This window comes from Marmota monax, unplaced genomic scaffold (genome assembly GCF_021218885.2).
Source record: "Marmota monax isolate L192 unplaced genomic scaffold, Marmota_monax_Labrador192_F-V1.1 WCK01_AAM20220418_F8-fsc00097, whole genome shotgun sequence".
Lineage (NCBI taxonomy): Eukaryota > Metazoa > Chordata > Mammalia > Rodentia > Sciuridae > Marmota > Marmota monax.
In genome coordinates, this window is record NW_026694162.1 from 1,070,407 (window position 1) to 1,142,495 (window position 72,089).

Sequence of the window (72,089 nt, forward strand, 5' to 3'; positions counted from 1 at the left end):
CAGATTGAGTCAGGAGGATATAGACAACCTAAACAGACCAATATCAATTGAGGAAATAGAAGAAACCATCAAAAGACTACCAACTAAGAAAAGCCCAGGACCAGATGGGTATACAGCAGAGTTTTACAAAACCTTTAAAGAGGAACTAATACCAATACTTTTCAAGGTACTTCGGGAAATAGAAAAAGAGGGAGAACTTCCAAATTCATTCTACGAGGCCAACATCACCCTGATACCTAAACCAGACAAAGACACTTCAAAGAAAGAAAACTACAGACCAATATCTCTAATGAACCTAGATGCAAAAATCCTCAATAAAATTCTGGCCACTCGGATACAAAAACTTATCAAAAAAATTGTGCACCATGATCAAGTAGGATTCATCCCTGGGATGCAAGGCTGGTTCAATATACGGAAATCAATAAATGTTATTCATCACATCAATAGACTTAAAAATAAGAATCATATGATCATCTCGATAGATGCGGAAAAAGCATTTGACAAAGTACAGCATCCCTTTATGTTCAAAACTCTAGAAAAACTAGGGATAACAGGAACATACCTCAATATTGTAAAAGCAATCTATGCTAAGCCTCAGGCTAGCATCATTCTGAATGGAGAAAAATTGAAGGCATTCCCTCTAAAATCTGGAACAAGACAGGGATGCCCTCTCTCTCCACTTCTGTTCAACATAGTTCTCGAAACACTGGCCAGAGCAATTAGACAGACGAAAGAAATTAAAGGCATCAAAATAGGAAAAGAAGAACTTAAATTATCACTATTTGCAGATGACATGATTCTATACCTAGCAGACCCAAAAGGGTCTACAAAGAAACTATTAGAGCTAATAAATGAATTCAGCAAAGTGGCAGGATATAAAATCAACACGCATAAATCAAAGGCATTCCTGTATATCAGCGACAAATCCTCTGAAATGGAAATGAGGACAACCACTCCATTCACAATATCTTCAAAAAAAATAAAATACTTGGGAATCAACCTAACAAAAGAGGTGAAAGACTTATACAATGAAAACTACAGAACCCTAAAGAGAGAAATAGAAGAAGATCTTAGAAGATGGAAAAATATACCCTGTTCATGGATAGGCAGAACTAACATCATCAAAATGGCGATATTACCAAAAGTTCTCTACAGGTTTAATGCAATGCCAATCAAAATCCCAACGGCATTTCTTGTAGAAATAGAAAGAGCAATCATGAAATTCATATGGAAAAACAAAAGACCCAGAATAGCAAAAACAATGCTAAGCAGGAAGGGTGAATCAGGCGGTATAGCGATACCAGACTTCAAACTATACTACAGAGCAATAGTAACAAAAACAGCATGGTACTGGTACCAAAACAGGCGGGTGGACCAATGGTACAGAATAGAGGACACAGAAACCAATCCACAAAACTACAACTACCTTATATTTGATAAAGGGGCTAAAAGCATGCAATGGAGGAAGGATAGCATCTTCAACAAATGGTGCTGGGAAAACTGGAAATCCATATGCAACAAAATGAAACTGAATCCCTTTCTCTCGCCATGCACAAAAGTAAATTCAAAATGGATCAAGGAGCTTGATATCAAATCAGAGACACGCCGTCTGATAGAAGAAAAAGTTGGCTACGATCTACATACTGTGGGGTCGGGCTCCAAATTCCTCAATAGGACACCCATAGCACAAAAGTTAATAACTAGAATCAACAAATGGGACTTACTCAAACTAAAAAGTTTTTTCTCAGCAAAAGAAACAATAAGAGAGGTAAATAGAGAGCCTACATCCTGGGAACAAATCTTTACTCCTCACACTTCAGATAGAGCCCTAATATCCAGAGTATACAAAGAACTCAAAAAATTAGACAATAAGAGAACAAACAACCCAATCAACAAATGGGCCAAGGACCTGAACAGACACTTCTCAGAGGAGGACATACAATCAATCAACAAGTACATGAAAAAATGCTCACCATCTCTAGCTGTCAGAGAAATGCAAATCAAAACCACCCTAAGATACCATCTCACTCCAGTTAGATTGGCAGCCATTATGAAGTCAAACAACAACAAGTGCTGGCGAGGATGTGGGGAAAAGGGTACACTTGTACATTGCTGGTGGGACTGCAAATTGGTGCAGCCAATTTGGAAAGCAGTATGGAGATTTCTTGGAAAGCTGGGAATGGAACCACCTTTTGACCCAGCTATTCCCCTTCTCGGTCTATTCCCTAAAGACCTAAAAAGAGCATGCTACAGGGACACTGCTACATCTATGTTCATAGCAGCACAATTCACAATAGCTAGACTGTGGAACCAACCTAGATGCCCTTCAATGGATGAATGGATAAAAAAAATGTGGCATTTATACACAATGGAGTATTACTCTGCATTAAAAAATGACAAAATCATAGAATTTACAGGGAAATGGATGGCATTAGAGCAGATTATGCTAAGTGAAGCTAGCCAATCCCTAAAAAACAAATGCCAAATGTCTTCTTTGATATAAGGAGAGTAACTAAGAACAGAGTAGGGTCGAAGAGCAGGAGAAGAAGATTAACATTAAACAGGGATGAGAGGTGGGAGGGAAAGGGAGAGAGAAGGGAAAATGCATGGAAATGGAAGGAGACCCTCAGAGTTATACAAAAGTACATACAAGAAGAAGTGAGGGGAAGGGGAAAAATAATATAAGGGGGACAAATGAATGTCAGTAGAGGGAGCAGAGAGAGAAGAGGGGAGGGGAGGGGAGGGGAGGGGAGGGGAGGGGAGGGGAGGGGGGATAGTAGAGGATAGGAAAGGCAGCAGAATACAACAGACACTAGTATGGCAATATGTAAATCAATGGATGTGTAACTGATGTGATTCTGCAATCTGTATATGGGGTAAAAATGGGAGCTCATAACCCACTTGAATCAAATTGTGAAATATGATATATCAAGAACTATGTAATGTTTTGAACAGCCAACAATAAAAAATTAAAAAAAAAAAAAAAAAAAAAAAAAAAAATAAAACTTCGGGGTCATTACTGTTGTTAACTATTTGGTTTAGTCTCAAGAAATATTCACTCATGTACACCATTAAAATTTATCTTACCATTCTCTGAGTTCATTTATATGACAATAAAAATTTCTTTTCATGCTGGGCATGGTGGCACACACTGTAATCTCAGCAGCTTGGAAGGCTGAGGCAGGAGGATGGTGACTTCAAGTTCAGCCTCAGCAAAAGTGAGGCACTAAGCAACTCAATGAGACCCTGTCTGTAAATAAAATACAAAATAGGGCTGGACATGTGGCTCAGTGGTCTAGTGCCCCTGAGTTCAATCCCCAATACCCACCCCACCCCCAAAATAAATCTTCCTCATTAGGAATAAAATAAAACAAATTTTTACATTTCTTTTCTCAAAAAGAACATAAAATGCATTAGGAAGCAACTAGTAGCCCAGAGTACTTTAAAAAACATTATTAATGTATTAGTTGTCCCTTTGAGGCTTAAATTTATAGTGTTTAGTTTACTTTTCAAGGGGAAAGAGTGAAGGATATTCTGAAGTTTTTTGTGGTTGTTGTTTGTTTGTTTGTTTTTCGAGGGTAACTTATTCTATTATTTACATCATTTTTTTAGCACAGAAAATTTTATGGCACTTTTGATATGACAACTACCACTGCTGAGAACATTGTAATAATTAGGTTGGCATCTAACACAATTTACTTTCTTGATGTTGTAAATCCCAAAAGTAACTTCCATGATTTTCTTTAGTCATTCAGAGCATTAGTTAATTTTAAATTTTAAATTTTAGGATTGTCCATAATAAGATATTATAGCAAATGGCATAGATGAATTCTGACTTACTTTAATTAAAATAGTCAATATATTCCGTATTGAAAATTAGTCTATGTGCAATTTGGCTAAAGAAGAGAGAAAAATATGCAAAATATTATATCAAAAATATAAAATCCTATTTTAGATTTTGAAATAGTTTTTGGAAAATCCATAAAACTAATTCTAATAAAATTGTGTTTGCAGTAAGTTATCTGCAACATGTTCAAATTTTGCTTGTTTAAATAATCAATCTGTCACTCTCTTCCTCTCTCTCCATGTGTGCATGCCTGAGTGTGTGTGTGTGTGTGTGTGTGTGTACATAAATCATACATATAAACTACAAGGTTGACATTTGGCTTTATTTCAACTGACATCAGATTATGATTTGAGAGATGACGGAGATTTTATAACATAGTGAATAGTTTTGTCTGTAATGTCATTGGTAATCTTTTTTGTTTGACATGAATCATCTTTTACATGTTAAATTTTGGGTTTTTCTATGATTTTATAAACATTTGCTTTATAATAGAATGTTTACAGAAAATAAAATTTCTGCTGACTTTCCAGCATATTGCAGGCATCTCTTTCACTAATATTCAAGTCAGATTTACACAGCAAATTTCACAAACTCAAAGAAAATTTGTATGTCAATTTTTGACATAACATTGTAGCATCATACTCTATTTAAAAATAAATGACTCCAGTTTACTGACAAAGGAAAAGTGGATTTAATATTTTATAAATGTAATGATTTCTAATAAAGTTTGTTCTTGCTTTTTCTGCACTAAAATTGACTCTCAGACTTCTTTGGACGATTGAAAGTATTAAGTACACCATCAGAGAACAAAAAGCTGAAATTATTAAAGATATTCAAAATCATATGCCAAGACAACAAGGGCAATTCAATGCAAATTTAGAAACCTTATATAATGTCACAGTTTTGACTCTGCTGGAAGCAGCAACACTCTCTCAGAGGTGCACATATGCATGTATTTTTTAAATGAATCAATTTCTGGTGCAGAGTTTGTATGTAAGTTAGGGAATGAAAATCAATCAATGTGAAATAGGAAGTAAACTAAGACTGGAACAATTGATACTTGGTCTATGACAGTCTGTATTTCTGATGTCAAGCCAGTCATGTACTATGGTTCTTTAAAAAGTAAATGGTTCTTTCACTTGTCAAAAATAACAGTAACTAATGGAGGCTTAGGAAGTGATTGCAAAGTTATTTTTGTTACTTCTTTTTCTTTTCCAAGACGAGGAAGAAGTGCTGGGAAGAAAACTTTTTGAGTTTGTGAGTGTTTGATAATTATGGCTTTATAGAGTACAGTATGTGAAAATGGGAAGATACGTGCTATAGCCACCTTACCATTGACCAGTGTTGTCTCTACTACTCCAAAGAATTGACATAAAACTTAACATCATCAAAAAGTTGAGTCAAACATATCCAAAGATTATTATAATATCTCATTAATTTATTGCTGCCGTATATGCTTCAGTAATTTTCTTTGCTCTGGGGTTTTATCACTAGTAAGAGTTTGAAATGAACTTCAAAGTGCAATTTTATAATCTATTAACTTAAAGTTTGGGGGGAAATGCCATCAGATGAAGTAAACCAATATAAAAAGGAATTGCACCATAGCAAAAATTTTAAAAAGGCTTCGGTTCTCTTCACTTCCAGGGTTGTGCTTATGAGAATTTATTAGCAAATGTTATATGCCATATGGTGACTTTGATTTATAAACTGCAGGTGTTTCATTCCATTTTTTTCCAATTATTTAATAAAAATATTTTTATGGCAATGATTTTTTCGTTGTTCTCTCAGAACCTTTTTACCAAACTGACCATTACCTCATCTACCCACATTCGTTCAAAGGAGTCTCAAAATGCCCTCTGTGGAGATTCTCGAAACTGCTTAGCATCAAGGAGAGAGACCTGAAATGAAGGGTTCTCTTCAATCTGTGACCCTATAAACTTAACCATTTGTGTGGATCTACATAAATACTTTTGAACAATATAATCAACTCTGTTAGTACCTTTCTTGAACCACTACAAGAAGAACTGGTTCCCAAAGCTTCCCTCTATCCCTCCCAACACCATCCTTCCTTTGGCTCTGTAAAAGCTGCTTTGTTTTATAGGGAGGGTATTGTCTCTTTTTTTCTGATAAAAGACTAAAGTGGTACATACTCTGATTTGCTCAATGAAAAAGCCTATAGAATTTTTTCCCCAGCTGTCCCACACAAAAAACCATAAATTTTTTCTTAAAATAACTATCACTTCAAGGGGGTGATTGGTCAGGAGCCAACTAGGGACAATGTATGGAGGGGATTTTCAAATTGTAAACTAGAAACTAGGTATGGAAGTTGCCCCAAGCTGGAAACAGCCCAAACCAGAGGAACACCAGTCAGTGTATAGCCTCCTTGAGCCATGGGAAGTGGGAGAAAATTCCTCCATGTCTTTTAAGTAGGTGAGAACCTTTTGGCTGTATCATAACATGGAGGAAGGCATCACAAAGGTGAGAGAGAGAGAGTGGGAGGAGGCTGAACTGATTCCTTATAAGGAAACAGGACCTATGGTAATTATACTAATGGATTCAAGGGGATAGAGTCCTCATAATCTAAGCACTTCTTAAAACTGTTAAATTGGTGATTTAATTTCCAACACATGAATTTTAGGGAGCACATTCAAACTATAGCAAGAATAAAGCTGAAATTCAAATATGGGAAATATATTTTAAAGTGAATATATAATAATTCACAAAATTCAAGTGACTTTTCCAGCATCACACAGTTAGAAAGGTGCAGAACTGGGGTTCAACCAGAAATTTCTGATTTTAAAGATTACATTTTATGAACTGTGCTATCTTATGGTTGAGAACTGACAATTAGAATTAGACGATATTTGGAAAGCATGGGGCAGTAGTAGGGATGAAGAGTTTGGGTTCCACTTTATGACAGAAGCTAATGTTTATTGAATTCTCACTACGTGGTAGACACTAGAATAGCAATTGATATAGTTTATGCATTTCCATCTTCCTAAATTAAACTATTATCCCTATCAGAGAAGTTAGGTAACTTGTCCAGATTGATAAAGCAGGTGTTTGAGCCCAAGTAAATATCACTGTAGTTTTGTGACTCAGGGAAAAGAGCAGGCACTTGGACAACTATTATAATACTGAATTTGAAAGAGGGTTGATGGGGCATGCTCTGAGCTGCAGAGCAGCTGAGAACACCTTCAGGACACTGCATGTGCATGAGAAGCTAGACACCCTGGTATCTTTCAAGCTGGACCAAGGATTGATCCAAAACTTACTCATTATGCCAAGCTGTGCAAGGTTCAAAGCTACAATCTTCATAAAACTTCCAGTGCCTTCTGTTCTGCAGGAAGCTTTCCCCTGCTGTGCCTAGATCAAAACATGGTCTCCACGGGGCTTTTTACACAGATTGTTGCTAAAAAAGTAAACAATTTAAAATCACAAACAGTGCTCCAGAGGAAGGAGGAAAGATAAGAGACTTGACTGCCCTTGCTTATTTCCAGCAAGGCATGTTGGGCTGCAGCTGGTGCATGGGAAACTCATTATGGACATTTGAAGTCTTGACAAATACATTTGGTAACCTGAGAGCACAGCAAGCAGCTTCCTGGCCGAGTAGTCAATCAATCAGTTGTCAGGTTGAAGCAGGCAGCACAGACCAAAGCAAGGCAGCAGATTAGGGGTGAGTGGTGCACTTGGTCAGCTAAGTGAGAAAACAGGACTGGATCATGGTCATCAGTGATGGTAGAAGCACCTCAGAAGAGAATGATCTTCAGTTTTCCCTGAAGTAGAAAGAGGTTTTAACAAAGGGCTCCCTAGAGAGGGGGTAGCACTATTATTAATAACTCCCCACAAGTGAATTATTACATTATTCAGGACCCTGGCAATAAACAGAATCCCAATCAGATGGGTCAACTTAAAAGAGTTAATGAATACACAACATACAGTCCTGGAGTGCAGATTTAAGAAAAGCCATAAAGTAATACTGAGCTACCCTGAGGCTAGTAACAGGCTAATGAGGCAAGGGGAGAAAATTATGCTTCTAGAGACGAGTGTCACCCCAGGAGAGCTATGATTAACAGGGTGCAGCCACTCTTAGAATGTTACGCTGAAACTGGACAGGGGTGGTGCAAGTATTCCACAACTTTTTTTTTCCTGGTACCCTCTTGTCTCTTGCCAGTGTCTCCTCTTGTATAAACCAAATTGAGGAAAGGGAACCACAGGAATGTGATCTGTGTACATTGGCTGTCCAGGGAATATAGTAAAATAGAAATGGACATACGGTGGTTCCAAGTGGGTAATCACATTAGCCACCCACCTTGGTGAGGGGTTCTAGTCTTTTGAACTGTGGTCTCTCATGCAACTTTTCACAAAGAATAACAGGTATGCAAATAGGAAGAAAAAGCAATGCAACTTGATAATGGAGTATGGTAACTTGCTTACAGCCTTGAGGTAATATGGATTCAGCTAGACATCCATTTATGGAAGTGAAGCAAAAGTCCAAATTATTATGTGAAATGAACTTGATTTTATGCACTTGGGAGTTAATTGACAAAATTTAGTTTTCATCATGGTCAAACAAATCTATGAAATTAATCTAATTATTATAAATGAAGCAGAATATCCAGATTATTAGACAAATTCAGCTGATTTTTAAAAATTGCAAGTTAGAGAATCCCAGCTTCTAAGACAGGAGTCCCCAGTGTTTTTCCTTTTCAACAAAGCAATAAAACTTATTTTTTACTTTTCTCAAAACCATGTCATTATTGGATTGGTATCAATGACAAGGACTGAGATTTTCATAAAAAATTTGATACCCCAAATGGGATCTGAAAGAAGCCCCCACTTCAGCTTCCTTGGGTAGAACTGGCTCTTCAAGGAACCCCACTTCCATGTTGAAGACGCAAGGTAGCTGGTAAACTTGTTGAGAGACAATTGCAGGAGAGTTAGGAGCTGGGTGAGTTTGCCCAGTTCAAATCAGACGGATTCGTGAGTAAAAGGAGGGACTGGGAGACCATACCAGCAGCTGTGGAAGCTCCTTTTGTTTCAGGAACTCCTTCCTTCTTTCCATAAAAAGTACAGTTTGCTCCAACTTGATCCACTTTGAGAAAAAACTTTGGTCAGCTGGTAAGTCCTCTGGTGTACAGCTGAGATCCTTGATTCTACAAATGTTATTCCTCTTCATGGGGAACATCTAGCCCTCTTTTTAGGGACATCTGTGGCACCACTGGTGTAGAAGTCATGGTGAAGCAGGACTCAAGAACCTAGGGATATTTACTCTCTTCTGATCAGTTCTAAGTTCTTATCTGTTTGTTAGCCTTGGCGTTGGAAATTTCCTCTGTTTTTGTTTGGTTTGTATCTGTTAATGCCCCTTTTAAGACATGGCAAATACTTCATTGATCCTATAGATAGTCTTTTGTGAAATATCTTGGCTGATAAATTTAAAGGGTCTCATCTGTCAGCCATGATTTGGGGGCTCCTCTCTGGTTGTCTGTCTCTGTTTCTTTTTTGTACAATCTTGCAGTTGGAGTTGGTCTGCCAGAGGCAAAATGAGTTGAAGAAAGGGACACCTGTAGTTATAACCCTGTCTAAGATAACATTTTACTCCAATGATCTGGCTTTTGAATATCTTTCTGTATTATTATACAATCTTGCATTTGGAATCAGTCTGTCATTGGGAAAATAATTGGAAGACATTTATATGTACAGCTTTGTCTGTTTTAAAAGTTTCTGTCTGTCTGTTTGGTTTTGGTGAGCCTGTCTAGTCTGCTCCCACCCCCCCCAGTCTGTTACTGACCCTTTAAGACATGGGCCATGCTGAGTTAGTGCTCTCTTGAAAGAGAAATCTTGACTGAATGGTATAAGCCTATAGGTATAAACCTGTCTAAAAGAAAGATGGTTTTCTTTAACACACTCTGGACTTTGAATGTTTTTTTTTCTGGATTATTACACAATCTTAAAGTTTGAGTTGCTCTTTCAGGGGTCAAGTATATGGGAGAGTTTGTGTATGTACAGGCATTCATTCAGTTGCATGATAAGGGGTCTGAACAGTCAGGCACTAAGTTGAAGGTGCCAAAAGGCTCAGCCTCTGCTGTGCAAGGATAGCAGGACAACCAGAAGAAAGGTTTAAACTTTAAAAAGATTTAAATCTATTAAACCTAGTGCTGGCACTCCTAGCAGTGTTTCTCAGCCTGGCCCCAGGCAGCTGCCAATCGATCATCTCACTGTGGGTCAAGGACACGAGCCCTAGGCTGGAAAAAAAAAAAAAAAAGTAAAAAGAAAATACCAGAAAAACTGGCTGAACTCTAGAAAAATGGTCATAGAGAACCTGGCCTCTACCCTGCCTTTCATCCCCTTTGCCCTGGTGGGAGTGGAAGCTGTGGTCCACAAAGATTGAGGTAGGTTCCAGCACTGTCAGTGTATGACCTGTGGACAGGGCTATTCTATCCTTTAAGATCTGACAGGATCCCCATGTGGCCAGGATATAGCTATCATTGGGGCAAAGCAATTCTTGCTATAACAGTATCCCATCAAAGTAGATGCCTGATAGGGTAAACAACGGTACCCAGAAAAGAAAAAAAAAAGACAGAAACTAAGGCCAACCAGGTTTTGTAGGCAGATTTCACAAAGGGATCTTCAAGGAAGCCTAAAGAAAAGGATGGAAAGGGCCTTCTCCACTGCATATCAATGGGCCTAGTAGAAGCAAAAGGCCAAAAGGAGACTCTGGGTAAAATTGAGAGTGGGGAACTCACTTAATATTGATGGCATTGTGATAATGAAAAGGCGAGACAGGTCAAGCTCAAAAATATCCTGTGCTCCAACTCCTTAAAGCAACCTGGGAGAAAAAATATGAAGGCACACTTTTTGTAAATGGCAGATTGTCCAACACTCTTCTGGGATAAAACTTGTTATATATGTTAAATTCACAGATACCATTCATAAGGATTAAGTCAGTTTATGAATTAAGAAAGTGTCCAAAACTAAAGATAAAAGAAAGTTATAGGTATGGATATATATTTTAGTACAGAAAATTACAAGGTTTAAAAAAATATATTTTTGGATGAGAAAGTATTTTTCCTGGCAAAGTAATCTTTTTGTGCTAAAGTCGAAGGTGAAAGAGGACAAAACTAAGGATGTAAACAAATTGTGAATATTTAAAAAACTTTCACAGAAAGTTTGTGAAACGTAAATCTCAAAAAGATTTTGTTTGTGATTAAATTCGTTATGATTAGCAAAGTCAAAATGACTTGAAATTTGATGTACTGATAGAAGCAGGACCTGAAACACTGATCTTCTCTAATCTATTGAGATAATTTTTAAATTTTTTTTTTTTAGGTTTTATTACTTGGGAAACTGAGTCTTAAAGGAATTAGGGTTTATTCCTGTTTTAAAGTCTTATATTATTACTCTGTAACTGATTAAACAAATGACTCTTATTTAGTTTATAACAATACACACCCAAAATATATGTGTCTAGGTTTATGTATGCATCTAAAAACTATATCTGTCTTAGCCTTGTCTAAGTTATGTAAAAGTTTATAAAAATAAAAGTTTACTGGCAAGATGACCAATGAGCGCTCTCTTTTATACATTACATCTGATATAGAAGGGCTACACTATCATTTGAAGAACTGTCATAACTATTTGCTTTGACTAAGTCAATTTCTGATTATTAACTCTGTTTCTTTAATGTATAAGAGATTTAAGGTTATCTGAGTTTTGCTAACACATGCAGACCTGAAATTATTTTTACCATACACTATGGATTCTAAATTGTACTTTCAAATTTAAACTTAGTTAAATATAGAGATTAGGAGAGCACTTTGTCAAATTGTTGTTCTTCAAACTAAAATTATCTGTAGCAATAGTCTCTGAACTGTATTTAAATAACAAATTTGATTGGCATTTATTCATGTCATTTGATGATGTTTATAGCTGGATAGAGTAAGCTGTTGTGAATAAATTATATATAATATTTTGTGTTACTCTTCACACTGGAATTGGAATTTAAATGCATTTCTGTAAGGTAACAAGGAGAACCTGAGTTGCTTAGAGGTGACATTATAAAACATGGAAGCATTTTGCCACTTTTTCCACAAAAAGAAAGTTAAAATCTTTCTTAATCTTTGTTTGATTCATGTTTCAGATGTAATGTTGTATTGTGTTGTTTGTCAAGAGCCCCACCTTACCTGAGATAAGGCTCTGCCTCCCACCTTAATCCATATTAGAATGGCTTCAAAATAGGCTAGATTTCATCTCATTTCAACTTGTGTTCAGAAGATTGATTTTTTTTGTAAAGATTACTGTAATCAAAAACAAACAAGGGTATAATATATAACTAAGTAAAGATTTAAGAGTATAAAAATCATTTTTCTTACTTCACCACCTATTACACAAATTGAATTTTTTTTTTGTTGTGTTAACTTCATTTTTTATTTCACTTGTAAACTTTATAAATGTTGCCTGTTTGTATTTTGCAGAGGTATTGCTCCCATTAACAACGTGAGTTAATTTGAGATAAGCCATATAGGACAGAGAGGATATAATGCTGGCTTCCATTACTAATATTACCCCAATTAAATGAAAGAGGTAACTGAAGTTATTATAGATATTGACGTTATAACCTGTTACTCCCACTTTAAGACTGGTGAAACTGGCCTTCTGAGTTTTTAAAACCCAAAACTTGGAGACTAAATTCAAGGAAATTAAAGGGCCAAGGGAAACGCAGCCAATATTTTGGCCCTTGCTCTCTATGGTCAGCCAGTATGAAGAGAATGATGAGACCACTCTTTGGGCCCTGAAACTCTGGTGAGTCATCCAATCTGCTGATCAGAGAGATCAAGAGGACCCTAGAGAACAGGAAGCCAACCAGTGTACATTCTGCAAAGAAGAAGGTCATTGGAGAAGGAAATGTCCCTGATGCTTCTAAGAGAAGCCATATAATGGTAGCAAGACCCTGACCCATCCTGGTAGATATCACCACTGGTAGAGGACAGCTAAAGGAGCAAGAGCATCCCCCAAAGGTATCTCTGAGAAATATCAGCTGATTCTTAAGAGGAAATAAGAACAAGAGTCAGTTTTGACTCACTAGGTCTTAAATACCTGGCAGGAGAGTATAGCCTATAGTTCCACATGGACATTTAAAAGGAAAACCATTTTTTTAGATTATGATTTTATCATGCTTTGTATGTTTTCTTTTTCTTTTATTTATTCTAATGTGTTATATATGACAGCAAAATGCAATTCAACTTATATTACACATATAGAGCACTTTTTTATGTCTCTGATTGTACACAAAGTAGAATCACACCATTCATGTCTTCATAGATGTACTTAGGGCAATGGTGTCCATGTCATTCCACTGTCTTTTCTACCCTCATGTTCCCTTTCTTCCTCTCCCTCCCCTTTGCCCTATCTAGAGTTCATCTATTCCTCCCATGTTCCCCCTATTCCCATTATAAATCAGCATCTTATATCAGAGGAAGCATTTGACATTTGGTTTTTTGGGATTGGCTTAATTCGCTTAGCATTATATTCACCAACTCCATCCATTTATCTGAAAATGCCATGATTTTATTCTCTTTTAATGCTGAGTAATACTCCATTGTGTGTATATATCACATTTTCTTTATTTAATCATATATTTAAGGGCATCTAGGTTGGTTCCACAATTTAGGTATTGTGAATTGTTCTGCTATAAATATTGGTGTGGCTATGTCCCCGTAGTATGCTGTTTTAAAATCCTTTATGTGTAAATCAAGGAGCGGGATAGATGGGTTATATGGTGGTTCCATTCTCAGTTTTTTAAAAAACTCCATACTACTTTCCATATTGGTTGCATCAATTTGCAGTTCCACCAGCAATATATTAGTGTGCCTTTTCACCCACATCCTCGCCAACACTTATTTTAATGTAACTTAAGATGTACACTTGTGTCAGTCCTACCAAAATTAAGTAAAGCCAGAGGCTATAAAGGAAGGGTTCTTGTGTGGAAATGCCTAATAATAATGAGTTGCAAGTTTGTCCTGAATGAATTTGAGCCTAATGTTATACACCTACAAAACATCCTAACCTCCTACATTGATAAACTTGACCTTCTTTTCACTGATATGATTATGATTTACTGTCTTCATGATTTTCAGAAACTGAAATATTAATTGCTTTTGTGATAGTTGTTTACAAAAAAGTAATGCTTTGTTGTCTTGTTTATTGTTGCCTTAGCATGATCTCTGCCCTATGCGTGCCTTGTCCACTCACCTGCCATCTACCACTATGAACCTCTGAACTGCTCTGATGCTGAATACCCCTAACTCTCCATGCCCCACCTGATAAAGAACAAGGACTTTGAGTTACTTCCCCCAACTTTGCCCTGTTTTCAACAGGAAGCAGCTTGGAGATGTTGTTGTTCATTTTTCCATAGAAATGGAATGTAAAAATTGACAGTGGAGAATTATAACATTGGTCCATTCTATGCTTTTAATATAACCCTATCTACTCTGCCACTACAACTATTTTTTTTAATGGACATTTTTTTTCACTTTCTCTCTCCCTGAACCACCCTAATCTCTTCCTGCATCTCAGGGGAAACAAAATTACCTTTCTTTCCCATCTTAGGTAAATTGATCTGTTCTTGCATGAGTACCCACCAATAGGAACAAAGTAATATAGATTTTAGGGATGATACCAGAAGATCTCAGAAATGACTCTCTTCCAAATTAACAAGCGATTGTCAACTCAACAGAGAACATGTGGAATGTAGTTAGCCCTTGAGAAACTTCTTTAAAAGCCTCTGTTCCTGCTGATGTATAGAATCACAGCCTCTGGGACAGGAGTCCTCTGTGTTTCTCCTTTGTTAGCAAAGCAATAAAATTCATTTTTTTCTTTTCCTCAAAGAAAAGCATAGAAGGTTAATAGGGGGAAAAAAAGCACGTTTGTGACAAATATTCACACCTGTCTCTTTCAAGCCAACCATACTGGAGAAGTTTCGACCCCAACTCACATCTTTTAGGCTTATTTTTGTTCTAGACATCTCTGAAGCAACCAGCTCCTCTGGGAGCTGATGCACCTGATGTACTTTTCATCAGCAGTACTGAGTAGATTTTGCTTTTCTGCATCAGGCCTCTTATGTGTGTGTGTGTGTGTGTGTGTGTGTACGTTCGCATGCTTTCGGGAACTACCTAGCACCAGAGTTTGAGAACCCTGTAGGGCAAACATTGACCAATGTGGAATCCAGTTTTTAACAGTCACTTCCCTTTCCATGCCTTTGGCTGGACAATCCCAAGGTTCATGTACATGGTTCATTTATCATCAACCACAGAGATGAATAACGAACAAGAACACATCCTAGTCTTCGTTTTCTATTTTTTTCTAATTTAAATTTCCCAAGTCCTGCACTGCTATGTAGAATACAAGACAGCTACCAATAAATAACCCCTTATGATGATTTTCCTGGAGACTGCTGTGAGATTCTATCATTTTGCAAATTCTGCTTCAGAGAAAAATTAAAATACCTTCTGACTTTATCTGAAAGACATTTTATATTCACAGAATATTTACTGAATATTTATGGAGAGAATTCCACCCAACCTGATTTTAAAATGTTTGAATAGATACCACTTACATTGAGAGAAAGGATAGAACAACTCTTTTTGTATTTTTGCCAAGCATTGACCTAAGTTAAAAAAATAATTTCTGTGAATAAGCATGCATTTTTTTGTTACATTTTAACTGATGACCTTCTAGAAAAATCAATAGAAAAGTTATCTTTAAACACTTGCTTTTTTGTGCCTGTAAGTTTTGAATCCTAAAATAGTTTGGAATTCTTTTAGAGAAGAGAGCATATGTAGATATGCTAATATCTTTCATAACAATACAATTAGTGTATAGAGACTAGTGGATATGCATATGCATAAAAAATAAGATACTATGTGAGTGATTTATATTTATAACTGAAATATGAATTGATCAAATTAATTTCCCTGTTCAACTGTTTACTCTCACAGTTTTCAGACTAGTTGTTAGGAAAATAAACTGAATATGTAGAATCAGAAGATTAATAAATAAGTTTGTCAGACGAGGGTTGCGGTTCAGTGATAGAGTGCTTGCCTAGCATCTGGGAAACACTGGGTTCAATCCTCAGCACCACATAAAAAAATAAATAAAGTTATTAAAAACAAACAAACAAAAAACAAGTCATCAAGAAGTTGTCCTTAAAATCAGATATATAGATAGATAGATACATAGATACATAGATAGATACATAGATAGGAAGATAGATAAATATGTCAGGGAAGTAGAAGCAGTTTAGGATTATGACAGAAGTATTTCTAATCCCAAATTTTGAGGTTGGAAGGTTTCCGAAGGAAAGTTAATTTTTAGGTGTGACTTTGCAGATGAGTCCCTGTGATCCTATTGAGGTGTAGGAGTAGGAAGCATTGTTTCCACCAGAAGAAATAAAGGGGCCTGATGATCATACTGGAATGATTAGACTGCAGAGAGGGTGAAGAATGTCTTCCCATAAGACAAAGGCAAGTCAGCCATGAGAACTGTGGAAAGCATGTCAAGAAGTGAAATCTTCCCCCCATCTGCTTGCAAAGAGCAAGGAGGCAGGGACTCCTGGATTCTCTACACTTTCTATGTGGAAGAATATAGCAAAACCAGCATCCAAGTTCAGCTATTTGCAGAGAGAGGCATATACTAGCTGTGGGAAACAAAAGTAAAGAGGAAGGGTGGTAAAGCTGGTAAATGGGATGACAGCATGGGGGATGGTTACAGCATAAGAATAAACTGGCTTCCGAGGGTATTTGGGCAAAATGTGGACATTATTCACTGCACTGTGAATAATGTGATTTACTATTAGTCATTTCAGCTCTACTCATCAATTATTTTTTCAATGTATAAATAGTGTTATCTAATAATTTATAATGATTTTAAATATTTTAAAACAGTGAAAGTTCTTCTATAGAACATACTTAAAACACTCTTAAAAGGGAGGCTCTATCACGTGACAGCAGAGCAGTCAGTAGTTACACAAACTTAAAAGTTTGTACTACAATCAATTTTTTTCTTCAGATTTCAGACTTCTTTAAAAGACAGCATTAATTTAGTTCCCTCCAGGTTTATTGTTCTCTTGCACCTCATCTTCCTGAAAAGTAAAGTTCTTCCTGGACTATAACTATAGTACTACCTGACACACTTGTTGACTTTTTGAGAAGCAAGTGCACAGAAGTGGCTTTTACAATAATTAAAGGATGTCTTTTTCCTTTCAAATGCACTTTACATTTCCATTTGCAATGTGTTGTAAACTGCTTCTTGTTAGTCCCAATTTTGCCTTTGTTTTATTTTTATCATTGAGGCATAATAACCACCTCTATGATACATTATAGCAATTTCAAATATATATATATATATATATATATATATATGAATAAATATATATATATATATGTTATGAAAGATATTAGCATATCTACATATGCTCTATATGCTATCATAGAGGTGGATATATATATATGTGTATATATATATATATATATATATATATATATATATATATATTATAATAAACCAGTACCATAAGCACTTCCATCTCTTAAATTTAATCCATTTAATCCATTTTATATGCTGTGAATCTTGTACTCTGCCAGTCATTTTAAAATATACCATACTTTGTTTAAACGTATAGTTACACTACTGTGCTAAAGAAGAACAAGTAATTTATCCACTCTGTGATATGGTGCCCTTTAGACAAATACATTCTCTTCCCACTTCCCTCTATTCTTCTATTCTTCCAATCTCTAGACCAGTATTCCATTGTCTTCTACAAAGTTGACTGAATAGTTTTCACAAACGAGCGATAACATGTGGTATTTGTCTTTCTGTGGCTGACTTGTTGTTGCTGTGAATCATGATATTCAATCACTTTTATGGCTGAAAAATATTCTATTGTGCACACAAACAAAATTTTCTTTATTGTTTATCCACTGAAGGGAATCTCGATTTAATACACATTTTAGCTATTGTAATTGGGTAATTCCATACAAATAAGAGTGCTATAAAACTGGGTGTTACTAGATGGCCAGCTAGTACAAATATCTTCATGTATAATGATTTAAACTCTTTTGCATATTTTCCCAGTAGTAGAATTGCTGGATAATATGGTAAGTTTAGATTTAGTTTTTTTAAGTATCTCAATACTGTACTCCATAACAGCTGTACCAATTTATATTGCCATTAACTGTACATGAGTTCCATTACCCACATTTCACCAACCTTTTTTTGTCTCTTTGATAATAACCATTCTAACACAGTGAGGTGATCTATCAATGTGGTTTTGACTTGCATTTCCCTGATGATTAATGAACTTGAACATTTTTTCAAGTACTAGCTGGCCATCTTCATGTCTTCTTTTGGAGAAGTTTCTGTTTAATTATTTAGTCCATTTTAATTATATATATATATATATATATATATATATATATATATATATATATATATATATATATTCTTTATCAGTGTTCAGCTTTTTAAGTAACTTGCATGTTCTATGTGTCAATTGCTTGCCAGACAACTAGTTTTCTGTAGGTTGTGTCTTAATTCTATTGATTATTTCCTTTGGTGTGAGATGTTTCTTAGTTATTTATGTAATCCCTCCTAATTTTACTTTTGTTGCCTGTGACTTTGTGATTCTAACTAAATCATCATTGCCTATACCAGTCTCTTCTGTTTTCCCCTCTGTTTTCCCGTAGCAATTCCATTATTTCAGATTTAACATTTAGTTTTAATCCACTTAGAGTGAATTTTTGTGTATGGTAGAGGAAAGGATCTAGTTTCATTTTTCTCCATATGCATACCCAATGAGGCAGCACAACTACTGAAGACTTTCTTTTCTCCACTCTATATTCTTGGTGGCTTTGTTAGAAATCAGTTGCTCTGTTAATTCTGAAAGCTTCAGACTTCTGTATTCTGTTCTGTGGGTTTATGTGTCTGTTTTTAGGCAAGTACTGATACCAATCTTGGAAATCAGGATCAGGTCCCTATTCTCCGTGTTGAAGACTAACTTTAGCCCGAGACCCACAGCGGCTTCATGAATGAAGGTTTGAGACATGAGAAACCGCTAGGGAGTTTTAAATTAAAGAGACAAGACTCTAATTATCTTTAAACCAGCTCCAGGATGGCTCCTCCTAGCTCCAGCCTCCAGCCACCTATTGTGGTAATAAGGTTTACTGAAGAGGCTAGAGAGAGAGAGAACATGCCAGAGAGTGGACTTTTATTGGGGAACAAAAAATTCTGGGGGAAAATCCCATCCAATGAAGATTAAGGGAGACAGCATCCCAAGGTCAGGGGCGACGATTGGGTCTTGGGATAGGGGCCAGACACGCCTCTGCATGGACAAGCCCTCAGACCTGGAGAAGGGTGGGGAAAGCTCTGACACAGCTGTGCCTAAGTGCCTCTCACCCAGCCAGGGAGGTAACTCAAATCAAGTGTGAGGATGGCCTCCCACAACTAACTGAAGGTAAGAATAGCTTTATTTAAGGAACAGAACAGGGACGTTAGACTTCTCTGGAAAGAAGAGGACTCAGAGCTGGTATCTGTGGGAGGGGTGAGTGTCTTGCTCCTTTATAGACCTCAGGTTCACCCCACCTCCTATCCTTCCTATGTGCCCAAAAGGCAGGAAAAGAGCTGCTGGAGGTGGGTGGAGGGATACTTCTCTCTATCCTCCATACCTGCCCAAAAGGCAGAAAAAGAAGTGCCCAGAGCAGACTCATTAGCAACTCCTTGTGTTGGAGCAGCAGTTTCCTAGAGGTGTTGGTAACTTGTTGAGAGGGGGGAAGTGCTCTGGAACTATTAGCATTCCATTTCCTTTTCTTTGATAATTAGCCCCCATCTTTCTTTTTCTCATATATTTATTTTAGTAGATATACACAATAGTTTTGTTTTATTTATTTATTTTTATGTGGTGTTGAGGATCAAACCCAGTGCCTCACATATGCTAGGCAAGTGCTCTATCACTGAGCTGCAACCCCAGTGTTAGCCTCCCTCTTTCTGGCACAATTATTTTTTATCTATGCTGACTACCTGTCTGTTGCCCCTGTCTCAGTACCATGCTATTTTGATTAATATACCTTTGTAATATGTTTTGAAGTCAGTCATGGTGCTTCCAGCTTTTGCGAGGGAAGGGGCTCAAGATCTCTTTAGCTATTCTGGTTCCTTTATAGTTCAGTATGAATTTTAGAGTTCTTTTAAACTATTTTTGTGAAGAAAGCCATTAGAATTTTAATAAGATTTCCATTGAGTCTATAGATAACTTTGGATAATCATGTTAACAATGTTGATTCTTCTGATCAATGAGCATATGGTATCTTTCCATATTTTTATATCCTCTATAATTCCTTTATTCAGAAGATTATTAATGACATTGTAGAGATAATTTGCTTCCTTGAATAAATAAATTACTAAAAAAATTTGTAGGTATTTTAAATGGAATTTCCTCTTTAATTTCTTGTTCAGCAAATATATTTTTGGTATACAAACATGTTACTAATTTTGTAGGTTGATTTTGTACCACACAACATTATTGAATTGTTATAAGTTCAAAGAGCATTTTGATGAAATATTATAATTTTTCTATTTATAGGATTATAACATTTGCCAACATAGGTAATTTAAACTATTCTATTCTTTCCAATTTTGACTACAAAATTTATTTCTGTATCTCACCTGAATGTTTGTACTAAGACTTCCATTTTTATATTAAATGAGAGTAATGAATGTGGACTTTCTTCCTTTGTTGCTTAATCTTAGTGGAAATGCTTTTATCTTTTCCTTAATAGTGTTATAAAATGGTATGATTTGTTCATGTATTATTTTTGATATTTTGAGGTATGTTCTCTCTATACCTACTTTTTTAGTGTATTTATAATGAAGAGATTTTGAATCTTAGCTAATGCTTTTTCACCATCTATTGAAATAATCATGTGTTTTTTGATGGGTTGATGAGTTGTATAATATTTATTGATTTAAGAATGTTAAACCAATCTTGCATTCCTGGGATAGATCACACCTGATCATGGTATAAGATAATTTTTATATACTTCTAAACTCAGTTTGTTCATACTTTATTGAGAACATTTACATCAGTGTTCGTAAGTCAATATTTTGTTGTTTTTGTCACATTTTTCTCTGGTCCTGGTAACAATATAATGCTGGCCTTATGAAAAAAAATGTTTGGAACAGTGATGTCATTTCAAATTTTTGAAAAAGTTTAACAGTAAAAATACAATTAATTTGTTAAATATTTTGTCTAAGTCAGCTGCAAATCCATTCGGTTCTGGACATTTTTCTATGGGAGATTTTTAATCGAATTACTCACTATTGGTCTGGTTAGATTTTCTATTTCCTCTTTATTTAATTTTTGTAGGTTTTATGTGTTCAGAAAGTTCTAAATTCCTCCCAGCTTTCCATTTCTTAGTATACAACTATTCAGATTAATTTCTTTTGATTTTCTTTATTTCTGTGATATTGGTTGTATTGTCTCCTTTTTCATACCTGATTTTGTTTATTTGTGTTTCTGCCTTTCTTGAATAGTTGACCTTAAGTTTAGTCAATTTTGTTTATACTTTACAAACCTCTTTGTTTCACTGATCTTTCATGTTGTTAGTGTTGAATTTATTTAAGATATTTTATTTTTATTTTTTTCCTTCTAATTTTGGTTTGTTCTTGCAGTTCTATGCCATTGAACTGCATTGCTAGTTTGTTTATGTGAGATTGTTCTTTCTCCAATAATTTTTATTACTATAAACTTCCATCTCAGTTCTGCTTTTTTTGCTCTTTCCCACACTTTGGGAAATTTTCATTAGTTTCTAGACTTTTTGGATTTCCCCTTTAGGGTAGGCTACTATTATTGTATTATAATTTATTTCACCTTTAGATCTAGAAATATTGGTTTTGTATATTTGTATAGTTCTGTTGGGTATATATATTTGCAATTGTTATCTCTCCTTTTAACTGGATTCTTTTATCAATATCTAATGACCTTCTTTGTTTCTGTAGTGTTTTTTTTTAATTTAATGTCTGTTATATTTGATATGAGTATAGCTAACCCTACTAACTTTTAGTTCCATTTACATGGTATATTTTTTTCTGAGACTTCCCTTTTACTCTATTTTTATCTCTACTAATGAAATTAGTTCCTCATACACAGCACATAGTTTGGCTTTTTTCTTTTATCCACTCAGCTAGTATGTGTCTTTTGATTGGTGAATTTAATCTCTTTAAAGACTATTATTAAAATGTATGAACTCCCTTTGTTATTTTGTTAATTGTATTCTGTTTGATTTGTATATTTTCGGCTCTTTTATGCCTCTTTTATTATTCATTTGTGTGATTTTTTAATTTCCTGTCTTACTAAGTTTTACTTCTTTTCTCTTTTTCTTTCATAGAATTTTGTTTATTCATGTATTTTTGAGAAGGTAGTTATCATCCTTTACTTTCAAGTGCAGGACTCCTTTAAGTATTTCTTATGGGCACAGTCTGATAGTTTTGAATTGTCTTAGTTTCTGCTTATCTGAAAAAACTTTATTTCATTTTAATTTCAAAGGATAATTTCACTGGGTATAGTATTTTTGATTAGCACCTTTCTTCTTTCACTATTTTGAAATCACCATCCCATTTTCTTTTGGCCTATATGATTTCTTCTTTGAAACCTTCTGTAGATCTTATGATCCTTCTGTTATGTGCTTTATTCTTGCTGTTTTGGATTCTCTATATTTCATGTACTTTTGAAATTTTGACTATGTTATACTTTGGTGAAGATCTATTTTGGTTGTATCTGCTTGGGATCCTTTCAGCTGCTTGAATCTGAATGTTCACATTTCTTTGAATATGTGGCAAATTTACTGCTACGTTTTATGAAATGGATTATCAATATTGTCTCCATTTTCATCATTGATAACATCTTCTCCAATGTCCCAGGGGAAAGCATACAAGTGGTACTGGAGCATTTGCAACCAGATGTAGTGGTCAGAAATACATGATTATGGGGAACATATTTCCTTGGTATTCTGGGGCATGTGAAAATAATGTTTAGGCTTGTGGTCCTGGAATCCATGCTCTTTGATATGGGATATGGGAGACAAGCTTCCCTAGGTCTGAGAGGTTGAGCACAAAAAGAGTGCTAGTATTTGTGGCTTTGGTATATGTAGCTAGAGCTACAGGGCAGGGGCAGGAATGTTCCAAGATAGTGTATATCACACTCTAATATGGAAAGACTTTTGGAATAAGCAGTTAAAATCTTGGACCTGAAGAATACTAATGAGCCCCACTTCTCATCCCCAAGGAGAAACTTGAGTGATGGTCAAGCTTTTTGCACCAGCAATTGTGATCCTAAGGTCAAGGGCTGGAAAAGGGAATTTCCCAATTCCCACTGAAGTAGCAAGTATCACCTTGGTTATGGCAAGTGGTAACCATATTCTTGAAACTACAGGACATAACTCAGAGATTCCCCAGCTTTCAGTGGACATATATAGATGAAATCAGTGCTCTGAAACTGTGTCTAGAATCAAGCTAGGCCATGTGTAGGCAGGGTTTGGAACTACTGGTAAATGCTTTCTTGGAGTTGTGGGACTTAGCTGGGGGCTTTGTTAGATTCCAATGGACAGATCCTTTGCAACAGCGGTTTGCAATCCCAAATTTGTGGACTGGGAAATACACCTTCCCTAGGTTTGCATGGTAAGCACAAGTGTGATTCTGGCTGGTGCCTAAGGCAATCACTTGTCTGAAGCTGCATGATGTTGAAGGAGATGTTCACCAACCCAATGTCCTGGCTTGGTCAAGGATTTGGTTACAGGTCCCATAGCCAGGTCCCACAATCCCATGGCATCTAGAAGTTGTTCTTATAGTTTGAATGATAGGGACTAGGGAGGTTGTCAACTGTCTTTATAGCACAGAAGTCACTTTTAGACCAGAGAGCTCCCCAAATTGGATTTAAAGACAACTATGTCTTTATAACATAGAAGTTAAAGACAACTATGTCTTATATTAAAGACAACTATGTCTTTATAGCATAGAAGTCACTTTTAGACCAGAGAGCTCCCCAAATTGGATTTAAAGTCTTTAAGGACCACGGGATTCTGTAGTTAGGTCTGAAAATCTCCTGCTATGATATGGTTTCTGGCACTGTCTCACTTACCTTTTGCTGACAGTATCAGATTCTCTGGATCTGTATTGGTAGCTAGCATTAAAGTTGTGAATTGCTTTGTTCTTTTAACTCAGTTGCCCTTCTGATGCTCCTCGGGGTTCCTGCCATTTCTTTGCTAATTTTCAGAGTTCTTCCTCTCTCATTTTCCTTGAAAAACAGTTTCTCCTTGGCTGCCTTGATGCTGAGATTCATGCCCATGGACTGTCTATTCAATCATCTTGTCTCCAGTGCTGCCATTTTTATACTTTATGCTCAGGGCAAGAGAGGCATCTGTGGTGCAAATGTCAGGAAACCCTACCTTCAGGTTTATTTCAGTGCCAGCCCTGTCTTTGCACAGACCTGACAGCAAATGCCTCTTTGAATTCTGCTCCCTGCGTGCTTCACCTTCTCAGCTTCAATAGAGTTCTAACTCTGCTTAGATGTGTTCAATAAATATTGAGAACATAGAAATCACTTCCTCCACGCTGGCCAGAAATGATTTATTCTCCTCATTCTTCTTCATGTCTAGTGTTGTATTTTGGATTATCAAATCATTCAAATTTAAATATATGAAATATAAAGTGGGAACAACATTAAGTAGACTCGTGGTGTTTGGGGACTTCTGGAAATGTAGTAAAACTCACACCCCAGTACAGCACAGGCACATAAGGTGCACAACTCAGTTTGCTGTTTTCCTATGATGTTCCATAGTGAATTAGTACACGTTAGGGAGTTTTTGGAAAATTACTTAGTAGTATGTGTGCCATTCCATTATTCATTCATATAACAAAAGTGTTCTGAGCACTTAACATGCCAAGCACGGTGCCCTGTGCTGAGGACACAGACATGACTGACAGAGAATGGGTCTTATTCCTTCCAGCAATTGTGTGTGTGTGTGTGTGTGTGTGTGTGCACATTTGTGTGTGGTACTATAGATTGAACTGTGGGGCAATCTACCACAATGCTGCATCCTATTGTTTTTTGTTTTATTTTGAAACAGAGTCTTGCTTAGTTGCCCAGGCTGCCTTTGAACTTGTTATAATCATGCCTCAGGCTCCTGAGCCACTGGGATTATTATAGGCATGCATCACTATGCCTGGCTCCAACAGCAGTATTACCTACCCTTCTGTCACTGTGGAGATGACTGACCACTGTGACAGTCAGTACATAAAGGAGAGGAAAGCCTCTGTCAGTAACATATTCTATGTTCTAATGGTCTTTTCAGCATCATCGCTCTTTAGAGTTAAGCTGACTATATAGCAATTTTCAAGTGGCAGATTGAAAATGAGACATGACATGTAGAGTTTGAATGCAAGTCTACCGATAACAACTCACCACATATTAATAAAAACTAGTAGTAGGAACAATTAAATCAGTCCCAGGGAGAATTGGTAGACAGCATAATAAACTTGTCTTGAAATGAAAGAATTGAAAAGAATTTAAATCACTTGTGAACGGGCATTTCCTTGCCTGGGTCTGACCAGTTACACTTTACTTTTTGATGAGAAAATTAAGTACAAAATGTCAAAACGGCCCAGACTGGTGGTAAGGAGGATATCTGGAACCAGGCTTCTGGAAATTGTTGTTCGGCTTAATCCTTTATTATCTACTGTACCTTGAATACATTGCCTAACCCCCTGTCCCTTAGTTTCCTCAACTGTTAAGTGATTAAACCAATAATTATTACTACTTCACACAGGGTACTGGTGAGTAAGGAATTATTTATAATGATAGAATTCTTAAAATAGTATCTGTAAAAATTGTAGTACTAAATAAAGTTTTTGTCATTATTCACATTTTTTCAGACAGTAATGATTATATTATTTGATTTTCTGGCATAGTTATGCTTATACAAGTAGATACAGTAAATTAAAATGCACTAAACATAATAAGATGTTTTAATGTTTTTATTGAAGTAAAATATATGTAAAATTGACAATTTTAACAATTTTTAAGTGTACAATTCATTGACATTAATTGCACTCACAATATTTTTTTAAATATCACTACTGTCACTTCTAGAATGTTTTCATTACCTAAGAGGAACTCTGTAACCAATAAGCAATCACTTCCCAGTCCCCTATTTCCCCATTGAAGACTCTCAAGTTCTGATAACCTCTTTCTTTATATAGATTTACCTTTTCTACATATTTCATGTAAGTAGACATGAATATAATAAGATATAATAAGACACATTCTTTGTATTTTTGTACCTGGCATATATCACTTACCATAATGTTTCCAAATCATGGGTCCTTATTTTTCAATTCTAATGGGAATATACTTAGAAATGGATGTCCTGGGTAAATGATAATTCAGGATGATATAACAAAATACCACTAACTAGATGGTTTATAAACAAAAGAAATTTGATTTTTATGATTTGAGAGTATGAGAAGTCCAAGATCAAGGGGACATTAGATTTGGTGTTAATTCAAGGATTTATACATGGTCACTTTTCTCTCTGTCCCCACATGGTACAAGGAGGAAAGCAGAAGTCTGAGAGCTCTTTATAAGGACATTAAGCTGATCACTGGCCAAAGGTCCCGACTCCTAATGTCATTACATAAGGGATTAATATTTCAATATATGAATATTGGAGGAAACACAATAACTTTATCCATAACAGGCTGTTAGAGGATGAACTGTCATACCACTTTCCCCCAGAGACTAAACTATCTTATATACCCAAAATCAATATATAAGGTTTCTAGTTCCCCAAGAACTTCTCTAAGGTTCATTATCTTATGATGATTATGATGATTCCTGTCCAGATAAGTTTGAAGTAGTTTCTCATCATAGCTTTGACTTCTATTTATCTCATGATTAATGAGGTTGAGTATATTTTAATGTGCTTATTGGCTATTTGTGCTATCTTTTGGGAAAATGTGTATTTAAATACTGGGTCCATTTCTTAAATGGATTATTCATTTTTTGTTGAGTTAGAAGAGCTCTTTTTATATTCTGCATATTGAACCTCTATCAGAAATATAACTTGAAAATAATTTCTCCAATTCTGCAAGCTATTCTTTCACTTTCTCAATAATGGACTTTGAAAACATTTACGTTTTCGGGGTTTTTTTAATTTGTTGTCAAGGAAATTATGTAATCTTATCAGTAAGTTTTCATGCAAAACTATCCATATGATGTCAACACTCTCAACTTGTAGGAGTTGCAGAAGGGTTTTTGTGAACATGTTTTGAGATTCTTGCTGACATTTGTGTAACTGTAGATTCCATCTTCAGCTTGATTCCCCTCTATGAACCTGGGAGACTCACAGAGATGCAGTTGTCCAGCTGTTGATGACATAAGCCTATAACAAAAGGTTAGTATTCCTGACCTCAAGTGCTAATAATAATTTTGAATTTGAAAATTGAGGACTATCCATCTAAAATTGATTGATTCAAATAAGAAAAACAGGACTATAAAACCATGGTATTTTAAAATAGATATACACTTAACACATAAAAGTTAAAAGTTATTTAAACCCACAAAACTTAGTATTTCTTACTGCTGCATAAGCCTTCATTAGTAAGGAATTCATCATTGAATTTTCTTCTTGATACATGATATTTGCACATTTTGATTGGGTACTTCAATAGGTGTATACAATGTCTAATAATCACATCAGAACAGTAAGTATTTCCATCTTTTAAAACATTTATCACTTTATGTATCGGGAATTTTATACTCTTCTAGTTATTTTGAAATATGTCATATTGTTTTAACTGATACCTATGTGAGAATAGAGCCTTAATGAATTCCTCTACTCTGTGTTTTGGTGCCCCTTTTCAACTTCATTCTGTCCCAACGTCCCCTGCCTTCCCCAATCTCTAGTGGCCATAATTCCATATGATTCTTCTATAAGAATTATTTCTTGGTTTCCATAAATGAATGAGAATTTGTGCTATTTGTCCTTCTACATTTACTTATTTCACTTAACATAACAACTTCCATTTCCTTCCATGTTGCTGTAATGGCAGGATTTCATTCTTTTTAATGGATGAATAGTATTCTACTTTACATATATACCACATTTTCTTTACTCATTCAGGCACTGAAGGTAATGGGGGGGATTGCATATTTTAGCTATGATAAATAGTGATGCAATAAACATTGGAGTGCAAAAATCTTTTTAGTATAATGATTTCATCTCCTTTAGGTATATACCCATTAGTGGAATCACTGGATCACATAATAATTCTAGTGTTAGATTTTCTAGGAAATCTCCATTCTGTTTTCCATTGTGGCTGTACTAATTTACATTGCCACCAATGGTGTAAGATATTTTTTTTTCTTGACAACCACCTGAGCATTTGCCATATTTTGCCTTTTTGATGAGAGTCATGGTAGCCAGGGTAAGGTAATATCTCATTTTTTAAATTTATATGTCCATGATGAATACTGAGAATAAACATTCTCTCATGTACTCCTTGGCCATTTATATATCTTCTTTTGAGAAGTGTATTTTAATTCTTTAACTCTGTTTTAATTGTATTGGTTTTTGATGATATTCAGCTTTTTGAGATCATTTATATATTCTGGAGATCAATCTCTTATCAGATGATTAGTTTTAAATATTTTCTCCTACTCCTTGTTCTTTTTTTCCCCCCCACAGATTGAACCCAGGGGAACTCAACCTGTCTCAACTCAACTTTGAGACAGGTCCTTTCTAAGTTGCTGAGGTTGGCTTTGAACAGTCCTCCTGCTTTAGCCCCTGGAGACGATGGGATTAAAGGCAGACACCATGCCTTAGTTCTGTTGATTATTTCTTTTTCTGTGCAGAAGCTTCTTAATGTAATGTAATCCTACTTGTTTATTTTTGTTTTTGTTACCTGAGCTTTTGTGGTACTACCTAAAAAATCATTGCCCGCACCAAGGTCTTTAAGTATTTCACTTTTGATTTTTTTTGTAGTATTCATACTGTTGAGCTTTAACATTGAGATCTTTGATCCATTTTGAATGTAGAGAGAGAAAAGAATCTAGTTCCATTCTTTTGCATGTGCATACCCAATGGTGCCAGCATATTTATTGAAATTTGCCATTTTTCCACTACATATTCTTGATGCCTTCGTTAAAAAAAAAAAAAAATTGGTTGGCTCTATAATTTTGGCTAAATTTCTGTTTTCTGTTTTCTGTATTCTGTTTCATTGGACTATGTGTCTAATTTTATACCAGTACCATGTTGTTTTAGTTAATATAACTTAGTAGTGTTTTGAAATTAAACATTTTGATGGCTCTATCATTAAGGGGTTTTGGTTTTGTTTGGCTCTTATTTTCCTTTCTGGAGAATCTTGTTGGCTCCTTTGGGTCTTTGAATTTTAAAATAGTTTTCTATTTCTGTGATGGAAGTATTGCATATCAATTACATTTCATGTATAGATTGCTTGGGTAGTATGCTTATGTGAAAATATTGATTCTTTTTTTTATCAATGAACACAGTATGTTTTTGTATTTTTGGGGGTGTACTGGGGATTGAACTCAGGGACACTCGACCACTGAGCCATATCCTCAGCCCCATTTTGTATTTTATTAGAAACAGGGTCTCACTGAGTTGCTTAGTGCCTCATTTTGCTGAGGCTTTGAACTCAAGATTCTCCTGCCTCAGCCTCCTGAGCTGCTGGGATTATAGGCATGCCATATCTTGTCCAGCTATGTTTCCATTTTTTTGTGTCCTCTATTATTTATTTCATCAGTGTTTTATAATTTTCATGGTAGAGATCATTCATTTTCTTAAGTATATCCCTCAAGATTTCATTGTTATTATTTTGAATAGAACTGATTCCTTAATTGTCAGCAAATTTGTTATACTTGTACAAATATGCTACAGTTTTTGCATGTTGATTTTGCATCCAGGAACATTACCAAATTTATTCATAAATTGTAACAGTTTTTTGATAGAGTATGTGAGTCCTTCTATGTATGGAATCATGTCATCAGAAAAGACTGGTAATTTAAATTCTTCCTTTCCAATTTGGATGCCTTTGATTTCTGTCTCTTTCCAGATTGTATCTATTGAAACTTTCATTACTATATTAAATAACAGGAATGAAAGTGGACATCTTATTGTGTTTTTTATTTTAGAGGAAATATTTTCACCTTTTTTTTTACTAGTATGATGTTGGCTATGTATTATTCATGTATAGTCACTAACATTCTGAACTATGTTCATTTTTAATTTGTGAGATTTTTATCATAAAGGAATGTTCAATCATATTTAGAGCTCCTATATTAAATTTATCATGTGTGTTTTGATGTGTCATATTGTTTTTTATTGATTTGAGTTTTTTGAGCCCTCCTTGAATCCCTGGGATGCATCCCATCCAATCATGGTATGTGTTGATTTGAATGTGGGGCTGAATTCAGTTTACTAGTATTTTTGAGGACTTTTATACCTGTGTAAATAAGGGATATGTGTCTGTTATGGATTGGATATGAAGTTTCTCCCCAAATTTCCTGTGTTAATGCAGTAATATTCAGAGGTAAAATGAGATTGTGAGAGCTATAACCCAATCAGTCCATTCTAAGTTGAATGTTCTGAGTGGGTGATTACCTTAGGCTGGAGGGGGTAGCTGGAGGAGGTGGGTTACTGGCAGTGTGCCTTAGAATGGCTCAACTTCCCTGCATCCCCTACCCCATTAATCTGTCATGTATCAGCTTTCCTCTGCCATGCCATAGACCATGTTGTTCTGCTTTACTGTAGGCCCAGAGCCATGGCATCAGCTGTCTATGGACAAAGAAAGACCTCTAAAATTGTGAGCCAAAATAAACCTTCCCTCTTCTAAATTATCCTTCACAGATATTTTGGTCATAGCAATGCAAAAAGATTAAAACAGAGTCTATATTTTTGTTGTTTTATCTTCCTTTTGTTTGGGTATCAATGTTCTGCTGGCTTTATGAAAATAGTTTAATCATGTGTTTTCATTTCAAATTTTTGAAATAGTTTAAGTAGAATTGGAATTAATTCTTTAAGTGTTTTGTACAATTCAGTTGTAAAGCCATTAGGTCTAGATGATGTTTTTTTTTTTTTTTTTAAGATGGGAGACTTAATTATGGCCTTATATACTCATTATTGATCTTATTAGATTTTCACTAGATTTTCTACTTATCTGGAGGAGTCTCAGTGTCTTTCTGTCTGTCTCTCACTCTCTCACTCTTAAGTGAAATTTACTTTTTGCTCTTGCCTTAGTGTTTCTTGGGTTTCAGCACCCTGTTCTGATTTAAAGATGGTATCACAACCAGACATTTAACTATTCATCCTTCCTTCCTCTATCCATCCAAGCCTCCAACTACTCATTTATCTGTCAATCTATGTATTTGTCCATCCATCCACCCACCCAGTCAGCCAAAAATCATTGACATTAAGTGAAAAACTCCTAGGTGTTATGTTCTCTACTAGGCACAGGGAATACAAAATTAAATAAGATCCAGTCCCTTTTCTCACTTAAGATAGTTCATAGGCTAGGAGAAGTGCTTATAGCACTTCTATAACTTCTGTAGAAGTTTTGACATGAGCAGGACTTTGAATTTTATCATGGCCCTTGTTTCAGTGTAGTTTGAGTCCTTATAAGTAGATCAGGGCAAGGCCCTTGGTTCAGTGTGCTTTGTGTCCTTATAGGGAGATCAGGGTGGGGCCTTTGGATCATGATGGCGTGTGTCCTTATAAGGACAACTGGGTGGGCCCTAGTCCAGTGTGCATTGCATCCTTATAAGGAGATCAGCACAATCTTTGATTCAATGTAACCTGCTTTGTTATATGATTATCTTCCCTCCTATTGATGATTGTAGTGAAATATTTCAATTCCCTTACTTCTCATTTTGGGTATGCTCTCCGATATGCTTTGAGGTTTCCATGGGGGTTGCACTGAAAATGAGAAAGAGATGCCACTCTGGTGTGAATCTGTAGCAACAGGACTTCAGCAGGATACAGATGCAGCTGCTGTAAGTCTCTCCCAACCTCTCCCCAACCCCTCCCCCTCAGTTATTAATGTTACAGTGATATATATATAGTATTTATTCAAAACCATAGAATAAAACTGAGGTGTTTTTATACCTTATTCTCTTACATCTTATAGAAAACATAAGCTGTACTAGCTTTAATGATTGTCATGAATTCGCTTTACCAGGGATCTTTTTTTCTTCATCAAGATCTGAGTTCCCTATATAATGTTCTTCAGTGCAACCTGAAGGACTCTCCTTTCACAGAGCACATCTAGTGGGGACCAACTTCCAGGCTCTTGTTTATTGCATGCTCTGGTTTAAGAGAGCTTCTTCAACATGTGCAAGGACTTGGTTTATTTCCCAGAACTGCACACACACACACACACACACACATTTGTCAAGCTGAGTGTATGGTGTGTGGCTGTGTTTTAGGTAGTTTTTTGTCTCTGTGACCAAAGCACCCAATAAGAACAACTTGGAGGAGGAAAAGCTTCTCTGGGGCTAACAGTTCAGAGGTCTCAGTTCCTAGACAGCTGACTCCATTGCTCTGCCCAAGGTGATGCAGTCCATCATGAGGCAAGGGCCCAGTGGTGAAAAGCTCCTTGGTTCAGGGCAGCAATGAAACAGAAAACTTGAGCGTAGATACGATGAGGTATTTCAAAGCCAGATTTTTACAGGTTTTCAGACTTGAAAAGATCTCTGAAGTAGCCTACGAATTTTAATTTCTAAGCAAGAAAATATCGATTTCTATGACCCACTAAAGCACAAGACCTTCCAGTGCCCTTTCTTATTCTTACTATGATAGTAGAAAAGGTCCTGGAGGCCCAAAAGTGAGATGACCACTGGGGGTTATGCCCAGGTGTAACTGGGTCATTTCTTGTTCTGACCTTCAAGAAGCCATTGTGAGGGAATTTCAAATGGCAGGCATATAAGTGAGTGGCTGCAGCTGGGTTTTTGTCCATAAGAACAGGAAACTCTTGGTGGTCACCAGTTGGATGCACAGATAGTTAGTATGTTTGGTGGTGGTTGGTGGCTAGTGGCTGGTAGTTGTGGTCTTTGAATAGTGTTTTTTTTTTTTTTTTTTAATTTGGATTATTTTTTATTTTTTGCTTTTTTTCTGTTTTGGTGTATTATTATATATTTTAAGCTATCATCCTTGTTCCAGTTTAGGATGAGCAGTAAGAGTATTCAGAGTAGTGTAGCACTGCAGGGGCAGAGCTCCTGCTATAAACCTGCCATCACGAACCATTATAGGGTCCTGCAGGACACTGCGGAAGGGGGCTTCATCCAGGTGAAACTTGCCAGCCATCTGTTCACTGGGACAGAGGCTGTGGTGAAGGTTTTGTCAAAAGTAGCTTCCAACTTCCCCTTGTTCTCTGAACTGGATATGATGAAGGCCTTGGACCACCAAAATACGATCCAGCTCTTCCAGGTCATTGAGACCATTGACTGTATCTACATTGTCGTAGAGCATGAAGATGGAGGACGGCTATGGACTTCATCCTGGAACTTGATGGCATGCAGGAGGAGGAAGCCCACAGATAGCTCAGGCAGATCTTGCAAGCTGTGCAGTACTGTCACCAGCAGGGTATTGTGCACCTTGACTTCAAGGCAGAGAATGTGATGGTGGATGCCAGCAGCAGTGTCAAACTAATCAACTTAGGCTTGAGCACCAGATTCACAGCTAGAGAGGTGCTGAAGAGGGTCTGGGGCACTCTCTTATACCTTGTCCCTAAAGTTGCCCAGGGGAAGGAATATGAGGGCCTCCTGGCAGATGTCTGGACTCTGGGTGTCATTCTCTATTTTATGCTCACAGGGAGATGCCCATTTATGGCAGCAAGCAGAAAGCAGCTGAAGAAGCTGATCATGAAGGGTAAATATGACATTCACCCTCATGTGTCAAGGGAATACAGAGCCTCATCAATGAAATCCTGACAGTGGATCCCATGCAGAGGCCCACCATACAGCAGGTAATGAGGGCACCCAGGGCTGAGCCAGGGTGAGGAAAATGGTTTGCCCAGTCCTTCTAGTGAGGCACACCCCAAGTTTCTGCATCTCACAATTATAAAAATCATGATTGAGATGAATTACTACCCCTATAAAGATACCTGGGTGTCCACGGCCAGTGGGAAATTTGACCATGCTATCATGAATGGTCATCCTCAAGCACCAGAGAACCCAGCGGGAGGCATGTGTACACCAGGTGAAGTCCCTGCATGGCCCAGGCCCTATGGATTCTCCCAGGGTCTGCCCCAAGAAGTGTTCTAGTGAACCTGCCCTTCCTTTGCCCTATAAGCAAAAGCAGCCTGAGGAAGCCCGGCAGCCCAGCAGAAGGCTGCTGGAAGTGCCAGCATGCTTGACATTCCTCTCAGCTTCCTCCATGAGGACATGCCCCACAGCCTAGCTTCCAGCCTCACCCTGTGCCCAGCAGCTCATCCTCCTAAGGGACCTCCACAGGGCAACCCCATCACAGCAGCAGGGGTTTAAAGATGCTGAGGAGGAGAATCATCAAATGCACCAAGCAACTCTGCTGCATATTCTGCTTCTGTTGGCTAGTGTCCAGAAACAGGGTGGTTCCAGTGGAAATGCCCAGCCCAGACAGAACCAACAGACAGGCAGAAGACCCTGAGCTCTGTGGATGCTGATATCATGGTGTGGGCGTGAGGTGTGCCAACTGGCTCAGGCCTCTCTGCATGGATTCCAGGCAGCAGCTCATCTGCATTCACCAGGAGTCTCCTGGGCAACCATCTGTGATACACATCATAGAGAATTTTCCTTGGGACAGTTCCCTCTGCCCTCCGCTTTGTTCTCTCTCCAATGCTTTGGAAGAAATTTATTCTTAATTTTTCTTCACAAATTTTATAATAAAATTGATGTTGCAAATGTTTCAAAAAGGCAGACTTTTTTTTTTTTTTTTTTGAAAGGCCTCAAGGCAAGGGTCAGAGCCCAGCAGCCAACCTCTCCAAGGCCTGGACCACAGTGCCTCCCTTTCCTGCTCACTATATATATTTGCTCACTTTGAGCCATTATAGATGCAGACTTATTTACCTTAAGCCAATGAACATGGGGCCTTATTCCCCTTGACATAGTATAGTGGAGATTGTCCTCATGAGCCAGTGCAGACTTGATTCACTTTGAGCTGATTGCTTTGGCTAGAAGGAATCCTTTTCCTGGTCTTCAGGCCCCACCCTGAAGTGTGTGGGGAGGGAAGGTTGCAGCTGTTGGAGAAGATAGCATCTCTTGCAAGGCATTGGAGTGTTCTATGGCTTTATCTCAATAACCCCACACACAGGGAAGTGAGATCTGGGCCAGTGCCCACCCAACAGCTTCTCCTGGTCACAGCTAAAGGTTGTAGAGAGTGAACACCTGGGATTTGGGGAGGAAAGATGTGAAATCTCAGAGATACTACTTACATAAATCCTAGTATACCCATGTGGAATTGCTCTTATCTTTAGGTTCTGTTGACACTGAATTTTGTAAAGTGAAATGCATACAAAAAGTAAGAATCTCAGGTTAGGACAGGAGGCTTTGTATACCCACCAGTCCTTGAATATCTGCAGATCTGGCACTCCCAGAGCTGCCCTGGGCAGCTTCTTTCTGCCCTTCCCTTTAGTGGTCAGAAATTGCTACGTTTAAAAAAAAAAAAAAAAAGATTTCTCATGTGTCATTTTAATAACTTGCTCTTTTTCACCTTGAGCCAAGAAAAAAAGTTTTAAAGTAAAAATACTTTATTATGATGTTTTAACCAGATGTATTATTTGTAAGTTTCAGCAATGAAGGAATACGTATTATCCTATTCACATAACAGATTTTCCCCAATTAATATATCCAGAAAAACACTCTCAATATGTAAAATATAGCTACGAGAATTTTAGTTTTGTAGCATTTTAATAATGATATGGGATGGAAGAATTTTAAATAACTCTAAGTTGTATAGTTCAATATTTTAAAACTTTAGTCTTAAAATAACATGTCCATAACAAAATGTTTCCAAGAATCTCTTAAAGAGTTGGTAAGAAGGCAGCCCTGCGCTTTCTTGTGCCATTTTAGTTGAAAATGCTGTGTGCTTATCAAGCCCATAGTCATAGAAGTGGCAATTAAAATATAAAAATAATAAAAGGGTTTGTTTGTTGAGAATTAATTGTTAAAGCTGAGCACTCTGGAAACTAGGCTGTTAGAGCTACAATTCCTGCCTTAACCTCCTTGTGCCTCATTTTCACAAATGTGAAATGTGGACAGTAATAGATCACTCTGAGAAGACTAAAGGTTCAACCTAAGTTATAATTTGGATATTGTTCAGACCCACACTTGCCACCATACTGACAAATGTTCATGCATATATAATTTAATGAATAAATGATTCATGATACCATGATTACACATTTTCAAAGTAAGGTCTGGTTTAAAGCCTAACTTTATGTTAAGTGATATGAAAAAAAATTCCTACCTGACCTGTCCCAAGTCCTAAACTTATGGTCAATATTAATCTGATCAGAATCACTAGAGTTAAAAAGATGTGAAATATTTTAATCACAAAAGGGAGTTTGCTGAGAGCCATAGCCAAGTAGGAATGACACATGGCATTTTTGGTTGAAAGGTGATGCCAGCAAGCCATTGAGATGATAATGATTATGTTAAGATGTGCATTCAATGGAGATTAGACCCCTGCCAACTGCCTCTGCCTGCTACTTTGGAGCTCTCTGCTACTTTGGAGCTCCTCCTGGACTCCCGGAGAGTTCCGATTGGTTGGGGAAGTGTGGTAGGAGGGAATTCCAGAGGAGGGATTTCCTGTTGGTGTAGGGTGTCCCGGGAGAAGGCCGCGTGCATGGCATTCGCGGGAGTTTTGGAAATAAAGTTTGTTCCTGCTTGAGTGACTCATGATTTTGTGCCCAGCCACACTGCGGCATTTGGCAGCCCATATGGGGAATTCCTGAAGCTCAGAGGTAAGTGAAATTGCTCACCCTGAGGGAGGGCGAGAGAATGGGTGGCCATTTCAAAAAACAATGTGTTCTTGTTTTGATTTGTTTTGTTTTTGTTTCAAGCTGCCTATCCCTAGAAATTTCTCAGGCAAACTGGGAAAAATGGTTGGCTCAAGGTTTGAAGTTGTTCGGCCCTGAGGAAGAGATAGAGATAGACCATGAAAATACATTTCAAGAAAATAGGAAAATTGATGCAATGATTTTTTGTTCCGTTTTTGTTTCATTCTGTTTCGGTTTTGTTTTATGTTATCTTGTTGGGTTCCGTTGTCTTTATAGTAGATTAGAAATTAGTAACAAACAAACCGAAAGAGTGTTAAGTAAATTGTTAGAGGTTCAGACCATGGAGAAAGACATTCTAGATCAAGCAAAAGAGAAGGTCTCTCGAGCTAGTCAGACAGAGGAAGAAAATTTAAAGGAAAAGGTGCTATTAGGGAAAAAGCTACAACAGGAGGCTGCTACTAACACCGTTCTATCACCAAAGGGCGTAATTCAACCAACAGCTCCACCTATAGAGACAGCTGAGTGGCCCTCAACCCCCATAGTTGATAGATGGGATCCTGAGACAGGACCTCAAAGATTAGCATGCCCTGTACTTAAGCAGGCAGGAGGGCAGTGAATTCACCATGCTCTAGATTTCAAAACAGTGAAGCAGTTAAAGGAGGCTGTAACAACCTATGGTCCCCAAGCACCCTTCACTATAAGCATGGTCGAGTCCATTACTAACTTGGACATGATGCCAGCAGATTGGGATAGCATGGGTAAACCTGTGCTAAATGGAGGACAATATTTGTTATGGAAGGTTACCAATGAGGAATTTTGCACGGAGACAGCTAGGCGAAATGCAGCAGCCGGTTACCCTCAAAGAAATCTAGATATGTTGTTAGGAAAAGGACCTTATGAGGGTCAATGGCAACAAATTGAGTATGATCCTGCTATATATGCACAAATTGCTGCAGATGCAGTTAGGGCATGGAAGACTTTACAAGGACATGGAGATTTACAAAGTCAATTATCTAAGGTAATACAGAGAGCTAATGAACCTTATGCTGAATTTGTAGATAGGCTTATTCAAACAGCTGCCAGAGTTTTTGAGGATACAGAACAAGCAATGCCATTAATAAAACAACTGGCTTATGACCAAGCAAATCGTTGCTGCAGAGAGGTCATTAGACCATGGAAACATGAGGATTTAAACACATATATTAAATTATGTAGAGACATTAATGAAAAAGGGCAAGTCTTGGCAGCTGCAGTACAACAGGCTTTAGATGCCAGGCCAAAAACATGCTACAATTGTGAACAAATAGGACATTTTAAAAGGAATTGCCCCATAGATAGAGGGTTTAACAAAACTAGGTATCAAAGGAATAGAATACCGGGTATTTGCCCACAATGCCATAAAGGGAGACATTGGGCTAATGAATGCCATTCTCAAACCACCATAGAGGGTACTCCCTTATCAAAAAATGGACAAGGACCAGGTGTTTACTCACGATATCGTGGAGAAAAGCATCGGGCTCATTGCCAAAAAACGGACTGGGGGGCCCAATGCTCCGGGGCCCACAACCACAAATATACGGGATACTGGAGGAACCCAGCAACACCATCAGGGTAGTGCCCAGGACACATTATCCATTAAATCCCTCATCAGATAAACCAGAGGGAGTGCAGGGTTGGACATCTGTGCTTACGCCAGAGCAGTACTAACTTCAGAGATGGGAGTTCAAATCATTCCCACAGGAGTGAAAGGACCTCTTCCCAAAGGAACAGAAGGCTTATTATTGGGACGCAGTTCTTCTACACTAAAAGGACTTATGATAAGTCCTGGGGTAATTGATCCCGATTATGAAGGTGAAATAAAAATTATAGCTAGTTCTCCAAAGGGTATATCAGTAATTTCACCAGGAGATAGAATAGCACAGTTAATAATAATACTGAGCCCACATGATAAATTTTCCAGTAATAGTATAGAAAGAGGTTCCAGGGGATTAGGCTCCACAGGTGTAGATTGGGCTATGCTGTCTTTAAATTTAGATTCTCTCCCAATGCTAAAACTAAATATTCAAGGACATGAATTTAATAGGCTACTGGACACAGGTGCTGACCTTAGCATCATATCTCGTCAAGAATGGCGAAAACATTGGTCATTACAACAAACCACTCCAATGCTTCCAGGCCTAGGAGTGGCGACTAATCCCCATAGAAGTGCAATGGTATTAGATTGGAAGGATCCTGAAGTATGTGAAGGAACTATACAACCATATGTATTGGATCATCTTCCTATAAATTTATGGAGACGAGATGTCCTAGATCAATTAGGTTTGACATTAAGAAATAACATCAATCCAAATGTGCCCATTATTAGGGCTAGACAAGGTTTCAGGAAAGAAAAAAAGATTAGGAGAACAAGAACAACGTATAGCAGCACCAATTCAAATACATCAAGGAATAAATAGACATGGATTGAGTTTTCAGAAGGGGTCACTTAGGCAATAAAAATTACTTGGAAATCAGAAAGACCAGTATGGGTTCCTCAGTGGCCCCTGACTAAAGAAAACACACAAGTAGCCCAAGACCTGGTCAAACAACAATTAGTGGAGGGACATATACAACCTTCTGTATCTCCCAATAATACTCCCATTTTTGTCATCAAAAAGAAATCTGGTAAATGGAGATTATTGCAAGATTTATGAGCCATTAATAATGAGATGGTTATTATGGGACCTGCTCAATCAGGGATTCCTCGATTGTCTGCTTTGCCAAAATCCTGGTATGTTTTAGCTATAGATATTAAAGATTGTTTTTTTTTTTTTTTTTCATTTCCAATTCATTCAGAGGATAGTCCATGTTTTGCATTTACTATCCCTGCACTGAATCATGAAGGTCCTGATCAGAGATATGAATGGAAAGTACTCCCTCAATGGATGGCTAATAGCCCAACTATGTGTCAAATTTATGTTAACAAAGCAATCCAGCCACTTAGAAATCAAAATCCTGAATTACAAATATTTCACTATATGGATGATGTATTATTAGCACATAAAGATAAAAACACATTTCTAGAATGTTATGACACACTTACAAATTTATTAAAAAATTATAATCTAGAGATAGCCATAGATATAGTACAATTAAATTTTCCAATTAATTATTTAGGAGTTCTATTATCCTCAACCATGGTCTGTCCACCAAAAATTCAAATACGAGTAGATCAACTCAAATCACTTAACAACTTTCAAAAGTTATTGGGAGACATAAATTGGATAAGGCCTTATCTAGGCATATTAACAGGAGTGTTGGGACTTTTATTTGATATCCTAAAAGGTCCATCAGATCCAAATTCACCCCACATGTTAACACCTGAGGCAAGAAAGGCATTAAAAATCATTGAAACATATATGGAAAATATGCATTTGGATAGAATTGATATAAGTTTGCCTTTATTATTTATTGTACTACCAACAAAAAATATTCCTACAGGAGTATTTATTATTGTGCATATATTTATCTTATTCTCCTAACACTATTCTTACTAGGTATCCTGAGGCTGTAGGACAATTAATACTCAAAGGAATAAAAGCATCAAAGGGAGTGTTTGGAATTTCTCCCAATAAAATTATTACTCCATATACTATGGATCAAATTGATGAGTTAGCTAATGAGTTAAATACTTGGGCAATAATCATGTGTAAATCTAATGTTTCATTTGATAATCACTTACCATCAAATCCTTTGTTGTCTTTTTGGTCCTCGCATCCTGTAGTTTTTCCAAAAATGACAAGAAAAACACCTATTATGAATGCTCCAAATATATCCACTGATGGGTCTAATAATGGTACAGCAGCAGTAGTTACCCCTGATCAAACTTTTACATTTTTAGTACCCAAACAATCAGCTCAAAAGGTAGAGCTTAATGCAGTTTTACAAGCTTTTGTGATGTTTAAAGATTCTGTATTTAATTTATTTTCTGATAGTCAGTATATAGTTAATGCTATAGTATCCCTTGAAGATGCTGGTAGGATTTCTCCTTCCTCTACTGTTTTCTCTTTTTTATTCCTCTATACAAAGTCTAATCTGGGACAGAAAAGATCCATTCTTTATAGGACATATCAGGGCACATACAGGATTGCCTGGAGCCCTTAGTTTGGGCAATGATTTAGCAGATAAAACTACACATGACATACATATTTTCTCTACACTAGAAGAAGCTACAAATTTTCATAAAAGGTTCCATGTCAATGCTAATACTTTACAAAAGCTTTTTAAAATAACTAAGGAACAAGCCAGACATATAATAAAACAATGTCAAAATTGTGTGACCTTTTTACCACAAGTTAATCTTGGAGTCAATCCTAGAGGACTGATACCTAACCATATTTGGCAGATGGACGTCACACACTTGCCAGAATTTGGAAAATTAAAATATTTGCATGTTACAGTTGATACTTCTTCCAGATTTTTGATGGGTTCCCTTCATGCCGGAGCTAAAAAATAAAGATATTATAGCTCATTGCTTGCAAAATTTTGTCACTGTGGGTGTTCCAAAAGAGTTAAAAACAGATAATGGTCCTGGTTATACTTCTACCTCTTTTAAACAATTTTGCTCATCATTTGGCATTACTCATGTAACAGGAATCCCATACAATCCACAGGGACAAGGCATAGTTGAAAGAGCTCATCAAACTATTAAAATGTACTTACTAAAGCAAAAAGAGGGAATTGGAAAGGGGTGTATATCCCCCAAAGATAAACTTAAAATAACCCTTTTTACTCTAAACATTTTAAACTTGGATTCATCAGGGCTTAGTGCTGCGGAAAGGCATATGTGTCCAAAAAATGTACATAAGCCTAAGGTACTTTGGAAGGATATTCTAACAGGACAATGGAAAGGTCCTGACCCAGTGATTTTCTGGAGTCGGAGTTCAGTTTGTGTGTTTCCACAGGGAGAACAACAGCTGATTTGGATTCCAGAGAGACTAACCAACTCGATTTCTATAGACCAAAAAGAAGATGATTTGACTCAAATCCATAACAGCTGATATCCAGAGCTCCAACTTGGCTATTCTTGATCTGCAACAGTGGTTCTCCCACACCTGGAGTCTAATGAATAATGAACGCCATTAAAGCCTATTTCAAATGTAAAAAACCTTGGGGCTTGCTTGTGGGAATACCTTCAGACCCATTATGCAAGTTACAGGAAAAAGGATGGGATATCCAAATAAGAGTCAAACCCAGGTGGTAACCAGGATGCTTTTTTCAATATCTATTTTATTGTTGCCCTTTCCCACATCATAAAGTTCTATTTTATTTTTTGAGCTCCTACAGACCTAGGTTAATGTTTCTCTGATCAGTTCTTATTTTTTGACTGTGGACATTTTAAACATTGCAATGGAGATTTCACCTGTGTAAAGCTACAAGGCCTTTACTATTGTCTTATGTGTTGTATGTTATGTGTGCACACTTGTGTTTTGTGTTGTATGTCTGTATGTGCATATGTCCATAGATCATATATGAGGAGTGCTCATGAAAAAATGGATCCAAATATTACTTTTATTCACGTGATTAAATGGTTTAATTTAAATTGGGTAAACGGCTGTTGAGGATTTTTTAAATATGTGTACAAATAAGGAGGTACAGATCTGTTTGTTTACTTTCACCTTTCCTTTTCATTATATTTAATAATTCTGTTCAGGATAATGTAAATTGTTCAGAAAATTGTTTTCTTAGTACCTGTTGGAATGCTACATAATTTTTTTAGCCATCATTGCCAGAATTCCTATCTTCATCCCAGTGCTGGTGAAGACAAAGATAAAACCAAACTACAGCTTCTTCAATAGATATCAAAGTAAACTGTATAAACCGATGCATCAATGAATAATAGCTAAACAAGTAATGCTCAATCAAGGAGTCGATTTACTTTGGGAAGAAATGGACATATTGATAGATTCCTCCACTTTGAACTGCTTGCAGAACTTGCCTGGACTATGTATCACTTGTATACATTGTGAACTATCTGTTGGTGCAGCGAATTGTGGTAGTGCTGGGGTATCTTTGCTGATGGTGTCACTAGTGATATAATTTTTCCAAAGGAGCTGTCAATTGGCTTGTTGTCATGGCATTTCTGTATCCTCCTCCCTTCTACTAGTGATGGTCTAAAATTTGGGGACCAACAGAGGTGAGGCAAAGAACCTCACCCCCCCACTGGCACCAAGGCCAAATTTGGGGGCCAACAGAGATGAGGCAAAGAACCTCACCCCCCCACACACTGGTGCAAAGGCCTATCCACAAGTATGGCTGTATGCTGGACCAGTAGTCAGTGATGGGTATGATCCAATTGCAGTGGTACCAACCTAAGACAGGAGGCTGATGCCTAGAGGTCAGCTCATCTGATGATGGGTAAGGACCATATGTTGTATTGGACAACCTAACAGGCAGGGTCCCTAAGCCACATTGCTTGTTGTTTAATTAAACAGAAGGGGGGAGATGCTGAGAGCCCTAGCCAAGTAGGAATGACACATGGCATTTTTGTTGAAAGGTAATGCCAGCAAGCCATTGAGATGATAATGATTATGTTAAGATGTGCATTCAATTGGAGATTAGACCCCTGCCATCTGCCTCAGCCTGCTACTTTGGAGCTCTCTGCTACTTTGGAGCTCTCGCGGGACTCCCAGAGAGTTCCCATTGATTGGGGAAGTGCGGTAGGAGGGAATTCCGGAGGAGGGATTTCCTGTTGGTGTAGGGTGTCCCGGGAGAAGGCCGTGTGTGTGGCATTCTTGGGAGTTTTGGAAATAAAGTTTGTTCCTGCTTGAGTGACTTGTGATTGTGTGCCCAGCCAGACTGCGGCAGTAGTTCTTCAAAGGCACTTGATGGAATGAATATGAATTTGTATAAAGGATGTATAAATGCTACAAAAACAGAATAAAATTATTATTTCTGATGATATTAGAAAGAGAAAAAGGAAAAAAAAAAGTGGGTTTAGATGCAAATTTAGAAAAACAAACAGAACTAGGACTAGATTGAAGCTTTTATGGGTCCTGGGGTGTTAATATACATAGTGGCTTTAGTCCTGGTCTCTTTGTAATATTGCACTCAGGAAAGAACCTTCCACATTCTTGGAGAAGATGAACACAGCGGAGGGGCAGGCTAGGATTATCTCAGTGACTCAGCATCTTTTTACCATGCAAATGTGACTGGGAGTGAGAAGCAGATGAAGTTCCTTGCTCCTGTGATATCATCTTAATCTTCTCTGGGAAGTTTTAAAGTAGATGCTATTTTTCTAAGAATAAACCACAGCTACCTTCATGAGTTACTGGCCATTCCATGTATATCATGAGTGTCAATTTTCTAAGATAGTGGCATGAGTTCCACCATGATGACTTAAACTCTACCTATTTTCAAATACTTCTTAGACCACTCCTCATAGGATACCATGTTTTATGCTGATTTACTTCTATATCATCTGTTCAAATTTGTGTTCCTTAAAATACCTATTTACTCTAAGTTGCTCTATGACTGAATAAGGCTGATAAATTCTATGTAGACACATTTCTTGGAGAATTACTATTTATACCACTGTTTAGACACTCAGCAATTTCCAAACTCATCTATCACTATGTAAAATCAATGAATATTTAGCAGTTCTAATGTTTGGGATACTTGATACTTAAATTCAGGATTGTTATGTTGATTAAAACAGAGAATGCACATTATTCTAATGCATAAAACATAATAAAGACTCAATAAAGGTAGAGTGATTATTATCAAGCTTAGCTAAAGGTCCTGCTGTACCTGAGCAAAACAAACAAAAAAAGACTACAACTGGATCTACCAGCTGCTGCTGGGTGACACTATGGGAGTAGAAATTATTGTTACATCCTTTTTCTCTTACATGGTAAGACATTTGGGGCCAGTGGATGAGGTGATGTGAATCCAGGTAAGCACAGTGTTACTTGCCACAGCTGACTGCCTACAGGACACTTAGGCACATCAGTTTCTGGAAAGGGGAGCAGAATACACAACCTCTCTGTCCCTTAGTCCCAGGTGTATATGTCAGCCGAACCAGGACACACCTCTGATAGGTTGTATGTGCTCAGGAATTATTCCATTTCTTCCAGCATATAATGGTTCATGATAATTTCTTTTAATTCTATTTCTGTGGTATGAATTCTAATGTCTCCTTTTTAATATTTATTTTTTAGTTGTAGGGGACACAATACCTTTGTTTTATTTTTATGTGGTGATGAGGATTAAACCCATTGCTTCACATATGTTAGGGGAGCGCTCTACCACTGAGCCACAACCTCAGCCCCTAATGTCTCATTTTAATCTCTGAATTTCTTTGGGTCTTCTCAGTGTTTTTCTTGGGTAGTCAATTTTCTTTATACTTTCAAAAAAATAAGTACTTGTTTCATTGATATTTTGTATTGCTTTTTAGTGCTGATTTTATTTAATCTCTGGTCTGCTCTTTATTTTTTCTTATCTTTTATTAATTTTGTATTTGATTTTTGTGGCCTTTAAGTTAACTTTAGGCCCTTAAGTTTTCTTCCAAGAAATCTAAAAGTTTAATAATTTCCCTTTCCTTATATGTCACTTTATTTTTCTCTTGAGATTTTTAGAATTGATTGTACTGTACTTTTAACAATTTGTCTATAATAAGCCTTGCTGAAGGTTTATTTTGCTGAAATCTTGTTAGGTCTTTTGAACTTACTGACTTTGAATATCCTTATATTTGTTTGAAGAGTTTAGAACATTTCTGCTATGATTCTTGAATAGATTTTCAATGCTTTTCCCTTTTCTTCATCTTCTGGAATTTCCATAATGTGAATAGTTATTCATTAAATGTTGTTCCCTAAGTTTTGTAGTCTTTCTTTATTTTGTATAATGATTTAATTTTTGTTTAATTTAATTATTTTAAAATGTCTTCTTACTCAGAAATTTTTCTTCTGCTTATTCTAGTCTGTTGTGAAAGTTTTCAATTGTATTTTCTATTTCATTAATTGAAGATTTTATTTTCTAGGTTTCTGATTGATTCTTTTAATGATTTCTATCTCTGGTAAATTTTCTATCTAAAACTTGATTTTTTTTCTCATTTATTTTTATTATTTATCAATATTCTATTGCATCTAAGTTTCCTATGGTCATTATTTTAAATTCTGTTTTAAGGCATTTCATATATTTCCAACAAATTGAGTTCTATTTCTGGACTTTGGAGAAATAGAACTTACTTTCTCTTATGGAGGTATCATATTTTCTTTCACGTGTCTTTTGTCCTTATTTTGTTGTCTGTGCATCAGATGTTATGTTCATTATTTTTCTGTTTTATGAAGTAGTTTTTGTAGAAAAAAAATTTTTCCATTTAGATGGAATATGGACTGTCATTTGATAGATATGCTCCACATACAGGGAGCTCAAAAGCATAGTCATTGTGTGATGATCTTTTTCTTAGGCTGATATCAGCATTGTGTATGAGTACCTCAGTTGTCTATGCTGCACCATTTCATTATAATTAGTGTGTAACTTTATAATGGGCATAGGCTTCAAAAGATGTATGTTTCCAGGCTTCATGGAGCCCTAGTGCCACTGGTGCTTGTAGTAGCAAATGCCTCAATCTTGGTACTATAAAACATGGAGAGCACTGTCCCTAACACACTCAGAGCTAGCACAGGTCATGCTAAGTGGCAACAGTAGCCACATTTCTGGAGTCACACGATGGTATGGGGCCTTTCCCAGATTTTACTAGATGAGCAGATTGTGCTAGTATGGTGGCATTAGTAACTGTGGAAAGGAGAACATCTCAAGATCTTGCAGGCTAGTGAAGATATTAACATGGGTTGGGCCCACTGACATATGAATTCCTGGAGTTGTGGGGCTAGGGTGAAATTTTTCCAACTCTAGATGTACCAGTATGGGTAAAGCAAAGACTGTGAACCACAGGCTACAATTTCAAGGTTGTGGGCAAGGAAGGAGACCTTCCCTAATTCCCACCAGAAAAAGTGTTTCTGAGCCTCTGGCTTGTGGCTATGGCTATCGCTGATCCTGAAGCTATAGGCTGCTGATGGGGCTTTTTCCCTGTGAATTTCATACCATTCTGAGGCTTTTGGCAGGGTCAAGGTTTCAGCTGCTGGTCCCCAAGCCAAGATGGCATCTAGGAGTTGCTATTGTGATCATTTAGTTCTGGGAGGCCTGGGACTGTAACTTAGTGGCAGAGCATTTGCCTTGCCTGTGTGAGGCACTGGGTTCAATCCTTAGCATCACATAAAAATAAACAAATAAGATAATTTTGTTCTGGGGATTGATGGAGGGTCATAATGAGTACTTTTTTTTTTTTGTAGCAGAGGAGTCATTTCTACACCAGCCAGGTTTCTGAACTTGAAGCTTATTACTTCTATGGAATACCCCTCCAGTTAGGACTTTTGGTCTGCTGCTGGGATCTGAGTTGCTGGCACTTTCCCACTTACCTTTTGCTGAAAGGTTCAATTTCCTTGTCTTCAGCTGAGGGGGCTTGGGCTGAAGTTACCAATTGCTGTGTTCTCTTCTCTGGATTGCTTTCCTGACTTTCCATGCCATTTAGGGTTCTTTGCTCGTATTTGTTAATTTCCACATTTCTATCTCTCTCACATTCCTTAAGCAATTTCTTTTTTGCTGCCATGACTCTCCTCTCAGGAGGAGTGGTGCACAGGATGCCACTATTCAGCCACCTTGATTCCTTTCTTTTTAAGACTCTGGTTACAATTAAAAGTTTCTTTCATGTTTTTTTTTTAAACATCTTGATGTTAAAAATATTTTTTTTTAACCAATGTTATTAGCTATTAAAACATTTCTTATGACCAGGTATAAAAATACTTTGCTTATTTAATTTAAAGCATAGTATGATATATTTTAAATGTTATCAATCGAATTACCAAAATAAATAATGTAATTGCAGTTAGCTATTGGCATTTCTCTGGTAATGTTTCTTTAGATTAATAGACTTAAAATAACACTATTGCTTTTTATTTCAAACAGAATTCTGCTTGCTAGTTAACATTTTATGAACTTTAGGAGGATAATATCATCAAGAACATGCATTTTTATTCCCAAATTCCACATTAGAATTTCTTCCATTTAATGAGCATTCAATATATATTTGTTGAACAAATAAATATTCATAGCCATCCTTGGTAATTAATGTTTGATGATTGAATTAAAAAAGCATACTAAAACAAAGGATACACTATAGTAAAAAGAATTAACAACCAATTGAATAGCTTTGTGAAAGGGGAAAAAATGAAACTAATTTTATGTAAAAATTTAATGTATGTTAAACTTCTGTGAATGAATGTAAAGATACTTCATATACTTTATCTCCAAAAATAAAGGCAAATTTCCAGAAAAATAATAAGGTAACCATGGAAAAACTAATGCCAGTTAGGTGAAAACACATCTGAAATTTGTATTGACTTTATTGTACAGTATGTTGCATTAATTGTATAGTTTGTTTGAATTTTTCAGGAGAAGCCATAATCATTTCTGCCTCAGAGAATGAGCTTCAGAACCAGTGTCATTTCCATGAAGTAGAACAAGTGACATTCAAAGACTGATACTGGTGGTGAGACTCAAAAGACACTGTTTCTTTACAGGATTAATTTTTAAAGTACATTTTAGAGTACTTTGAAGATTTATACTTGTTTTATCTCCCAACTACATAACAGCTTTACCTTTTATCAGATAAGCTAAAGCAAATCTATGATTGGAATTGGAAAAAGAAGAAACTATTGACAGATTATTTTACATTAATCAGTTATTTCAACAATACTTCAAAGAATATATTAGAGGTAAAAAGTGGTTTCACTAATTCTAAAATTTATTTTTAATAAAATATTGGTTGTTTCTTTAATTTGATAGATATGGCCTATGTATATTCATGACCTTATATGGAAGCCTCTGGGGCAAGAGAATGGTTCATTCATTTGACATTTGAAGTATAGAAAAATAAATCTCTTTGGGTTGATTTTATATTTTCATGAGACAGAATATCTTGGCTTTTATCTTGAGTCTGTAAGCCTTGTCTCTTCTTTAAGAAAGAAATGTCTTCTAAAAATAACTAAACACTGCCTTTAGCACCTTTAATGGACTTAGTTGTGTTTCAAGCAGAGTCTTAAGGAACTGCTATGAATATGTGGGAGAAGTTACAGATTATGATATTAAATTAGATCTTTCCTGAACTGGTAAAAATATGTTTAAAAATGAAAATAGGAATAATAGTGCCAGTCATTCATCACTTTAGAGACATTTAAAAAATATCTTTTAAAGTGTATATGGCTCAGAAGCCATTCTCACTTGAACAATATTATGCCTATGTAGACCTCATAATGGAAATAAACATTTGTAATGAAAGCTCTCCTTTTATAATATGGAACAATTAGGTTTTTAAATATTCAGCCTTAATGTCACTTTTGCCTTGCCCCAGTGAGTGACTAGGATTTCTTTGTATATATAGTGCATACTTGAATAATGAAATTTCCCATCAGTTTTCTTTAAAATATTGGCATGAACTGCAACTACAAAATAATTGTGTGCATGGTAAGTGATTGTTAAAATCATTTTCCAAGACAGCTCTGCTTTCAGCAAAACCTTTTTACTTTTAATGAATACTCTTTCCTGTTTTTCTGGCTAAAAACTTCCTGCAACTGAAAATTCAGTTTATGGAGTGCTTTTGACTTGAACTTCACTGGATTAAAAAAAAAAAGTGCTAATCCAATAAAATATAGTGGTCTGGATTTTTAGTATCTTCAAGTTATCATGGACAATGCAGGAACATTGTAAAGCAAAGTATTTTTTGTGTGTTTATGCACAAAGTACCAAAAATAAGAGTTAAAATAATAATTTATAAATCTTGTGTTTTCTCTAATCTAGTCCATCATATGTTTTTTGGACGAAGTACATGTAATGACAAAGCTCAAGAGTTCAATGCAAGTTCTTCACAAAACAAAACAAAAGTCAAATTCATTCTAAAAGCCTGCAGATTTATGTTCATTTATGTAACCCTTTATGGTTATTACTTAGATTTCAGCAACATCAAAAAGCACTATTAGCCTTCTCTCTTTCACTTTCTTCTTTAATTTCTCTTTGTCATATTCTGTGCTAGTGTTAAAAAAATAGAGTCCAAAAGTTCCAGTCTATTAGAGAGAGTCATCATAATTGAGAAACACGTTGCATCAAGATGACAGAACATCCATGACAAAAATTGGGAAGTTTGAAAGAAAAAGGGACCTAGGCTTTTTATTTCTTCAAAGGCACTACTTGTATTAATTTCCCACTTCTTCATACACGTCACCACTCCCTGCCCTTTGCAGGCTGCATCCAATTCTTAAGAAAAGCAGTTAGAAAGATGGTGGATGAGCTGTGGGAAATACTGCTGGACAATTTTCAAAGGGTAATATGCATGGTATTAATTTAAATTGTTTAGAAATACAAGATAATGTGAATTTTCCCCTATTGCTGATAGGTTTTAAGTATGACCTTTTCACTATCCTGAAGAATATAAACAGCACTATGAGAAGTGGAAAGGCTACAGAAAAATTATGATGACAGTAGAACATATTGATTAACATGAACTTTGGTTCTAGGTTCTTATGTTGGCTATTTATGCTACTATGTCCTTGAACAGGTCTCTTAAAAAATCCTTTAAGTTATGATTACCCTCCTTGCCACAAACATGCAAAAACTGAAGCTTAGAAAGTATAAGCCCAGACTAGCATGAGAAAGAAACAAAATTTCAACTTGGGTATATATGAAAACATATTGCATGCTCTTTCTCATTATTATACCATGATCATGTCTCCATGATTATAAAGAATATTTTTCCTGCATGTAAAGCCATTGGTTTAGAATATCATGCATGTCAGAAGGCACAGAAAATGTTGTCCATTAAGGCTATGTTCAATTTGGCTGGGGAAGGCAGTTTGGTTTGAGAGGAGGCAACATAGAGGAGAAAAAAATGTTGGCACTATTTAATGTGGACAGATCTCCTTGTGCAAATTTGAAAGATTAATTAGCCTGATGTAATGATTTTTGAAAACTCTCAGCCAAGCAGCCATAAACATGTCCAACTGTGTGGCTTCTCTATATGCTTATGTAATTTTACCGGAAAGATGAACAATTATTTTTCATGTACATAGACTGTATTTAGGTGCAAATGAGATTTCCATGATTTAGCAAGTGTCCAAGGTAATCATTGTTTTGGTGAACGCAGGCCTGGGAGGCAAAGCTGGCAGCTGCAGCTGAAGTGAAGGAGAGAATTTCAATCTCCCACAGCAGACTTGTCCCAGCAGGGGCTGGGCCCTGGACAAAAACCCCCAGAGATACACAAAGCCCTCAATGGATGAGGATTCCAATCGCATTATGCTAAATTAGAGCCTTCATGTAAAAAAAAAGCTTTCTCTGGAGGAGGAGGAGGATAAAAACTTTATATGAGGCTAAAATTTATTTATCACTCATACTTGTTACAAAGCCTTTTGTCCATAACATTCCTAAATTCATCTGGAATATACCTGCTATGACTTTGTGATGACTTTAAATTTTCTCGTTTTATTATTTTGTGGCTTTTTAGAATGCATAATTATAATACTATTTCTAGAAGGATAACACACTATGGTGAGTATATCACAATAATTTTAAAATGACAGTTTATAAAATTTAAATATTTGAATGATTAAATTTGTAAAATGATTATGTGGAAGACTGCTTAGTTAAATGGAAAAGAAATAGAGTCATTTGAAGGACCACTTACTAATTGTATATGAATCACTTAAATATTATTTATATTGTCTTGGTTTCTTCCTGCTAGAAAAAAAATGACTCATTTTTCATGCCTATTACCTTCACTATTAAAATCATAGAATTCTTGTGCAATTATCATAGAGAATGACAAACATGATACTCATCCCTTTGTTTTAACCAAATTGTCAATGAATACTTGTTGATTGACTTTAAAGGCTTCTTATAAACTGGGACACAGTATAAAATTTGCTCAGAATATAAAGCCTTCACCATCCTCATACCAACAGTACAAATAAAGTCATGAGCTTTATGTAATTATAGATTAAAATAATTAATTTTCAATATATGAGTTTAAAGTTGTGCATGATTTCAGGTAATTGAGTGAATCAACTAGAGCAGGATAAAATAATACAGTAGACTGTACCACTATTATACTTGAGAGCTATGTGATGATATTCTCCTTTTCTAGAAATTAAAAATTTAGACAAATGCTAACATTGGGAATATGCTTGTGTTTTATTTTGACAGCAATTTGTCATCGCTCATTTAATAAGTGTTGGAAATCTACTGAGACTTACTGATTCTGAATGCAGTCATAGCAAAAAATTCCTTTGTAAGTGAAATAGTTGACATAGTCAATAAGGTAGCATTTATACAGAATTTTAAAAAATTCAACTGTGTCTACTGTAGCCTTTTATAAGTATTTATGATACTAATTACAAAATTTTGTCCTACTTTGGTAGGGAATGGGCTAACTAAAGCTCATTAGAAAAATAGAAAACTCAGTAGACAGAATTTTATTATATCTATAAAATTGTATTGGTAATTATATTGGTATAATTTTCAAATTCTTATCTGAATCATCCTTGTATACATTATCTGAGTATTAACTGAGAGCATAAAATAACTTTAATGCATAATGCATAAAAGAAGATATAAATACACATTCTAAATATTTTAGAGTACTAAGCCAGACATTTCAACGATAGGTGACCAAGTTACCATAGAACACCATGCTTTACAACTTGTAATAAATAATCCTAGGATTATTTTTCTTCCTCCAGCAAATAATTTTTTCTTAAATCATACCAAATATTTAAAAAAATTGCTGATGTTTAAAATCTGAAATCCACACAAAAAAAGAATTGAACAGACTATATCCACACAATGGGAGAAAACATTTGCAAATAATACATCCCATAATAAATTTGAGGTATAGAATAAAGAATTCTTACAACTCAGTAACAAAAAAGGCAAATCATGCGATTTAAAAATGGTAAAGGATTTGAATAGTTTTTTTTTCAGAGAAACATTTTCACAGTTTCTCAAAATGTTGAATATAGAATTAACATGACTGAAAATTATACTTTTAAATATAGAAACACAGTAAATGAAAAGATTTATCAAAAAACATATGCATGAATGTTCACAGCAAAATCACTCATAATAACACAAAGTAGAAACATACCAAATTCCCATCAACTGATTGATTGATAAATGTGACATAGCTACACAATAGAATGTTAATCAATAGTAAAAAGGAATAAAGTATTGAAATATGCTAGAATATGGATATATTTTTAAGAACATTATACTAAATGAAGTAAGCCTATTACAAAAGGTTGTATATTATAAGGGTTCACTAATATAAAATGTCCACAACAGGTAAATTTATAGAGGCATAGAGTAGAATAGATTAGTGGTTGCTTAGGGCTAGGCAGAGATGTGAATGGGGAATTACTGACAGTAGGTACAGGGTTTATTTCTGAAGTTATTAAAACTTTCTTTTTTGGGAGGGAGGATACCAAGGACTGAACTAAGAGGCACACCTCTACTAAGCCACATCCCCAACCCTATATTTTGTATATTATTTAGAGACAGGGTCTAAATGAGTTTCTTTTTGCCTTGCTATTGCTGAGGCTGGCTTTGAACTCACTATTCTCCTTCCTCACCCTTCTAAATCACTGGGATTACAGGCATACACAACCACACCACCACCACACCCCTGGAGTTATTAAAAATTTCTACAGTTGAATTATAATAATGGTTACATGACTATAAATATATGGAAAACAAATAAACTGTATACTTTTAACAGGTCAATTTTATATTAAGCAAATTATATCTCAATAAGGCTACTAAAATTCACTTCTTTTATTTTTTGTACAATCCTTACCCTAGATTCTTTATTATTTACTTTTGTTTAATGCTTTTACTTTTTGAATGTAGTTTTATTTTTCAAATGAAAATAAGCCATTCAGTCCTGGTGTTTGAATGAAAATTATTTACAGTCAGTAAAACCTAATGGAATCAAATCTACGGGAGAAACTATGCAGAATGTTAATTTTTTGACTTCACATTTACCTAGGAAATAACAATTTTTTTCAGATTCACATTAAGCTGTGATCAGTCCTTTGTATGTGCCATGTCTAAAAGTGTTTTAATGTGTATGGCTTAGAAAAAAAAATATTAAACTAAGGTTCTAAGCTTCAGATATGTAGAAAGAATGGTTATTATAAGTTTGAATGTCCACCAAGTTTTATAGTTAATAAAACTAATGAATGCAAGAAGAGGACCCAGGGGTACCTGAAAAAACCTCACTTATAAAATCCATCTGTTGGAGAGAGGAGAAATATAAAGTAATAAATGCACCCAAGTCAAGACACAGGTATTATACATTTCAGGTATTTTTCCTGGTAGAGAAAGAAGGAATTAACAAAGGGAAGAGATTGAAATAAAGAAACAAAGCATTAGATGATAAATTTTTCCAACTGCCATATGGTCAATATAATTTGAGTTCATTTTTCCATGGTAAAAGACTATTGGAAAAAAAAAATCATTACAGAGGTTTAGAACAGTCCCTAAGGGGCTGGAGGTGTTGCTCAGTTTAGAGAGTGTGCCTAGCCTATGTCAGGCCCTGGTTCAGTCCCCAGCACCCCACAACAAAACAGAATCTGAAAGTGGGCCACCTGGGGCTGGGGCTGGGGCTCAGTGATAGAGCACTTGCCTAGCATGTCTGAGGCAGTGGGTTTGATCCTCAACACCTACATACAAATACACAAATAAAATAAAGATATTCTGTCCATCTACAACTACAAAGAAAGAAAGAAAGAAAGAAAGAGGGCCACCTGTGTTTATTCCTACCTCATTTACTAACAGCAACTAGCGGAAATTATTTAACCTTTTTTCCCTTGATTTCCAAATGTAAATGTCATAGTGTCTTTAAATCTCAGTTATTTTATGATATGATTAATCTGTTAGCAATGACTCTATAAACTAATTAGCCCTCCAACAATCACAAAAGCACTCAACCTCAAAAGTAAGCACACTGATGTCTGAGACTTTGCCGTCTCTCCAATTTTATTCCACTATAAGGTTTTTGTTTTTGTGGTTTGGTTTTAGACTTTTAATGTGGTTATAATTGTCTGATATACAGTCTTGCCTGTAAGAGGCAGAATCAAACTTCTGAATTTTGTTTTGTAGTGATCAGAGCAACCCCTTATAGACTTAGTAAAGGAAAAAAATGCACAAAAATTGAGATTAAAAATAAAAACACAATTTTTCAATATTTTGAATTTTTAATTCTTTCTTTTAAACTGTGCCAGATTGAATACACAAAATTCAAGAATAGAAAGGAGCATAGGAGCTACTTTGTAGTGTATATACATTTTTTCCAGGCTTTCAATCAAATACTAACTAGCATGCTGCTATGAAGGTATTTTCTGATGTAACTGGTCTTTTAATCATCTGGACTTAAGTGCAGAAGACCATCCTGATGAATCTGACTTAATCAGTAGAAGCCCTGTTATAAAAATGGGAGGGTGGCGAGATGGCTAACTCGTGGCACCTAGAACTCACTTGCTCCTCCACAAAGAATGACCAGACCAACAGATGCAGAGATGCATTTTAAAATGAGTGAACATGAAAGAACACTGGAAATCAACAGGAGAAAGATAGAAACCTTGCAAAATCCAGAGAAACAAAATATCCTGTTACTTGCCACTGTGGCTCCACAGCTACCAGGAAGGGAGATCTCCCCTCTGCAGGGACAAAGGTGAAAAAAATCCCAGAAAAATCTATCATTTTAGATACCAGCAATCTTAGCAACTGGAAAGTTTCATAACCCTTATAGGTTTGCAGCCAAAATAAGCAAGAAATCTAAAATCAGCAGAGCACCTGGCTTTGACTAAGAAATTCATATCAACTCCCAGTGAACCTTTAGGGTGTTATAGCCAGAAGCCATCTCAACTAAGGACCTATTATCTGAATTTGGACTGCTCCAAATGTTTATGCAGAAACCATTTAATATGTCAATCTCTGGGAACACATAGACATTCACTGCACTGACTTGTGAATCAAACTTGATTCATTCAAACCCAGTCAGAATGCTCGACTGTACAGAACAGGTAATTGCTATATGGAAGAAAATGGTTTAAGAACTTGAAGATCGGGAAGCCAATTCCCTATGAAAGGGGGCATGGTCAGTCACAAGTGGTTTCATGTGGTACCAGGATTGAATGCAGCTACACTCGTTTCTTACCACTCTTTTTGTCTGTGTTACACACAGATGCCTATTACTAACAAAGCAGGGAAATAATTCTGTAGTCCACTGTTCCCTAGCAAATAGAGGTAAGCCAGGTTAGTCTTAAGCAACACTGAAGCTCTGGCTGTCACCTGCCCCCTGAAATACACAGCCTACAAAAGTCTGAAGAGAAAATTTGCCAGGCAGTGGACACATTCTGTTCTTTTTCACTCCTACAAAAACCTTGGTTGAGAGAAATTTTGTCTGACACCAGCCACAACCCATTCATACTTGATCCCTGGCAAGTACTATAGCTGAAAGAATTAGGCCAGGAAGAAAAGACCCCACTAATGCTCCATGCCAGGCATGCAGGGGCTGAGAGGGTCTGAGGTCCTGCTCCCAGGCAGGCATGCCCACTGAAGCAACACAGAAAAACTCTACAATTCCTGTTGTCACTGTGTCTACAGGAGACTTTTCCATCAGTTGCCTTCATTTCTTATTTGCTCATGTACTGCTGACAAGAATGAGTGTGAGTGCCATAAAGTGGGGCTGCTATGATTCCTGCCCCACCTCTCCCCATGAAGCACCAGAGCCTGCATCAGTGTCTCATCAAAGGATAAGTAATTCAGGTGTCTCATCACTACCAGAGACCCTTACAAGGAATAGCCAACATCAGCAGTGCTTGATGAAAACCTATCACTTGATAGGGGCCACTATTCTCAATGTAGGAGTAACCACAGAGTGTACCACACAGCTGTTTACACCACGTGGGTCTGAAATGAGTGTCTCCTCTCTTTTGTGATCCATAGAGAAAATCTCCAACTTTGATATAGTATGTTCTCTGCTCAAACTCACTATAGGCTAGAGAGAAATCACACTATTGTGATATGCAAGAAATAAACCCAACAAAAAGCATAACAAACCAATACCCCAAGACACATTTCAAGGAAAAAGACACATACAAAGGCCATCCCATAAAAGTGATTGAGATGTCCATTCTGCCAGGTGCACGAATCCCAACATAGCAATACAAGAAATATGAAAAAAACAAGGTACTATGACACCTCCTAAAGATCAGAATTCCAGTAACAGATTCCAAAAATATTCAAGTGGATGGAGTGTCTCATTAAAAATTTAAAAGAATGTTTTTTTTTTTTTTCAATTCAGTGAAATCCAGTACATACAGAAAAAGACATTTAAATTAGGAAAACAATGAAGAATATTGATGAGCAACGAGCATATTTGAAAAAAAAAATAGATATGTTGAAAATGAAGAGCTAAATATATTGTAGAAAACTTTCAGTTTAAAGCCTAAAGAAGACTAGATCATATAGAAGAAAGAAAATTCATACCTTGAAGAGAAGTCTTTCAAAATATCACAGACAGAAAAAAATTAAATAAGAATGAAGTGAGCATTCAAGATCGTCAGAGCACAATTAATTGATCAATACAATGCCTTTATTTTTTTTTAAAGAGAGAGAGAGAGAGAGAGAGAATTTTTTAATATTTATTTTTTAGCTTTCGGCGGACACAACATCTTTGTTTGAACCTGGGTCATACGCATGCCAGGCAAGCACGCTACCACTTAAGCCACATCCCCCACCCAACAATGCCTTTATTTTTATGTGGTGCTGAGGATCCAACCCGGGTCCCGCCCGTGCTAGGCAAGCACTCTACCACTGAGCCACAATCCCAGCCCAATTAATTGATCAAATATCAAACTCACTGGCATTTCTTCAGGAGAAGAAATAAAGATGAAGTAGTACAGAAAACCTATTGAATGAAATATCAACAGAAGATTCTGGAATCTTGAGAAAGACATAGACAGCCATATATAACGGACTTACAGGTAGACATGATCAAATTCTCACAACAGCCTATTTTAGTCAAATTGTCAAAAGTACAAAGCAAAGACAGAGTTTTAAAATGTGTAAGAGAAAAAACATGAACTCATATTTAAAAGCAAACTCATTAGATTAATGGAATATTTCTCAGCATAAATACTATAGGCCAGGAGGGCATGGAATGATGTATTTCAAGTCCTAAAGAAAAAATCAAAACAAACTGCCAACCAAGATTAATACACTCAGTGAGGGCATCCTTCACAAACAAAGCAGGAATAAGAACCTTCCAAAATAAGTAAAAACAGGGAATTATTGACCACCAGTTCAGCCTTACAAAACATGACTAAGGAAAAATAATACATCCAATAGAAGAAATAACAACATCATAGTATGTGAAAATATAAATTACATGAGAAGACTAGATACACAAAAGATAAATAGGAAAAACTAAAAAAAATCAATAAAATAAATCATCAAACCACAAAGATTATTAGAAAGGAAAAACTGAACAAAGGAGAGTCATACAACTAAAATTTATCAAGTGATAGGCACAAGTCCAAAACTTTCCTTTATGACTGGTGTCTTCAAGTCTCCAATTAAAATATACAGTCTGGCTAAATAGATTAAGAAACAAGACCTGATGATATGCTGTCTGCAAGAAATTCACCTCAGTACTAAAGAACATGCATGGAATAGAAAATGATATCCCAAGAAAATGGAATATGAAACCAAGCAACAGTAGTGAAAATTATATATGACAAAATTCAAGATAAAAACTTCAAGAATAAGGTCACTATGTAATGACCAAGGGATCAAATTGTTGAAACGATGTAGTTTATAAACCTATATGTACATAACATCACAGTATCTAATTTTATAAAGTATTATTAGACTTATAGGAAGAGATAGGTTCCCTTAAAACAATAGTGAGTTAGTAGCCCACTCTCACCAATGGATAAATTATCTAGATGATAAATCAATAAAGAAACATCAGAGTTAAGCTATACTACAAATCAAATAAACTTAACAGCCATTTATATAATGTTCCATCCAACAGCTGCATTCATTTCAGCATCAGTGCATAGGAACTTTCTCTAGAATACACAATATCTTAGGCACAAAACAGTCTTAACAAATTCAAAAGCAAAGTCATGCCCTGTAACTTTTCTGATTGCAGGGGAATGAAACTAGATGTCAACAGGAAGAGAAACTTTAGAAATTGTACAAATATATGGAGACTGAACAATGTGTTTTGATTAAACTAAGTTGTTGAGGAAGTTAGAAGGGAAATATAAAAATCCCTTGAAACAAATGAAAATGGGGATACCAAAACCTGTGGGTATAGCAAAAGCAACACTAAGAGGGAGATTTATAGAGATGAGTGTCTACATCAAAAAATAGAAACCTTTCAGGGCAGTGTGAAGAAGAAGAGGCTGAGAATGACACCTGGACTGGCCCAAGTGTTTTGCTGCATCCCCGTGTCCAGTGCTTCCCGCCCACCACGGTCGCCACCATGCCCAAGAGAAAGGCTGATGGCGATGCTGAAGGAGATGAAGCCAAGGTGAAGGATGAACCACAGAGAAGATCCGACAGGCTGTCTACTAAACCTGCTCCTCCAAAGCGAGAGCCCAAGCCTAAAAAGGCTCCTGCAGAGAAGGGAGAGTAGGTACCCAAAAGGAAAATAAGGGAAAAGCTGAGGTTGTCAAGGATGGGAATAACCCTGCAGAAAATGTAGATGCCAAACAGACCAGGCACAGAAAGCTGAGGATACTGGAGATGTCAAGTGCGAGGATTTTTAATAACTGTACTTCTGATGACTGTACGTTTGAAATGCTATATTTTATCAAGTTTTATTTTTAAATGCAGAATTTACTACTTTTTTCTTTAAAGGTATTTTGTTGGCACACAGAACACTTCATTGTTGTTTTCTGGGGGAGGAGCATCAATAACTAGTAGAATTTCTCCAAAGCTGGATTGCTGTGGGGGAAAACACTATTTATTGCTATTTTTGAGAGACTTCCCCTTGGTTCTCAAGAGGAGGGATTCCCTGATGTTTGCACACATAGCCACTTTGGCACAAATACCCGGTGGTATGGAAAAACTCAGACTTATCTTTATCTCCTCCTCCTCCCCCCCTCCTCCCCCTCCTCCCCCTCCCCCCTCCTCCCCCTCCTCCCCCTCCCCCCTCCTCCCCCTCCTCCCCCTCCCCCCTCCTCCCCCTCCCCCTCCCCCCCCCCTCCTCCTCCTCCTCCTCCTCCTCCTCCTCCTCCTCCTCCTCCTCCTCCTCCTCCTCCTCCTTCTTCTTCTTCTTCTTCTTCTTCTTCTTCTTCTTCTTCTTCTTCTTCTTCTTCTTCTTCTTTTCTCTCTCTCTCTCTCTCTGCCATGGGCATAAATTTAATTCCCCTAAACTCAGACCTGTTGGGACCTGATTCCCAACAATTGGTTTTACCAGTGTGGGGGGCAATCTGGACTTTGCAGTGACAACATTGAGAATAGTGTCCCTCAGAAGAGCAGTGGTTCCTTTTCTAGATTGTGGATCTACAGATTAATAATTTTTGCCATTTTTATCTCATTTCCTGAAAGTTAGGATGGGTTCATGAAAAGTTATTAAACAACATGCCAAATGTGAAATGTCAACTCTCACTCTAAACTTTCCCTATTCAGAGAATCAAATGAAGACTTCACTGGGTTTTACAGTGAATTTCTGATTTGGGTAGTACATCCAAGAAGGGGTTTTGAAAGTTGTTGTATGCCCTTAATGATTGTTTGCCCATATCTTGCCTGAAATACCATAATTGCTTATTAAAAGTATCTTTCATAAAGCAGGATACAGTTTGGCTTCAGAAAAAAAATTCAAATAAAAACCTGACAACACATTTCAAGAATTCACAAGGAAAGAATGCACTGAGCCCAAAATTAGTAGAAGAAAATAAATAATAATAAAAAAATAACAAATCCCATATTTTCATATGAGAAGGAATCTATGTCCAAATATGTAAAGTATTCAAAATTTTAGCAACAGAATAAGTAATCCAATTAAAAAATGGACAAATGATTTGAATATATAATTTTGAAAAATAGAAGAAATAAAAATGGCTGGCAATATAGGGAAAAATACTATCATTAGCCCCCAAACATGGATGTGTGTGTGTGTGTGTGTGTGTGTGTGTGTGAGAGAGAGAGAGAGAGAGAGAGAGAGAGAGAGAGAGAGAGAGAGAGAGAGAAAGAGGGGAGAGAGAAAGAGAGAGAGACATTTTTGCATTTTTGGTGGGCGTTGGTACTGGAGATTGAACCGAGGGGAGCTTAAGCACTAAGACATATCCCAACACATCTTATTTATTTATTTATTTTAAATTTTGAGACAGGGTCTCATTAAGTTACTTGGGTTCTAAGTTACTGAGGTTTGCCTCAAATCTGTGATCATCCTACATCAGTGTCCTGAGTCCCTGAAATTACATGTGTTTGCTGCCATACTCAGCTCACATGGCTATTTTTAAAGAAAAAAAAAGTAGCGTATTCTGACAAGGATGTGGAGGAAAAGGAACACTTACATACTGTTGGTGGAAAGGTAAATTATTACAGCCACTAAGGAAAACAGCATAGCAGTTCCTCAAAAAACTAAAAATAGAAACACTACGCTCCAGTGATAACCTTCCTGGGTGTACAATGAAAATGAATGAAGGACTGAGAAGTTGTCCCCATCATAAAGCCAGAGTAGACAAGGCTCTTATATGGGAATGTAAATCTTTAACATCCTCAGTTATCAGAGATGTAAACATAACATTTAACTTTTAATGTTACAGATGTCCGTTCCCATAAGATGTAGTTAAGCTACTTAATGTCATCTGATCTTGTAAAATCTTTCTACTAGTATGACCTCTGTGTCTAGTAGAGATCCCTTTATTTCTGTTACTTAGGATTAGATAATCATGTTAGCAAATATTAATCCTACTTGTGTAGGAGGTTAGGAAACTCTGTAGGCATTAAATTGACTAAAACTTCTGATTTGGCAGTTTCACTTGATAGTTATTAGGAATTCCTTCCTAAGAATCTCTTTTTTGTCGCCTCCGGTCTTATTTATTTTGGGAGGCTAACACAAGTACATCTCTTAAGTTACATTTAACTTTTATTTCCTTTTTTTTTAATGCCCAGGAATGGCTGTGTTTTGGTTTAACTGTTTTTGCTAGGTTAAAATTGACAAGCTGGTTAAAATTGACTTTGTGCCTATCTGCTGTTAAGAGCTGAGTTCTCATGGGAGTCACTCTTAGGGAACTTCAGAGCAGCTTCTTATCTGTGCTATGATGAGTGGGGGTCTCCTGGCCATGTGGATTCCCTTGAAAGCATCAGGGATATCTTCCCTTTCCCATGACCCTCCTCTTCATAGCAAGTGCATGAGTGACTTTCTGGTTCTCCAGTGGTGTCATTAATCTCCCTGATTGGGAGGTTATGTGGCCCAGAATTGAAAAAAAAAAAAATAAAGAAAAGAAAAAAGAAATTAATTCAACATACAAAAGAGACAAGTGCATGTTCATATTTATGTGGCACTATTCTAATAACTAAGATATGGATTCAGTCTAGGTGGTCATCAAAAGATGAAAGGATAAAGAAAATATGTTATATTTGCAAAATGAAGTATTATTCAGCCACAAAGAAGAATAAAATTCCATCGTTTGAAGTAAAATGGATGGAATTACAGAATATGGTATTAGGTGAAACAAGACAGTCAGAAAAACAAGTACTGTATATGCACTTATATGTGGAAATTAAAGACAGAAAGAAAGATCTGAAAATAGAAAATGGATTTCTAGAGACTGTGAAGGGATGGAATGCATGACAAGGGTATAAAAATAAAAGCATTGAACCTACAGATGCATACAGGGATACGAAATATTTAAATATATTGATTTTTGAGTCTATAAACAAGGTATATCCCTTCAAATATTTATAATGTAATTATTGTTGCCAAAATGTTTAGTGTTCAGTATAGAGATCGTGCATATTTTTTATTACATTTCTAAATATTTTACGTTTTGATGTTAAGTTTTTTTTCTTATTTCTGTTTTTGTTTGGTTTGTTTTTTGTGATGCTGAACTACTTCTATGTTAAATGGATTCTGAAATTTTATTTTTCAAGTTATTGCTGCAAATATACAGAAATACATTTTTATATGAAACTTGTATCTTGAAAGCCTGCTAAAAATTAAAAATAAAAGAGTAAAATATATTTCAGTTTTTTTAAAAAAAGTTTTAAGCATACCCTTGAGCTATGCACTCATATTTGTTGATGTGCAGCTTGCTTTCTATGGTGGGATTGTCTGTAACAAGAGTTTCACCCAGTACCCTGGAGGCCCAGTTGTCTTGTGATTGTCCCTTCTTGATGTCCTGCTCTATAGTCAACTGACTTTCTCACAATCATGTAAACAAATTCCTTGTAATTTCTCTGGTAGATAAATAGAATGAGATAAATAAGTTATTAAATATAACTACATCTGTATGACTAGATCAATGTATCTATGTTGAATACATATTTTGCCTTGACATTGTATTCCTAAGGGGTCTGGAAAATGCTTCTCCCTTTTTCTCCACCAGGTTTACAATTTATCTGTTCATGGTAAGCATTTTCTTCCTAACAATAAAAAAGTCCCAGGCTTAATTTGTTGTAGCAGTCCAATTAATGAAATCCTAAAGGAGAAAATAAGCAAGAGAAGATATTCTAATAAAACAGACTACAGAACAGACACAGGTACAACCTAACAGGCACAAATTCAAATTTTATCAGCTTAAATGTCCACCCTTAGCTGCAAGTTCTTGGTCTTTGCCCATAACATGACTCTTCTTGGGGCAGGTATGGGCAGTGGAAAATGAGGGCTTATGTTTTCCATGCTGTTTGAAGTATGCCATTAATACAAAGAAAGGATCTACGACTTGTGATACCTCATCAATGGCAGCACACTAGGATGAGTATCTACTATTCCTTTGCCTAGGAAGTTTTCCAGTCTATTTCTAGTGTGGACTAAGGAGATAAAAAGAAAGTGTTTAAACCAAAAGAGTTACATATTTGTGGCTATAAAGTAATTTGGAGTTATTTTTGCTTTTATTGGTTAATATTAACTATGTATAATATTATAATTAATTTTTGCATATTTTTAAAAGTTTTTTTAAGATGTTGAAGAACCTTTGTTTTATTCATTTATTTATATGCAGTGCTGAGAATCAAAACCAGTGCCTTACACATGCTAGGGAAGTGTTCTACCACTGAGCTACAAACCCAGCCCCATTTTTGCATAATTATGAATACATGAATTATGATTTGCCCCAATTCATTCCATAATATTTACCCTTACCCACCTCCTGCTTCCTCCCCTGTTCCCTTTTCTCTACTGATAATTCTGCTATTTACTTACATTTTATTTTAATTTAGTGTCTATGGATATACTTGATAGTGAGATTCATTGTAATATTTACATATGTGTACATAGGAAAGTTAGGTCAGATTCATTCCACTGTTTTCCCATCTCTCCTCTCTCACTGTCCATTCCTTCTACTCCTCTGATCTTTATTTTATTTTATGAAATACCCCACCCCCATCTCTTCTCTTCCCTCCCTCCCTCTCCTCCTCCTCCTCCTCCCTCTCCTCCTCCTCCTCTTCTTCTTCTTCTTTTTATTCCTCCTCCTCTCCTCCTCCTCCTCCTCCTCCTCCTCCTCCTCCTCCTCCTCCTCCTTCTTCTTCTTCTTCTTCTTCTTCTTCTTCTTCTCCTCTCTCCCTCCCCTCCCCTCCCCTCTCCTCTTTTTATTTTAGACTAGCTTTATCATATCATAGAAAACATTTGACATAAAAAGGAATTTCTAATTATTACAATCCCTGTGCCAAGTGGAGGCACAGCTGGCTTTCTAGTGTAAACAGTACTTTTAATCTTTTTTGGTCATAGATTACATCAGGGCCACAGCTACTCACCCCTAGGGGCCTGGTCACCAGGAATACCTGATGAGGAAATGGGAGTAATGTACTTGGATCCACAGTAGCCTCCGTCATCATTCCTAAAACAGTGACCTGTTCCTGGTAAGCTTGAAGGTTTTTTTAAATTTTCTTCCCACTATCTGTACTATACCAAGTTTATACAAAGTTGCAAATTCAATTGGATTATAACATTTAAATGTAATGGACTGAAATTCTATTTTAAGTTACTATATTTATGTTTTAAATTATCTATTTAAAGTCCTCTGATGTATAATTAATTGGCTAAATTTATATGCTCAAATTATAATATAAGTATTTACAGAATATTCTCTCTTGCATTCTTAATGTATTATATTAATCATGTCTGGAACACATTAAACAGTTTTCAGAGGGGAATGTTCTGAAAAATATGTGACAAATTGTCTAGGTAAGAATGCTGTTTTGTGTAAGCAATCAAGAATAAAAAGTACTGAATCTTCACCTAGAAAAGGTATTGTGCAATCTTCAACTTATGGGAGTCAGGATCATGTGTGTGGAGGAGCTAACAATGTCAACTTTAAGAGTATAATAAGGTATACTATAAGGACTATTAGATTATTAACAAGGTGGACTATAGGAGCCATCACCAAGCTAAAGAACCAGAGTGTTCAGCCTAGAAGAGGATGGCTTACTGATGCTCTCTAAATGATGAGTGGTCTCTGCAGAGGGTGGTAACCTGCTGTTTTCTGTCTTTTCTGAAGAGAAGACAAAAGGAAATAGACTTTCCTTTTTGTTACTCAGTGACTTAGATTTAAAACAAATACAGCTCCCTTGGTAGTGAGTACTGTTAATCATTGAAATAATTCAGGCTATAGACTCTTTTTTGCAATATTAAAAGTAAATGGCTTTGGTTTAAACTGGACACAAAGTAATGAAATTATATCTCTGATGGCTCTTATAAAGATTCGTTAATAAAAGGGAAAAAAGCTTAATAAACTTATAAAGATATATATATATATATATATATATATATATATATATATATATATATATATATATATATATTCAAAATAACTTTGGTAAATTGAACCTCAATAACAAGTAACTGAAAAGTATCTCAGGGTTCTCATGGGATATTTCCTTTCAACCCATTTTAAAAATGAATGCAGCTGAAATTTATGAAGGCATGATTTACTACAGATACAGTTTTGGAAGTCTCTAAAACACTATTCTAAGTTAAATGATATAATTATAAATATGTAAACAAATGTCATATTATGAAAAGCATCCATATTTCTATATATGTTTTAAAGGTATTTTTGCAATTTAAATTTGGCAGGTTGTTGCAACAGAATAAATGCTGTTAAAAATCAAATAATTACAGGGTTTTAAAAATAAAACATGATTCTTGTCCTTAAGAATTCAACATTCAAGAGCAAATCAGATTAGCAAATACTTAATGGCATCCTGATGTTTAATCAAAACAACAGAAACAAACAAACAAACAAAAAAACTAATGCTAAAAAGGAACTAGTAGTTGTAGGTATGTAGAAGATGTAGATATTGGCTACTAGGGAAGATAATATTTGAGAAGGGGTTTAAAGAATGAAGAAGAGTTTTTCAAATGAAGAAGAGTTGATGGGCTATGCAGAGCAAACCTCAAAGTCATGCAAGAGCAGGTGAGGATTGCATTGCAGAAATCAGGAAGAGCTTAGTGTGTCTGTTGGATGAAGTGACCAAATGCAAGGGGCAGCACAAACTAGATTGCCCAGAAGTCACTTCACGTGTTTGCACTTTAAACTGCCTTGAAAATTCATGTGGAAAATATGTCATTGACCTGGACCTCAGGGCTTCTAACTTGAAAGGTGATTCTGATGCAGATTTTGTAAGGACCAGAGTGGAGAACCACAGCACACGGCAATGAGAAGTTCACTAAGGTGTCTTTATGTCCTGAGCAACCTAGGAAACCTGCATGGGATGTTTTTGTGAGAAAGTCCAGTTGCATCCATTCTTTTGCTCTGTAAATGGCTTTACAAATTACTCAAGAACATAATGCCAACTGTTCTGCTAGATTAGCTAAGAAAACAGTCATCTACAAAAAAATCTCCCAAGTGTACACTCATTGCACAGTGCATTGGAAAATGGCTAGACATATTTTCAGTCCCAAAGAAACAGAAGATGTTCTTGAGCAGATAAAGTGGAGTTGATTAATCTACGTGCACAGCTGCCTTCCAGACTGACTGTAATCCGCTTGATGGGATGGAGCAGCCTGACATTCCAAACATGCACATTTCACAGCAAAAATTTGATTCTTACCAATACAAGGGATAGGGAGTTGGTGAGGAGGGCAGTGAGAGACGTTTATGATCCTGTTGTCGCTGGTAAAACCCCATGCCCAGAGCTAGTTCTGAGTGGCAAACCTCTTCAGAAAGAATACCTGAGTTATATGGCTTCCAGCTAGTCAAACATATTTGATTCCTTAATTTTCAAATAATATTTTTTTTAACTTTTAAGAAGTGGTATAGAAAATTATTGCGGATAATGTGAATGTCTTTATAGTGCATATGTGACAAAAGAAACTAAAGGCTACACATTTTAAGAGTTAATTCAACTTTATACATTTGGAAAACAATAACCTTTAGGATTGTAAATCGCTAACCTGCACTATTTGAAGAAAAACATGTACAAATGAAAGACTAGAAATAGATAATTATAGGATAGGCTTGAAGAGAGAAATACCCAAGTATTTTATCACAGGAACCAGACCTAATTGATACAAATAATGTCATAAAAATAAAATACTTGTAAAACCTTAGTTGGAATTTTTAAAAATTAAAACTCTTATAAATCAGCAAATATACAGAGGAAACAGAAGCCAGTTTAGCCAGTTTCTTTGTATTAACACCATAGGGAAACCACCTTGAGGGAACATTCTTGGATGTCTGGACTGAATTATAGTTGCAAAATTTCCAACTTTTCATTACAGTTTTTATTTTTAATTCAAGAATTAGGAATTCCTAGCATATCATGAATTTATACCTATATGAAAAGAAAATTATACATTAAATATCTAATTCTAAATAGTGTAGTATAAACATTCTACAATTCTAATACTTATTTTGAGCAAAATATGGAAATAGAAAAATAGGGACATAAGTATCAAATAGGACAAAATATATCATTTTAAAAATAATGTTTTATATATACATTTTATATATTATTTTGGTTTTTGGTACATAATTTACAACATTCAAATGAAATATAAGAACAGATATACACTCACTTTCTCTCTCTCTCTCTCTCTCCCTCCCCCCCTCCCTCCCTCCCCCTCTCTCTCTTTTATTTTTGATTTCTGTGGTACTAGGGATTAAACTCAAGACCACTCTACCACTGAGCCACATTCTCAGACCTGCCCTTTTTTTCTTTTTCTTTTGATGCAGAATCTCAGTAAATTGCCCAGGCAGGCCTCGAAGTTGCAATTCTTATGCCTTGATCTCCCAAGTATCTGCACCTGGCTAACTCTTTTTGGCTTTCAAACCATGGAATACTCACCTGTTATTCCAACCACAAAGTACACAGCCTTCAGTTATACTTGAATTCAGTGATGGTGTTTGTTGTTGAACATTTTCTGAATAATTATCTCAATTCATTGGCTTTCAGGATTATGTGTAAAACTGATTCAGATGACATACATATTCATTCATCAGAGAACAGTTTATTTTCAATACTATTATGTTAAATTAAATTTATCATCTTTTGATGATTAGTCATTGTATGATAAACTACTTTTTACAAATACAAAAGGCTCTAAAATGCTAATGACTGCATTTGAGAAACACAGGGCATAGCAGAAAATGAAATTCACCCACCTGAATTTTCAAGATTCTTTTTTATTTTTTATATTTGTGTTAGTGCCCCAATGATTTATATTTATTTCCAAAATATTTATATTACTCTATATAAACAGGTTGTGCCATTAGTAAATTCTATTAGTACATGGTAAAGACCAGAGTATATCTTCCCCTTTAAAATGTCTATAATATTAAAGAGAATATGTAATTGAAAAAACATACTGATTATACTGATTCTTAGAGTTATGGGGTGGGAGTAAGTTCCATATAGGTAAATAAACTTCTTAAAAACTATGTCTGGTAGCATTTAACTTAGCCCATTATCTAGTAAGTGTTTTTCCAAAGAATAATTAAGAAACAATTGGCTTGTAATTGCTAAATTTAGTAATCATGGATGTGGTATAGCAGAATCCCTTTGGCATTCAGGTCTATACAACCTGCTCATAGCAGGTTAGACATAATTCAAAAGAACATTCTTTGAAAGAATTAAAATTATTCTGAACACAGATTCTAAATTACTCAGATCTGCTGGTGCTCTTTTTCAATATGCATTTCTATGTCCATCACCTCCAACAGCAGTCTACAGCCTAATATTTTTAGCAAATGCCAACACAATTCTTTTATTAAACAAGGTTTACTCTGTTAGTAACAAAAACAGTATCACTCCTATGATCAAGATACAATTTTAAGTGAAATCTTCAGTTTCAGAACTAACTCTGTGGTTCCCATTGTCTAAGGCAGAAGACAAGTGAATGAACGTTGGATTCTTATTGTGTAAATGGTATATAAAGCAGAGCAAATCAAAATGGTACAGCTATACAGATTTGTAACTAAAGTGCCCAATGTAACATCCATGTACATGTTCTTGTGCAATTTCCTTCTTGCCTGCCTCCACCCTGCTGAGGACCATCAACCTCCCAGGTAGAGGGGAGCAGCAGGCACACTACAAGGCCACCACCTCAACACTGAGACTGGTGGAGAAAACCTGCTCTGAGTTACTTTTTGTACTTAAACCGCAGACAGCTTATTCATTTCATTACAATGGAAAGGTGTCTCAGGCAGACCTAGCTCTTTATTAACTGGATGAACTGTGATCTAAAAGTTTTCCCTTCATTTTCATCCCTAACTCAGCAGGTCTACAAAAATATGCTACACAAAACAAGCATTGTCAAGAGCCAACATATCCCAAGTAGTTTTCATGCGAGATTATCAACTGGAAACCATAAATCTGACTCATATTTCTCCAAGCTAAGGTAAATATTATATTCAATGATTTAGTATTGGTGATGCCAGATTTATAGAATTCACCTTTTACTCAATGATAAACACCTGTAGCATATGTATGTCTTTAGTTCCCTCTGTGAAGATATTAGAGAGAGATTTTTTATATAGGATTACATTGTCTTAGAAGTCAGTTTCTCTGGCATTTTGCATTTTGTAATTCTGTGTATCCTCTTTTTCTGATGATTTTCTGATTGGATAAATCACTTCTAATACCAGTACCCTTTGATGAACACATCTTCATTACATCATTCCTCCCAGCTGGCCACTGTGGAAGTAGCAAAAGTTTCTTTTTGTTTTTTTCTTTTTCTCTCTGATTTTATTTTATTTTATATTTTTTGTGTGTGTATGTGAGAAGATGTACATTTTAGGGAGTATAATTACAAGCATCTCATAAAAATAAATAGAGATGTCTGATATGAACACAGATACCTGTATGAGCTCTTCACCCACAGCCTGTTCCTTCTGGAAATTATAGAAAAGCAGTAAAGAGTTCTCTCACACATCCCATTTTCAGTGCAATAAGGAGAGACATATGGGAAGCATATAGTAAAAACTAACAAATTGTGGAAATCAGTGAGATTTGGCAGAAACTGTACAAGAGAGACAGGAGAGAAGCCCAGTGGCAGTCGTTTTTTTTTGAAAGCACTAGATAAATATTTCCTAAAGGTAAGGAGCTCCTTTAGTAGTACACAAATTATATACTTTCAGTGCAGACTGGCAGAAGCAGCATTCTAGACAAGGTTTAGGAAGAAAGAAAAAAATCAGTTACATATCAAAACCCTTACCTGGCCGAAAGAAAAAGAAAACATAAGCAAAGTCAACACATATAAGTATGTTTGCAATGTATGTCTCATCTATATGTCTGACATATAGCTCAAGGTTTCAGATTACTGCCTTACATAATAAATATTTATTGAATGAATACATGAGTCAAAGTGAAAATTTTGGCAAAGCACACACTCTGTAGAAATTAGAAATGGCTGCTACACATATTTAAAGATGCTCAACCACCAGTCATAATAAGATAAATTATTCTATTTTTCATCTGTTAGATTGGCAAAATCCCAAATATTTGATAAAACTTCCTGTCAGCAAAGCTATGAGGAAACAGTTATCATACAGAGCTGATGGGCATGTAATTTGTATAAGATTTATGGAGAGCAAGCTGGCAATAGTTTTCATAAGTACAAAGGCATATAACTTTTGACACAGCCATTTGAATTTGAGTAGTATCCAAGGGACTTGTTCATGTGTGTAACGAAGTACATACAAGGTTATTCAATGCAGCATTAATACTAGAAGTAAATTAATGGAAAAATTAAATTTCCATTGATAGGAAACTAGGATTGGTCTTGTTAATTATAATTTATCTACTGAATAAGAATATGATATAGCTGTACAAAGAATGAGAAAAATCTCCTAAGATTGCCAGAATACATAGTTAATGAAAAAAGGGGGTAAGTCAACATAGCTTTCATATTATGCTAACCTTTGTGTTTTAAAAAAGGTAATGAAATCAAACAAACTATATTGTTATTTTGCGTCCATGTGCGAATATGCAGCTATGAATTCCATCCACTATGATGCACCAATAAAAATAAAAAAATAAAAAGGTAGAAAATAAAAACACTTATTTTAGCTATTAGTCTATACTTATATTTTATAAACATAAACAATTGGAAGAAATCACAAAAAATATAACAACAGTTGTTTCTTGTTTGAAGGATGAAGGTGAGAATTAAAGAGATAAGAAAGAGGCGCAGGAAAAAGACATGAACACACAGCTTTTACTAGCTTGAAATTTTTAATTCTTTTTCAGAAAAAGAATTTCCTATTAAAAAGTTTAAATTTAAATTAAGAAAGAGATGATGAAAGAAAAAACTACCAAGTAAAACAATACTGAAGTCCAGATTTATCACAAAATGATACTCTGATTTATAGCTATAAAACCTATC

The 72,089-nt window shown here is 36.0% G+C and overlaps 1 long non-coding RNA gene and 1 pseudogene across 1 annotated transcript; both read left to right on the top strand.

Moving 5' to 3' along the window:
• The first annotated feature begins 10,154 nt into the window (after positions 1–10,154).
• LOC124107644 (uncharacterized) lies at positions 10,155–34,703 on the top strand. Its single transcript, XR_006856491.2, has 4 exons — positions 10,155–10,239; positions 27,263–27,342; positions 33,775–33,928; positions 34,515–34,703. It is a non-coding gene; the product is annotated as an uncharacterized LOC124107644 (long non-coding RNA).
• A 24,873-nt stretch (positions 34,704–59,576) lies between these two features.
• LOC124107674 (non-histone chromosomal protein HMG-17-like) lies at positions 59,577–59,862 on the top strand (annotated as a pseudogene).
• Positions 59,863–72,089: the final 12,227 nt, after the last annotated feature.